We start from the raw sequence: 72089 nt of genomic DNA, 5'->3' as shown, positions 1-72089 counted from the left end.
TAATAATCATTGGACGTTTAATTTAAATAATGCCCTAGTACACTTTTTTCTTAAGTGCAACATTCAATGATAAATTTTTTTACTATGCACATTATACAATAATTTCGGCTAAAAAGTCATCAAATATTTTTTTTTTTTTAGCGATTTTAGATATTTTTTTACGATTTCTTATTGGCAGGAATTAATTTTCATTTATCTCGTTTTGACCCAAATGTATATTGCTATAAAACAGAATCTAAATTAGTGATTTACACATCTCAATTAGCTTCTTTTTTTTTACTTTTTTACTCATTTTTTAAATAATTTGCTAATTACCTCTGTTTGGCTTAGCAATATTTTTATAGGCTTTTCATCACCGCCCTATCTGTCTCTGGACCAGTGGAAGTTTGAACTTATAATATAAATTGCACCTTCGCCAAGATCCATATTTCACGTGCGTCGTCGCTGCTATTGAAAAAAAATGTCTACACTCTACAAATTTCATTTGGTATAACAGTATATTAAAATATTATAATAATAAGTAAAATGTTTAAACGTTTTTTTTACACACGATAATATGGTGCACACCGTTTTGAAGACCTACTAACTAAATTAATCGGTTTTTGTTTTAGGTAATTTTCTATACAAACAAAGTGTCTCACAAAGATTCGACAAACTTTTGTTCTAACCAGTGAATATATTTAAGATTTTTTTTTTAAATTTTATTTATACTCATTTGCGCTATAAATATCACGGTTTGTATTGCTCCAACTGTTTTTCTTATAAAATAATTTTCTTTTTAAGATTTTGCTGAAAATGTTGACCGGTCGACAACCAGTTTTGGATAGTTACTTTTAAAGTTATTCAAGTTTAAAGATTAGGATGGGAGGTGGAGTAATGCATGCAGATAAAAATAACTCTTTGACCTTTAAAACTTTAAAAGTGACTATTTAAAACTGGTTATTGACCAATACAAATGTTCAGCAAATTAGTCTTAATGAAATGGCTATCTTGAAGTTAAAAAAGTAACAGTTAAAAGGGATTGCGTGTGGCTGTTTTTTTTTTTACGTTTTAGACCAAAAAGCCAGACAAAATTTCGACTACTTAGGATGGACAGATTTCAATACTGTAAAGATATATCATGAGTTCTTACTTCTTTGGCAACGTTTACTAAATTGTGTAGGAAACAGATTTTTGAATTTTTACTTTTTTATGTAAAAAAAAAATGGGTTTTAATATTGAAACAATTTTAATTTAATGTATATTTTAATTACAAGGAACTGATTTTTTTTAATGAAAATTAGCTTTCTATACATAACATAGCAGAGTAAAGTAGCCAAAGAACTGTACAAATCTCTTTGCAAAATATTGATCTTGGACCATCCTATGTAGTCGAAATTTTGTATGGCTTTTTAATTTATTAAAAATAATACCGTGAAGCTTATAAAAAAAATTAACCGGTAAATTAATTTACATGGTAGAAATATATTAAAACCACATTTTTTCTTAAATATTGTCTTTACAAAAATCCTTAAAAATATACCGCGTGCAATCCCACCCTTAAACCGCGGTGTTTATAGCGCAAATGAGTATAAATTAAATTTAAAAAAAAAATCTTAAAAACATTCACTAGAACAAAAGTTATTTAATTTGTCAAATCTTTGTGGGACACCCTGTACAAAGGTTTTAGGGCATTTTTTGCAAAAAGTTGTCCAATCTTAAAGTTGTCTAAATTTATCATTTTATAAGTGTTTTTTGTAGTGCAGTTTAATCCGTGCTCTACTCTATTGTAATACCTAATTTGTCTATATTTTAAATAATTAATAATTATTATGAATAACAGCGCTGCGTCAACAACGTTTGCATTGACAACTGTTGTTGGTGTCGTTTGGCGGCAAAATTCGTTTTTTGATCCCATCGTTGACGGTGACTTTGCTGCTGGACGGGTACTTGATCACTACGTCCAAAGTGCCTTCTTCGATCTCAATGTAGTTCACATAGTTGTCGGTTTCCACGGTTAAGTTGTTTTTAACATAATTGATTCGCCTGTCCTGTTGTAGCTTTGTGTCGACCGCACGCTTCGTTTTCGGTTTTGGCAAATCCGACAAAACGTTTTGCTTGTTTGCGGTCTACAAATCGAAATAGGGTTTTTGTTTTGTATACTACTATGCCTATATTTTATGTTATAAAAAGGAAGTACGCATTGGGTTAGGTCCCGGGTGAAAAACATCAAGTAAACAAAAAAAAAAACTCATTTTCCCAACAATTTGGTTTTTGGGCAGTGTTGTACTGGACAAACGACTCACCGCAGGTTCGTTTTGAATGGAAAGGCTTTGGAGTTTTTTCGATAATTTCTTTTTGGCCGGTTCCCACGGGATCCGCTCTTCTGGCACTTCGGTCTACACGGACAGATAGTTATAATAATAATATAAGTTAACACGTTTAGTTATTTACCCATACGGATAGTGATCATTTTATCGCGAACCACTCAATATATCTCATTTGGGTTTAATTAATAATTGAATTTATTTTTCCATAGTGTTTCTATAATGCGATCTCGATTAACCACAGGTGTTGATGTACCTATCCTCCTCATTAACTAATAATTTTGATATCAACTTTTGAATTATAAATATTAACGCATACACTTCACTAACTTTTCAAATTGAGAGAATAATGTACTAAAAATTAGTTTCATTGTTCGATAACCAGTTTTGGATAAGTATTTTTGAAGTTATTCAAGTATCAAGTCTAAGGCAGAAGGAAAGGTGCAGTGGAGTAGGTATTATTTTTATTAGCGCTCACTTCCCCTCCCGTCCTAACTTTTGAACTCTTATAACTTTAAGAATAGTTGTTCAAAACTGGTTATCAACCAATCAAACGTTTTAGTAAAAAATTCTTAATTCAAAAAGTTAATAAAATATAACATTATAGTTTTAAAAGTTGATATTAAAATAATTTGTTTGAGAGGCTGTAAAAACAAAAAAGTTTCTGAAAAATTGAGATCACATTATGCAAAAACACTATGGAAATAAAAATTAAATATCTTATTAAGGGGAACGGAAAGCGCTATTTATTAAGTGGCAAAGGATAGGCAATATTTGACAAATATTGATCTAGTAGCCATTTTTAATATGCTGACTAATTTTAAGGTGAAAAAATATTGAGTTTTTCTAGTTATAAAACTTTTAAAGGTTTTTTTCTCTGAGTTCTGACCAAAGTTTAATAAAAAATTCCACTTTCGTGGAAGTAATTTTTTTGCGTATCTATTGGACGGATTTCAATTTTTCTTTTTATTATGTGAAACTTGCTATTTTTTCTATGGGGGCTAAAATGCCAATTTTTGATTTAGCGAATAACAATTAAAAGATTAGTAAAATTATTAGAAAAAATTATAAAAAAAGTAAAAATCTAAGTGCTTATAACATGGTTTGGTAAAAAAAATAAAAATTCTTTCTTTTAGACCCTATAGAAAAAATGTTAAGCTATATAACAAAAAAACACTTTTTTTTATCTGTCCGGCAGACACTTTAGAAAATGAATTGGCGTTTTGATCTTAATTTGTAAAAAAATTTAAACTTTCCGTCCCCTTAAACCCTATGAGATATTGTGTGGTGCACGATAAAATTTTCACCCTGTATATACCTAATATATTTATATATCTAATAGTTTTTAAATTACCTTGCACGGAAGGAAATAAGGATTGCAAGCACTACATTTCTTTTTCTTTCCTTCTAAAGGAAATGCGTCGGCGGATGTCTGGTCTTCGACGCGTACCGTCAATTTGTCGCTGCGGTTTATAAACAATTTGACTCGATGACAATATCTAAAATAATATATTTTTAAAAGAATTTGAATTTGTCGAGATTCGTATTTGAATTTTTTTGTCTCCCCTTTGGGCAACAAGCGTGCCATAAGTGCTAATTACAAAAACCCAAACGATTTTTCCAATTTTGGTTTCACCATAAATTAACTGTTTTCATAGTAAAGACGACGATGAAGTCAGATTTAGTCAGTCAAGCTTACATTTGAAATTATTTTCCAAAAGCGCGTACCTATACTGAATGTAAAAAATCAACTTCTTTCATTTTACAAAATTATAACAAATAATGTGCATGATAAAAGTTCATAATTGATGATAATATTGTACTCAAAAATATGTTTATTAATTTAATTAAAATTTTTTTTTTTAAATCCAATAACTTTGTTAAATATTCTAACTTTCAATTTATTAATTATATTTATAAAAAGATTAATATAAGATCTTAACAAAAAAAAAAACATTTTATGGCGTTTAATTAGTTAATAAATCGAATTAATTTAATATTTTATATAAGATGGAAATACGTTGTTTTGAAATAAATGTAATTTCAAAGTTAATTTTGAATAATGAAACTAAAAATCGACGCTAGGTCACTTGCTGGGATAATGCCTAACGTTTTTGGATTATATAATGTTGGTACTTTTAATATTGACAAATTAACTATACAGAACCGTAGCTAGAAATTGATATTGAAGGAATAGGCTAGTACAATCTACCTCTGGCTGAGATATATGAAGTACATTATTTTTTAGCAAATCAAATAATTAATTATCCACTACTCAATAACTCATAAATTAAATAATATATATTACTTGAATATATTTGTATTCTACTGTTTTAAATAAATATAAATTTGATTTCATTATTGGAATATTTATTTAAATACATTTAATCAAACATAGAAAGTGCGTTATATTTTTTAGAAATATTTAAATGATTTTTTTAACTTGATCGGTTCGAATAAAAATAAAATTGTTTATTTATTATTTAAGTGTTAATTTAAATAATGCCCCGGTTTAGGAGTAATCCAGTCAGACGAGCGACCACTATTTGTCTTGTAATAAACCGGATTATTATTTGTTTATTGTGCATTAATGCAGAGAAAAACTTTTGGCATTTTCAGACAGCTTTTTTTCTATTATTATTTTTATTAGTCGGTCAACAAATATTGGTATTGTTAAGTAAAGCGTCTCTTGAGGGTCTTGATTCGATACCACACCCTACCGATTTGACCTGGAACCACGCCTAAATGTATTATTAATTTTGGATGCAGGTTTATTATTGACACTACACCGGCCGACTACTTCCTCTTATTTGTCATGTCATTTGGAATATTATCCTTTAAATTCGATTTTGCCCACTGCCGGATCTGTATGATTATTATGTGGAAAATGTAAAACTAAACCGACATATCTAACTTACTTGGGCTGTTCGCCATCCCAGCGGTTGTCCACTCTGCTAGTGCTCATTATGTTGTTCAAGTGCTGCCACAGTATACTGTTGTTAATCAATATCTGAGTGCATCTCTCTTTTTCCTTTTGAAATTTTTTCTTTTTCCTCACAATGTGACTCCATTCTTGGGGCGGAGTGTTGTCCACTCGAGCCGTGGCCGACTTGAGCTGTAAATTATAAGTAAAATCCATTGTACACATATTGTGTAGGTACCACATTATTATTCATGTAACTATTGTATTCTTAGTTGAACCCAAATATCCCGAACAAAAAATTATTTTACCAGATTTCATAGACAAAGACCACTAAATTTTAATTGTCTCCATAATATGTTGGAAAAAATTCACTACTTTATTATGAAGTCTTACAACACATTTTTTTACTACACAGGAATCAAGATTGACCGATTTCAATTTTGTAAATGTTAATAATGTCTTATATTATTATATTGACATTATCAAAGTGATGTCACCAAACGTTACAGTTAATATCAATATTTTTCAACTTTATATGCTTACATCCAAAATTTACGCAGTGACCTAGATTATTCTATATTTTTATACCGAAATAAACGCCAATCTGTTAGTAAAATAAATTTGCTGTTTTCATCAAGAAATATAAAAAAAAATGTAATTAAATAGCTAACAAATAGTTATTTATAATATAAAAATTGCTTTTTCTACAGAGCTTTAAAAAAATACCTACAAATATGATTCTCTAGTGTCTATTTTTGTAGGCTACAATAATATTAATCACTCACAATCAGTGATATGTTATATTATTTTGCACTTCTACCACTGTTTCGCTTAAGTATAGTAGGCAACACACTCACTTTGGATTTATGCTGATGGTACAATCTCTGTTGGAAAGGCTTCACAAACAGTTCTTCTTTTCGAGACAGCATTTTACCAAGACTGATACAAACACGATGTGATTAATAGACACCAAACAGAATGAAAAATCATACTAAGTCCGCGGTTGACTTTGGAATGTGTCCGTTAAGTCGATGTTCCCGTGACAACAGGCAAGCATAATATTATATTTTGGAGACTTTCACCGTATCACACTGACTTAAACGCATTATGTTAACTATTGCGTTTCTACATAATGTTACAAAGTCTTACCTTATTTAAATTGTTATTCTAAAAATATTTTCTATAATGTAGTATAGGCTTCAAAAGCCATCATAGTGGGATCAGAGCTTAGTAGTGGCAGAGGAGTCGCAGGGCTTTAGTTGAAAGTGATGAAAATATGAGATCACCTTCAAATAGTCGATTTGATGCAAAAGTGGTTAACAATAAAATGGTAATGAATATATGTATTTTAGTTGAGAATAACCTACAGAAAACAATGACCGTTCGACCGGAAAATGTGTTATATTGTAAAAAAAGAACATAATAGTTTTAAATTAAAGTACAATTATAAATAATGCCTTGCCATAGTTTTTAGCTAAATCCCAGATTAGATGTGATCTCTGAGAATGGGCATTTTCTTCATCTACCTACTCGAGTTATTTTGCACAATATTAAACGTACAATGTCAGAGAACTCCTTGGACATAGTTTTAGACCATACCTGTGTAGGCATTGATAAGACCCAAGACCAAACGCATCCCAATAATTGGAAATAAGGATATCGATTGTAATAATAAGGAAGACTAGGTATGTGACTACTATGGTGACCATCGCATCTCGTTTGTCTTGTTCGCGACGGTTATACAGTGTTAGGTAGGTATACAAATAAAAACCAGACGCTGAAATTCAAGTAAATAACACTAGGTAAAATACCATACAAGGTCAATAATATAACACCATGTTATACGCAATGAAAATGTTCACCCAACGAAGGTAGTCGCCATTGACGTAATAATAAGTGGGTATTATTCGACAATTTGATATTTTTAAGTTTTGGATTTCAGTTTGTGCGCATTATATTTGTGTGAAATCATTATATGTTTATCTATGATACACGCCATGATGTTTCAATATTGTGTCGCATTTCTGTGAAAACATAATTAGTCATTCAAGTATAAGATTTCACGTATAATCGGGCACACAACACATAAACACATTACACATATATATATGTGTAATAATATATATACCGAGAAAATATTATAAAAAAACATAAATATTTAATTCGCTGGGATAGGTTATGTTAGGCTTAACGCGTTTACACATCAGTGCACACGAAAAAAATCTCTACGAACCCAACACCTTTAATACCAATAATTACATATATCTACACCGCAGTGATCTCATGTGTGTCTAATAATTACTGACTGTATAATAATATCTATTAGGATTTTTTTTTTTTTAATACCTATTCGGTGTGATTAATTGTAATAGTAATTTTTATCAACAGTTCGTTAACATATATGTGCGTGTGTAATCATTGGTTAATCGAAATTCGAAAAATATAATATAATATATTCGGCGTTTATTTGTAATTTGTATGGTCACACTCAAAAAGCCTCACAAAAAATCATTATAGATTAATCCGCAGGAACTCAACAGCATCGAGTTGTCTGTGTGTTGTAAAAGCAGAGCAGTGTCTTAATTAGTATTTTTAATTTACAAAACTCAGCATTTTCGAAACTAACCTTTTGCTGTGTGACAGATGGGTGTCATTTAGAGAAACATTAAAAAAAAAATTATAACTGTATCCCAAACTTGGGTAATTATTATTCAAATAACAAATACTAATTTCCTAAAATTTAATTATTTTAAGTACATTTTTATATTTTACAGTAACAAATAATTTTGTAATTACTGTTTCAAATATTATTTAGAATTTCATATCATATTTTATTATATTTTCATTTGTTTATTTTGATTCGTTCAAAATTTGAAACTTTTATTCAAAATAATGTACAAGTCTAAGGTAGGCAAGAAATAATATATAGAAGTGAGACAGCTGGAATTGTCATTACTGTAATAATATGTATACCTTAGACTATGGGTTTGGCTTTTAGTTGAGATTTTTCGAAAATCGCTTAAACTTTAGTCCTTAAGTGGAATTCAAGTTTACATACCAGCTCCACACGTGCCACCTAATATATTATTATACAATATTATTTAGACTATATTTCAGGACCTGATAAAATATGCACATGTTGCTTAGTAGACTTTTGGAATTATTACAACATGTTTTACACTTACTCAAGTATAAACGCATGCTTCAAAAATAAGAGGACCGAAAAATTTGAAAACATTTACAGAGAACAAAAAAGTCTATAATAAATATTATAGTCTCCAACGTATAGGTTATTGTTGGAATATTTGTTTTTTTTTTTTGTTGTTATGAATAACATAGCGGTTGACCACAGTGAATAATATAAATCCGTCGTTCGATATTGTATATTATTTAGATGTATCAGATATTATATGTATATGTGTTTGTTCAAGTACGTCGCGCTTAATCGGCGAATTCGTGTTTTGTCTTGAGGTCGAACTGTCATCGTTAAACATATTATGCACATTTTTTTTTTCCTTCTTTGATATTTTTTTTATAATTTTATTATTATCTAATCGAAGACGTGCACTGATTTCTTCTAACGGTTCGTCGTTGTCCACGTTTGGTTGATATTATTATAGAAATAATTGATAACAATACCTAATAAAAAGGCCAACATTTTTTCACCAAACATAAGTCTATTCGATTTTTTACCTGAATTCCTACCGTTTTGGCCAATTCAGTTTCTCCTGTTTGCAATATTCCGTATGAGTGTCGATAGCGTTCAGGTAGATGGACACTATATGGATTAATATGTTGTGCGGGTATAGCTCCACTACCAGCATGAAAGCAAAAAGTAACCCGAACCCTTACATACACTTATCTCTCTTATAGATCACAGACAATTGGCTATTGTATAAGCGAGCAATTCTACGACATCAGTCCTTAAATCTATACAACAGTAAAACTATTATAAAATCTAAACCTTCCTATATGTACATATCCCATATCCTGCTGTGCATAAATATATATATTTTTAAATGTAGTTTTCATACTATGTTTACCACAGTGCAAAACAAATACCTACTAAAAAAAAGGTACAAAATATGTAATTTTATCAAAACAAAAAAATGCGTATTGCGTAAAAATCAGATATTTTATTAGCTCTAGTTAAAAACTGTTTTTATTATTGAACAGTTATCTTAGTTTATTTTATGTGAAGTCTGTAGGAGGTATATTAATTCTATATTTTTTTTATTTTAAAAGTAGGAAAAAAATTGTGCACAGTAATTATTCCTACACTTTACAACATAATAAACTTGTATGTTCCATGCGATAGAAATGCTTAAACGTTTTTTTTAAAAATGCACAGTGCTTGAGTAACATTGATTGGTGAATTACTAAGAACTTAAAATGTTTAATTAGAAAAATATATTAGGTTTAATGATCCACGCGTCGATTAAGACTTTATTTTTTATACAATATACGTTATAAATATTATTATATTCAGACTCTTACTCCAACTTTCAATACTCCATCTTGGCCTTTTATCTAACTTTTTTTAAACAGGACCTTTTGTCCTTTGACTTTTTGTCAGGAATCGGAAGTTTTATGTAAGAAATGTATAGAAAAAAACTGTATACAGTATGACTTACTTATATATTTATAACAAAAAAAAACTTCTTATACTTCCACATCAGAACTAAAAAGAATTAGCTGAGTTTCGAAACTGAATTAAAATAATATAAAACAAGTTATATGTTATGAGCTAAACGCTTCTATTTGAACAGGCCTTGTATGTAAAAAGTTTACAAATCTCTTTACAAAAACACATGTTTTTTTAAATAATAATTGGAAACGTTATTACTGAAGTTGTGCATCGGAAAACCTCAGCATTAAATTGTGCCAATAAACCTAAATAGAGTGTCTTATGTCAAAGGTTAATATCCAATCAAGAACAAGTGTATTTGTAGTGTTATGTTGGTCATCGAAGAAAAGTGATCGTTTAATCCAAATTACTCTTTTAGAGTTTCTGATATATTCAACATTTTTTCCTAGCAATTATTTAATACTTTGGTAGACTTTTTTTTTAAAACTATTTTGTATGGTTGTCATAATTTTTATGTATATATTAGGTTCTTTGTGCTTCGATGCAATGCAATTTAACTATAAATGTATTTTAGGCGAGGTTAATGAAACATAAGAGTCATTGACGGCCTCTAGTTGCAATTGTAGCCAATTTATATTAAAAGTTAACTTATGGACATTAAATCTTATAATTGTTATAATTTAGCCTACTCAGCCTGACCCGTAGCACTGCTTATGTAAACACACATTTTGATACCGTCATAAACAAATTATAAACCATTGATCCAATGACAGTTCATATATTATTGTCTTCGTGCAATATACTTATTTGTGTCCTATATTGGTCGTGTCGATGAGCCTATTATGCAACCGCTTATACTTGAGTAGAGGCCTTTGTCTCAACAATTTCCACTTTTTGTCAAATATTATCACACTATAATATAAGTGACGTCAAAGAATGTTTCAAACTTTACGGTTTTCGCCGATGATAAGCATCGAAGCTAAAAACTGTAGTCGCCATTTACTTGGTGGCTGTTTCGTTTGAAAAATAGGACTCTTTCCATTTGGGTCTTTTATTTTGGCTCATGGGTCGTTTGTTAAAACTATGCGGTTAGTAATGATTTATAGTGCTTATCCGACAAATTTTCTGAGAAACATACCGTGTCTATGACAATATGTAAGTAGGTACTAGATAAGTGTTCGTCAAAGATGTTGGCCGTATCTACGGTTGTTTGACGACCAAGGTCAATATTGTGCGAATCCAAAGTACTCCAAATAGAGCGTTTTCAACACGGTTGTGTTTAGTGTAGACTGTAGTCTCGTTCGATTTGATTTTGTTGGTTAACAGCACTCTGTTATATGGTGTCGTACCGAGTTGATCGAGTATACGTTTATTATATTCTATGTCGGCCAAGGCTGCCGACGGAGAGCGCGTCCGACCGTCTTTTGTTTGTAAGATTGCCGATTGTCCGTTGCCCTATGCCTGTTGCTGTTGACCAAGGTTTCGGGTTGATACCTCTGATATCCTACTTACTTGTATGTAGAAAATATAATATTTTCCAAACGATAAAAAAACGTGCCTCGACGCGGGCTGTGCTATAATTATTAAACAACGGTCGAATTCAACCGGTACCGAATTTTCGATATACCTACACGACAGCAGCCAGTGGCCGCGAGGTATTCTGATGGTCGAAGGGGCTTGGAGTCGTGACGATGGAAGCATGTGTGTATGCGTGTGGGCAGAAATGCTGTTGCCGTATCTATATTGATGCATTTTGTGTTCCTTAGTAACTAGTCATGTACGCTCTGTTTTAATAAACACCGTGTCAAGCCACGACGACGCCCGCGGTACCCCGACGACTAGAACCGCCTGCTGAAATGCACACAAGGTCCCGTCTATGGACAAAACGTATGAGAGACTCTTTCGTGATGTCGAAAATAATTATAGAGGCGTTCGGATATGATAGAAAACACATGAAATTATAATATCCAATCGCTACCTATCAATAATATAATAATAAGCGGTATTTGCGTGGAAACTTTTGGGCCTCACATCTTTGCGCCCCACAGACGTTTGAAATCAAAAAACCTGGCTAAAATCGTAGTGGTATTCCTATAGTATTGTTTTAGGTTATTGACAAAGGGCAGATATTCTTACATTCTGGTTCAATACCATAATTTTGGACTTCAGACCTCTTACCCGAGTACCATAGAAATATAAATTAACGGACTTTGTTTTTTGGATTTCTGGACCATTGTGTGTCCCCTCGGCCCTCCCCAATCTATCGCTTTATTGCGATGAACATGACGTGACAACATCACAAAATAGTCATAACTCCAAACCTAGCTGTACCTGAACCCGATAGTTGATACACTATTACAACATTGAGAACTGCAATTTTCGATTGCGAATTAAATATGTTTCTTAACAAATTATAGATGTCTAGATTAGGCAATTATGTAATGTGCACCAATTATACTCTTTACATTATATTACTTAGCACTCATTACAGTAAGAACCTACCTATTTTTAAATTGAGCGTTCTTTGAAAGTGGCTTTAAGGTGCGGCAAAAGAACAGTTTTTTTATTATTTTATTAATATAATAAAAATATAATATATTATTTATATTGCTGTTTGTAGTATTTATTGTATTTGTCTAATACCTGTTGCGGTAATTCAAATTATGGGTTGTTTTTTTCTCTATCTGCGTTGTTTCATTAAAATTCGTTTACCGAATGGAAAAACTCTGAACGCGTTTACCCAATCTATCTGCTTTGGAAAAAAATAACGTGAATGCGTTCAGAATATATTATAATAATATATTATAATGAATTATAATTTATAATGGAACGTTTAAACTACCATGGTTTTGCCCCAGGCTAGATTTATCTCATATCAATACACACATCAACAGCTATTCTAAATATAAAAATATGCTTAATGCAAACAAAGCCATCGTCGAGGCAACGCAATATTTTTCACTCGACTTGGTATCTATAAGTATGCAATGGCGCCTAAGCTAAACAACACTTTTATGTCTTGTCGCCAAGGGAAAAAATGAAACGAAAACATACAAAATCCAACAGTTGGAAATTTCATCACGATTATAAACAATCAATTTTTCTCGTATGCCTACTTACTTATCATATGTATGGGATACCTACCCTCAGAAATTTAAAACGAACACAAAAAACTTAATAAATAATAAATTGGTCTGGCATAGGTGCCAAACCTATGATATGGTTTGAATGTGTTGAAGCTTTCGCGGATTGAAATATCACATGAATAATTTTCGGATATATCCGCGTCAATGGTTGTTAACCTATGATATGTTTTTTTTGTTAAACATTATTAAAGGCTAGGCCACGCAAAACCGCGTTAATAAGGTTAACCTACACTCAACGTCCAACGAAAAACAACAATATATTTATAAAAAATCGCATTTGGTTTAATAGAGTCCTCAGGCCATATTGATCATTTGACATAAATTATTATATCATAATATTGACATTAACCGTGTACAAATTGATCAAATAAGTAACGCATTAACTTTATTTATAAGTTTATAGTTACTTATTACTTGTTATTAACACAATGTAAAGTAGTAGTTTAACACATGGTGATTATAAAGAAATAAAGCTATCGTTCAAAAACGAGCTTAGAAAAATCTCTAAATAGTGTCGTGCAATGAAACATAATTTTATAATTTATACTATTCCTTTTGCCTATTGAGATATATGGAAGGATGTATGCAATGACATTCAACCTGTAACTGTTTTGTAAGCATATATCAATATAATATTTTCTAAACCATTGTGGTTTAAGTTTAACATAAAAATAGACTGACCTCGCTGCATTCGCCAGCAGGCGCCAGGCTCATTGACACAAGTTCATTGAATTAATTATTGTTTATTATTAAAATCGTACTGGAGTTTAAGTGAAAACACTTTTTGTTGTGTAACGTGCAGCGCAAAAATATAACGTGGGTAAGATATTTTCACACAAAAGTGTTTATACTTGTTTATTCCAAAACGCAGCAGTAATTCATAAAACAAAATAATAATAATAATAAATCAGAACAAAAAATTACAATTAACAAAAGGAAAGCGTGGATTAGAACAAAGCCCATTATTTAATAGAAAATATAATACAAACAAAATAAAAACTTGTGTGCACAATTCATACATATTATATTTTGTTGTCAACAAATCATAACATTTATTTGAAAGGCTACATAACTCATTTTATCCGCAGTGCGATTGATGTTTGTTTTTTGTTTTACATTTTAAGTTCCATTTAAGCACCCAACACTATCTGTTACTAGTAGAAAATACATAGGCGAATGAATACCTACTTGTTTTTTTGGTAGAATATAATATGTGAGAAGCCCGTTAATACCTCACCTAGCAGTAATTAAATAATAATGAGCTAGTTCACCTGCTTATTCGGTTATGTAACTTTTTTCGACACCTTTAACACAATGAATAATATTATACTGTTATTAATTAATATACATTGTAAGACTTTACCATGCGATTTAATCTACCTGCAGCAACGGTTGGTTTACTCCAAATACACTTAAAATTTAAGGATAGTTCAACAACACTGTGACTATATTCAAATTTTAAATATAAATTGAATTATATATATATATATGTACACATATATGACGTATTATGTATATTATTCTTGTCTTTGTTAAAATGTGATTTGCATTGGGCGTAAAAGGATATTAAAAAGAGTTTAGATTAATTTAATTTCGAGGTTAAATATAAATGGCCGTTGACACTAGAATAACGGTCGTTGTTTGATAATAATAAATTATGTAGGCAAACACGACGAATTCCAATTTAGTCGACGATGTGTAAACGGTTTGCTAAAAATATAATTATATATATTTTTAAGATGAAAAAATATATAATATTACATTTCCGGCCGGCGCGGCTTTCTATTTCTAATATGTCAAACGAGGTGACTATACAATTTTACGTATTATACTCAGTACGGTGTAATATATATATATATATATACTTATATTAAAATGAAAATATTAATATACAAGTAATAAGTATATGGCACGATTTGTGTCAGCCAAGACGGGCGATAGCTGTTACAAATTATAAATAATTAGGTGTAAACGTCTTATTTTTAATTTGCACGAACATTTTTAATCTCATTGGCCAGTCGTGTGCTCTGATCACAGCATTCAATTTTCCCTTACTTTTATAAATAAACGTTTCATAGGTATGATAATAATAAATCCATTCGGCAATTGGAAAATTGTAACATTTCCTCAGAACTTTCAACATGTTCTGAACGTCAGTTTTCCATTAAAATAATAATTATATTTCTATACAACTCATATAAAATGTTATTAAAATATCATCGTATAGTTTGGAAAACATGATTGTTTAAATCACAAAAAATAATGATGTATTGAGTCTCTGATTTAAAATTATTTTTTAAATGTTTTGATTTTGACTAAATGTTTTAGTAACCATAAAACTTTGTGGATGAACGTCCTTGACAATTCACAGTTTGCATTATCAATATCAAGAATGTTAACACCGGATAGTTAAATACTTAAATAAAAGAATAACCGGAAGAATATAATGCAGCGAAATTCAGCAAGACTGCGAGACCCCAACGAGGGAAAGCGCCTATGAGAAAACAATTAAGTATGCTCGGAAATTGACAATAGCTTGCTGCTAGGGAACAATAAATAATTAACAAAACAAAATATATCATAATAATTAGTTACTATACGAATACAACAATTAAAATAAAGTAAATAACACAATAAAATTGATTGTACTTGTCTTACCACCACAGCAATGCTATTATATAAACGTATTGAAAATAAAACAATTATTATAATAGTTTATAGACAATTTTGATTGTGCAGTAATAAAATAATGTTGCAATATAATTGGACGTAACATTATTTTTTCTATTTTAATTTGACTATTATCATAATGGAATAACGCATAGTAATATTTGTGCCAGTTACGTCTGGTTCGTTGGTATAGTACGCGAAAGATACCTATTAATTTTTTTAAACGGTTTCACTTATTAACAATTTGATTTAGATAGAGGCCAAATAGTTAAATTATACTTATAAACGTTTTGAGTTTTGGTATAGTGTTATCTGAGTTTCACTAATAATAATAATAATAACCGTTAATAGGTACGATAAACTTCAAACTACCTATCTTTAGTCTTTACTATTATATTATTATACAATATATTTGATTTAACCATAATATACCTTTGGTCTTTGCACACTCAAAATATCGGTTAACTGTTAATGTAATGTTAAAAAATTACCCAAAATCAAATTTATGTTTAGTGATTCTATTTACAAGCTACAGCTGAGTTTGTCGAGTATCAGTGCCGTACATTAATAGGGGGGGGGGGTAAATTCTGTGATAACCTTCTCCCCCCTAGAACCGGTAAAACATTAATTTTGCCTATGCTAAGAATGCTTTAAATAATGTTTTTTTTTTTTTTTAATTACCGTTTTTAGTTAGAATTTTAATAATAGTATACATTGTTTATTAACTTCAAAAACCCTCATTTTTATAGGTTTTAATAAATGTCCAAATTTCAGATTTTTATAACTCTATAAATAGGTAAAAAACCAATTTCGGATAATATTTTTATACGCGAGTCAGTGTGTAAAATTGCAGTTGTAGAGTTAGGTTTTTTTTTTTTAACTTTTAGATATTAATAATTGTACGGCTTAATTTGTTGCTGCACTAACCCCATGATAAATGATCACTTAGATCCTGCCGTTATTTAGGGTACGCTGAACATTTTTGAAAAGATCATAAACGAGATATACGAGCTGGGTGGTCCGGTGGTGTCCGTTTTTTAAATCGTTTCGAATACTGTGGGTTACCTAGGCCCAGAAGTATAATTATTAGTAGTAGATATGTTTTATATGGTTTGTACTGTGGTAACAAGCAAGACAATCATGAAAGACCCCCGAGCTATTTTTACCAAACTGTTCTCTAGGCGTACTCTACACCGTGGATGTGTCTTAAATGTATTTAAATGCTAATCACGCTGTATTTATCGAATATTAGAGAAACGTATGCATATTCACAAACACCTTATTTAACTTAACCTAACCCGCCATTAACCGGGAACGAGTTTGAATGCTTCGGGTTGTCTCTATATATTATAATATCATAATACGATATAAATAATCACGTTTTTTTTTTTTTTAATAAATAAATTATTATATCCGTTATTAATTTAAATAATTTGCCACGTTATGCTAATCGAAAGTCTACGATAGAGATTTTGTTTCCCTACCATTAAAGGTAGGTATAAAACGCTTTGCAATGATTTTTTTTTCTGCATAGAGAAATTCGACGGCAGCAACAGATTGAAAGATCAATTAATATTGTAATGTGCAGTGTGTAAGGAAGGTATACCTACTGTATTATTGCGAGTATAATAACATTATATTATTATGTTTAACGGTCAACTTAACCGTTTACAACTGATTATTGTAGTGTCACTTTCACTGCCAGTATAATTCCAATGAAAATAAAAATATTATCCTGAGATAAATGTGTTTCATCACAATATTAAATATAGCAAACTAAAAGAAATCACTAAAAGCAACGACCTCGCAAATATACTCATTAATGTTTACACTACAAATTGAGAAAGACAACAACATTTTTATTGATCTATTCTCCTTTACTTCACACACCAGCATGTCTTTATTTATACCAGCCACCCACTTTTTCATTTTTCTAACTATTTACCCCTAAGTCACTCTACCTAATCTATCTAATCTCTCTTAACCGTTTTACCAATGGCCATTCTTTCAACATGTCAAAGACCATCGTCTATCATTTTCTAATTCTTTAATAATATATATTTGAATAGTTTAGATCCTACTACAAATCAATACAGAAAGCTGTTCATTTGCCAAGAATTATTTACATAATGGATGAGTCTTTTGTTTTTTTTTATCAAAGTAGGAAGTATATGGACTTTATCAATGTTATAAATAAGAAATAAGTATTGTTTGCTAGTAAAAATTATATTTTAATGTTTTTTTTTTATGAAAGTTTTAATTATGTAGTAGATTTTGGCTAATAAATTATTAGATACAAAATTTAATTAAATCATCCATAATGTTACTTAGATATTAATAATATACACACAAATGGATCTAGAAAGTCTAGAAAGGGAATTTAGATTTGGCGATCGAACTATAAATAGGGTTATGCAAATTATGTATTAAATAAATTCTCAATTTTTACAAGAAACGTATGTGGCTGGATGAATTGGAACTGAAAGTGGCAAATTTCATGATAAAAATATGCTATTTCGAGTAAAACTGCAGCGAAAATGGCGCAAGCGTTAGGTATATCGAATAAGAGAAATGTGAAGTATTGTAAATAGCCAAAACAATAAAGTTAAAACGCAAGTGCGTGGGGTTGCCAAAACAATATAGTACACAAGTAGATTTTGAGAGGGAGGATTCACGGTGGAGAGAAAAATATGAGAGGGTTGTAAGGTTCAGAGTGTTGAAGAAGGGATCAATGAGAGATCCCAGAAGTGGAATGCAGAGGGTGAAGTAGACCAAAGAGAAAATGGGGGAAAAAGTTAAAAGGGAAAGAATAGGTAGTAGTGACTCTTAAACGTATGCATTATATTGTTCATAAGCTTGTGTTTGTGATAAGAGTTACTAAACAAATTTGAGTACCTAGGTTGTAAGTATGTATTGAATAGTCTTTTGGGATACAGCGTACGCGGAATTTGATAGTGGATAGTTTATGGCTAAAAAAATGTAAACTTAAATTTATTAATCTTACCTACTTGCAACGAATACGACTATTTTAGTTTATAATAAATAAAATTTATTTTGTTGTACTTACAGGAAAAATGGTAAAAAATAAAATCCATCTATGTCCCCTTGTTGATGACTTCACACACCACTCTTTCCTTTGAAACTATTGGACTATTTCTAATTCATTGGCCTAGTTGTTGGTTTTGCTGTTGTTAAACTGTACTAGATTGTTCTTTTCAGTACTTGTACGTTGTATATAACTTGTTATTACCTACTTTAAAATGTATTTAATATGATGTTAAACAAAAAATGACTATTGCCTGTTGACTGACTATATCGGTTTGACAGACTGCCATGTTTCGGGGTTACCTATAACAAAAGTAAGGTATTTTTCAATTGATTCACACACAGTAATTATGTACATCTGAAAGATGAGCAATATCAATTGTCGCTTTGATGTTTTGCAATTATAAGCTGTTATCGTTTACGTTTTCAAATGTGCCTCGTTAAGTAGGTATATGATTTTTGCTATTAAAAACATGCGGTATGTACCATTCGGATTTCGGCAGACAGATATAATATGCATATTATATAAGTATTTAGGTCTGTGTTAGGTTGATGTGCTGTAATGTACACAATGTGCTAAGTGCTAGTGTTGAACGCGGGTCGTGACGTCTAGTTATTAAACCAACGTCGTCGGTTTTTTTTTTTTGTATGTTTCTTCACAAACCAAACACAATTTTTAATGTAATATTTATGATTGTCCGACTTAAAAACCGATTTCTTCTAAGTCGTGAATTTAGCTGGCCTACGTAACCGCGCTAAGCGAAAATAATAATTATATGCTTTCATTCGTGCACGTGCCACGGTTATAATGTAGATAATAACATAAATGTAAGCTTTGCGGTTTTAAGCGTTTTCGAAAAATACGTAGAATATATAATATAAACATTAGAATAATTATTATATTACATGGGCATACTTTTAGCGGGTAAACAAAGCAAGGGAGGAACAATTCCCCTTTTGATTATTTTGAAATTATTTATGATAAATAAAATTAATCTTATAATATCAAGTCCTATAACCTAATCAGCCTTATGTCAAACAAAAATGTATAAACTATTATCATACTGTAATCATTTCTGTTGATAGGTTTCTTATATTAGGTATGTATTTGTATGGCCTTTGAGGTATAAAAAAATTAAGGTCATTCGCCCTTTGGAATTTTACAAATCAGCGCCTGCGTATAAGTTCAAGCGTTGACATTAAAATATACTTTATAACATAGTTATCAATAGTTAAATAGGCCAAGCAACTCCAAATAAACTCAAAAACGCATTATACATTTTGTGTCTATGGACAAATTTAGCTATAAGGTGTTTTTTTTATTTTGATATGTAGTATCGAACAAAACAATAGTATATTATTACCGCACTGTGTTGCCTTCTAAAAAGTAGATATACCTAACAGCTGTTGAGTTTCTCCGTCGCTGCTAGGTACCTACTTATGCAGTTTCTTTATGTCTGCTGAGTATAATAGGCTATGTAAAAATGTGTAAACCTAGCAGGAAACAGTGAATCGAAATTATAATTGAGTTTAGCGGTCACGCGCGGGTTGATAGCGAAAATCTAAAGACTAATCAGAAATCGCTTAACAGATATGGTTTTGGATTCAAACGAATATTATGGCGAATGATGATACATTTTCATAAACTCAAAATTGCTGTCCGGTTGGATTATTGTTTTGGTAAATTCAATTGAGTTAGGAACAAAATTAGCCGTGCATAATTAAATAGTCATTAAGGAAAAGATACCTACAAGGTAATTTAGATATCTAATTAAAATATTCGACTTAGACGAGATATAAGCTAATAAGAAATCATAATAAGAATAATTTTAAGATAACTTTTACTATAAAATAAATCCAGTCAAGTTTTTACATTCATTAAAACAGCATGGTCTCTATATTATGGACTATGCCTACTAATTATTTATAAACTAGTTTATAAATAACAGATTAGGAAGTGCGGTTATTTATATCTAAAATCAGTCAGACAAAACTATATTTTTTATTTTTTTTTAGATGTGTTTTTGGGTTAAAAACTGATTGGATTTAAGGTTTCAACATGTTTTGGGATTATTTTAATATAATTTTATACCGATGTAATTTTATTCGATTTTATGGTTTCAAAGTTTAAACTTCAAACATTTAAAATTTGTCGGGGTCCTTTTATAATTTATACGCAAGTATTTATTATTAATATTTAAATTTCAATTTTAAGCTAAGTAATGATAGATCATAATTTGCCCTTGAGTTAAAATACTATGTAGGTACAACAATTCGATTTTGACTCCTAACACGTTCCATGACGTATTTCAAAATTAGAGAAATATTTATATTAAAAAACACATATCTAATATTCAATATATTTTGTTATAATTAAAATTTTGAAGTTATTTTGGATAAAATAAAATAATAAGCGATTGCAATTTTTGTATACAATTTTGTTTTGTTCTCTCTACATTCAAAAACGTCCTTTACGCGTTTTCATCACTAATATGATAATATATAAAATAGATAATAAAACATGACAATGGCGATTGTGTTGAAATGTAAGAAGTTCATAAAACTCTTGCAAAAACTTTAATGTATTTGTTTTGGATTATAAAAAAAAAACCTACACACTAAAATCGACCAGCAAAATTTTAATATTTTGGCTAATGTTTGACTATTTAGTCGGTAAAATAATACTTTTAGTAAAGAAAATAAAATATTATAAAAACCAAACTACAAGCAAGTGCCTATTCTCCTACTTATCATAATTACACAAGTATAAATAAGTATACTTGTAAGGTATAAATACAAAATACAATTGTATAAATATATAGGAATATTATAATTCTATTTATTAAATCCCATTTTAGATATTGTGTTATACCTAGGTGTTATGGCTAAATTCGAAGGTTCTCTATTAATTCTGCCGTTATTATAGTAAAAGCGCGTTTAAAATGTCGGAGAGAAAAACAGGAAACGATATGATTTCAAATAATACCTACCATAATTTAATTTGTCAATAGCGAAGAAGCCAACTTATTAGTATAAAATTATAATAAAATAACGTACATAAGATGGAAACAATTTCCGATAGGGGAAAAAGGCGGCGAAGAAAATCAACCACGACGATAACATAGTGTTTGAATAATATAATAATAATAATAATATATAACCAGTTTAAATAGGTACATTACCTTTTCATTTCCGGAATGAATCATAAAATATATATTGTCAGGCTACAATTTATACAAACGATTGGAAAATTAAATGACTAGTTATTTGAAACTAAAAAGAAAATTAGAATCGTTGTTCGTTTTCACTTTTTAACAAAATTATGGTAACTACGGTTATAAATTCGCGGTTATAAAAACGCCTTGGCATTTACCTAACAGTGTTCAATTTTCAATTCAATTTTTTATAAAATTTTTGTTTATTAAAAATGTTTACCTAATCAATTTATTTTATATTTTCTTCGCCTTGGTTCGTGATTAGAAAGATGTTTTATTAATAAGTATGGTAATTAAAATTAATTGTTAGAATTTAGGAGATGCAGGCAATTATTAAATATTGGAGGCAAAACGAGTTGATTACACCCTGTTATAAATTACAATATTCATTATATAGTTTATACTTTATAATATATTAACTTAAGAAATATAATGTTAAAAATTATCGGAAAAATGTCCAACTCATCATTCCTCGGTTTTGGAATTTTTAGGGCGTGTATTTCTCTATTTTAAACCTATCACCTATGGACCTATCACTTGCAGCTCCATCGGTTTAGTTTTTTCTTGGTTTATTTTTAGGCCAACTGATTTTGTCTTCTCTGTGGGTGTGCTTGTATTATGCACTACAATTTAGATACTGTTACCAACCAGATTTAGATTATTTTAATCTTTCTTTTTGATTTAGACTTTAGAATTTGCATTCTCACATGTGATGTTTTGTCTGGTTTTTAAATTTTCCTAGTATTTTTCATTAAAACCTCTTAAGTAAAAACAGATTATTTCCATATTTTGTTATTGGATTTCCTCAATAAATAAAACTATTTATAAAAAATACCTGCATAATAATTATAAATTATTATACATTAAAAATGTATATATTTCGTATTCATTAAAGGCTAATAAAGCATAAAACAAATGTACCTATATAAATATATTTATACTTATATTATCAAAATAATAATACAAAAACCAAGCACACTCCGAACCAGCCCAGACTAAATCAGCACCTATAGACGAAGTTAGCAAAGTAGCTTCATAGAAATTCTGAGTTGAGATAATATCTACTGAACATTTTAAGCTGAATGATTGGTCAGTTGAAAACTAAAAGTGCATTAAAATTAGTATTTTTTTTATTTATGAAAGGCTTCAATAACAATGATTATTAGCCAAGTTTACTTAGGTTAGCAAAATTACTATTATTCAAACGAGAAACGTAAAAGAAACGTTAAATTGACTACTATTGGTCCTTGTATATATGAAAAAAAAATTGAAATTACCAACAAACATCTTTATAAAACAACAGGTAACAATATTAAATTCTATAAAAACTTGTTATCAATTGAGATTTTAGTTTTTCCCAAACAAAACAAAAACGTAGGACTACAGATTTTCGAAAAAATTGTACCCAAGCAGACTGTATTGGGACTTTTTTTTAGTCTTATCGTTTCCAAACCAATCTTAAAACTACAAAAGCGAAATAGGAAAAAAGTAGCGCTTTTCTCCATTTTTATGGCGGGCAGGAGGGGGGTGCACATTTTTTCAATTTTTCGCTTTATAAAGAAGTACTTTTGGGGTAGGCACTGATCTGAATTGACTTGTTACACGAAGAAATCGGTTTAAGAGATATCGTGGGAATAAAAAAACACTTAAATCGAAGTTTAAAAAAACGTTTTTTTTTTTCCAGCACATATTACCCCCAAACGGCATTTAACGTGTCAATCGATTGCCCGTTAATGAATTATTATAACACATGGTAATTACCGATTAGCAAATTACGGGACGTCGCGATCACGTCACTTTGTGATGATAACGAGCCGTGGCGTCGCGCCCCGCGGCTGACGCGGTACGGCGGCCGGCCGTCGGATGGCGGCACTGTCGCGAGTGACACACACGGTGAGGACGCGAGAGAGGGAGACAGCCGCGGCAAGCGAGACGTTGGCAAGAGTGAGACGCGACGAGAAAGCGAGAAAGCGGCCGCCGTACCTATAATCGACAATCGACATTGCACGGACATTGCCGCCGCCGTTTCGCCAGACGCTTCTCCGCTAGGCTGGGCGTGTTTTGGCCACTGACTCCGCCGATTGTTGTTCGGTGGTCCGCACATACACAATAATAATATTATGCGTTGATTACTCATAACTCGATTCGATTTGCGCGTACACACATAAACACACACACACACTGTCGGGTTAGTTCGGTGCGAACGCTCGCGAGTTTTGTTTTGTTTTGCTTGTCCATATAACGATATTGTTTTGCGACGTGTAATCGCATTTTTGTGGTTTTTCACGGCCGTCGCGTGTTCCGATAGTAATAACTAATATGCGTTAGACCAAACGCGTCGACGAGGTGTTTGGCGATACCACTTGAGGTCAACAATAATTGGAAACGAGAAACTTCACAGTGAAAAAGTTCACAAAAAAAAAATAAAAAACATCCCGCAGGACTCCGACCATGAAGTCCAAGTGCTAACGTACATCAGCCGGTAAGAGAAACGACAACATTACATTACCGCCGCTCGATCGATCGTGCCCGTCGTAGCTTTTGCGGTCCTTCCGGAAAGGTACGACGACGTCGCAAGACCTACCCTGTTTAGATTACGACCGTAGCGTGTAGGGCTGCGACGACGTCAAAGACATCGTAAGGTCTGTGTTAGGCTGTCAAACACAAGCCTTGGCTTTATATGACAATTTTTTTATTTAATATGCATTGCAAGAGTTGTCGTCATTGCCGTCACGCTACGTTGTTCACTAAGTAAACAAATCAATGTGGGTATACTTGCTCTTAGCCTTAACGATATTATTTTTCCGGGTTTAACGTTAGCTTACTGTAAAAACATTACATAATAAAATATGTTTTGGCTTCTATTTTTTATTAACCAAAACTGAATGATTTCACTGTTGAATTTTATCTGCAACTTTTGAGAAAGAAAGTAAAAATAGGAGAAAATAATTATTTTATATTTAAACAAGTTTATATTTTCTATTACATCTCTATTCTCTTCATAGTTCATATTATCATTATTATTCAAACAAAATATTTGTTAAATAATTGCATACTTTTCAGTATATTATTATCTTGATCATAATTAATAGTAATAAAACACTTCTAGTCTTAATAAGTTGATACTTATTTATTTTTTAATTTTAATACCTTGTTGATGGCACTTTATTCTTAAAAAAAGTCTTAAACAAGTCACGTAAATGGTTTTTGATTACTTGAGTGTATTTTATTTATCGTAATAATAATTCTTTGATGTTGTCTACAATATTGTTGTGAATGGGTAATCTGTTTTATGTAAAGACTTCATGTGTTTTATAATATTATTATTAAATTATTATCAATGATATGCGTGATTAAAAAAAAAAACAATACTGTGATAATAGTATTATGTGTATATATATGAACCGTTATGACGATGAATTGACTAGTATTAAAATCAAACAAGACTTATAAAAAGAATGATTACAAACTGATAATCCGTATAGTTATCTAACTTAACCTACCTGATCTAGATAGAAAATATTATGTTTTTCCATTACCTTGATATGCTATTATTAAAATGTTTAAATCGATTTATAAAAATTATTTTTAAAAAAATACATATTATGTACAATACATTTTTTTTAGGCAACACTACACTGTTGAATGTAACTTCGGTAAGATAATACTGTTTTTTTCTGCTTATTTCATAAAATTGTTTGACCTTGATATAGAGATAGCGATCTGTATGGTGTCGAAAACAAATAATTATAAAAGAAATCTTATTCAACAACATTCGAAACGATCTTGAACAAATATCTAAAAATATAACACACTTAATTTGGTCTCTGTCGTATTTCTAACATATCGCTGTATTAATATTTCTTATAAAAACAACCAACAAGGAAAACAAAATTTCAGTATCAACGATTAAAAAAGATCTATAATTTCTGTTGGTTAATAATAAGTTATATATTATTATTACTACCATCATTTGTAAACAGTAAAAATAAACTAGTATAATATTGTTAAAAAAAAAAAAAACTTCAATTTCAACTATTTAACAATCTGAAAAAATGAGCTAAAACAAACACATAAACTATTTATTAATATTAAATAAATATATAAATAATAATGTTGTAAAAATGGTATAAAACATTTATTTGGATGTTGATTTGATTGTATATTAAATTTTCATTCTTCAATGTAATTTTCATTGACTGAAAATTTATTTAAATTTGCGTTAAGTATGTTAAGGTGAAACCATTTAACGTCGTTAAATGATAAGTCTGGTTTGTGTTCTAAAAATGGTTGATTGATTAAAATATTGGCGGATGTTAATTTGGAACGGTCGTGGAATGTAGCATAATTACGTCACGCCACAATTGTGCAGTTGATTGGAACAAATAACTAAGCACGGTCAATGGATCGTAATATATTTTTGTCATTGTTAAAAAAGGATTAAAAAATGTCATCACAAACTGTAGCTTATATTTAATTTAACTTTGTTATTAATGAAATATTAATTATTCAAAATAGACGACTACGTTTAATAAAAAATTTCCCCTTCATTTTATTTGTATAAATTAAAATAAACCATTGATTTTACAATTTGATTTTTCCCTAGATTATGATTATGAAATTTTGAAGAACGGCGACAAAAAAAAAATTGCTTCAAAAGTAAAAACGTTTTGAGTTTGAATATTTCACTTCAGCCATGTTGGAAGCCAGATCAATAGCCGCTGATCGAGAGTCGGCCACGTGGCAGGGAAAACCCGCAAACGGCATACGTCCTCCTCCTCACACACCTCATCATCATCATATGTCAGCCATGAGACCAGGTAACTACAATTAAGAAGCGTGTTGATTATTACTCAAATCGTATTGAAATTTGGTTTTAAAAACGAAAAGACAAGCGATTAATGACTAGAATATATTTTCAAATCGAGCCTAGTCATTAATTTTTAGTCATTTTCAGTAAATTGTCACTATTTGCTGCTAGATGGAAAAAAATATATAATTTGTCAATTATATTCCTTTGATTTATAATAATATGTGTACGTAACATAATATTATAGTTATTACATTTTAAGTGTTTCTTTCTACTTAACGTTGATTTGTAGGTAACAAGTCGAATCAAGAAGATAACTGTTATGTAGTAGCCAAGTATGATTATGTTGCTCAAAGCGCTCAAGAACTAGAATTGAGGAAGAATGAGCGCTACTTACTTTTGGACGATTCAAAACATTGGTGGAGAGTGCAGAACGCTCGTGGGTTTTCTGGATATGTGCCGAGTAACTACGTAAAAAAAGAAAAACCTTCATTGTTCGACAGGTAAAGTCTATGTGACAGTTTTTTAGTCAAACAGTCAATTTTTTTTTGAAAAATTAATACTAAAAATAAATTTTAGCAATCTCAACTGTGATTTTTCATATGTTTTTGTGCCTAATTAATTATACTTATCATCTTCGATGAAATACCTACAATAAAAGTGTCATCGTAGTAATAGAATATTTTTTTTTTTTTAAACAACGAAACAAAAAAAATGGCTTTAAATTAATCTCCTCAGGTACGATCAAATGTAAGTTGGTATTAATGTATACTGAAATATGCAATACATATTATTGACTGCATATATATGCAGTCAAAAACCTCTCAATATGCTATACAATTGCTAAAAATGCAAAAAAAAAAAAGTATTTATAAAAAATGTAAAAATATAAACATTATTGATTTTTAAAAACAAATGACCAGTTTCGTATGTAAAAAAATATCACATTCTAAGTATTAATTTACTTGTTAGCGGATTGGTTATTTTATAAGAAAAAAAAAGTCAATTGAAAAATTAAATTTAACTTAAAAAATTAAGTCATTTAACTAATTTTTTTAAAAACCATATTATGGCAAAAAAAAATGTAAGTGTTTTCATTACTTCCCCCTGAAATTCAATGTCTTTAAACATATTGATGTTTACAAAATGGTACTTAAATATTCGATTATTATGTAGTAAATATTTTCAATATTATCATGCAATCAAAAATCACATTTATTTACAATTTACAATTTATAATTTTCAGTATAAAAAAGAAAGTAAAAAAGAGCGGTAGCAATTCGAGCAACGGTAGCAAAACGTTACCGCCCAATTCCTACCACAACAACGGGCGTACCATTAGCGAATCTCCAACGATGGCGAGACGTCTTCCAGCTGATCCTTCCGAAGCTATCGGCACCGCTTTGGTCAAGTACAATTACCAAGCTCAGCAACCTGACGAATTGTCTCTAATCAAAGGAACGCGAATATTGATACTCGAAAAGAGCAACGACGGGTAAGCGTTTAATTTTTTTTTTTTAATTTGTATTATTATTATTATATAAATATGCCTTATGTTATTTAGCTGGTGGAGAGGTCAAAGCGGATGTATGGCGGGATGGTTTCCGAGCAATTACACCACCCAAGAGGAAGACAACAATGCCGACGATCAGGGACTTCATACGTACGCCATGGCCGAGAACGTGTTAGACATTGTGGTCGCATTGTACCCATTCACCGGCACGACCGATCAAGAACTGAGTTTTGAAAAAGGCGACCGTCTGGAAATACTCGAGAGACCCGCTGCTGATCCCGAATGGTACCGAGCCAGAAACGGACAAGGCCAAGTCGGTTTAGTACCAAAAAACTATTTGCAAGTAATGACTTTTAGCTTTTGACAATTGTCGTTTGATCGACATATCGACATCACTAAAAAAAATGTTTCACACTTAGGAACTCAGCGAGTACCTAGCTCAGCCGTTGAGTCAAGTAGCCGCTGTTCCTGCCTGTGGTGCCAAAGCCATGGACAAACCTCACTTGGTCGGAAAACCGTGGTATTACGGCACGATAACGCGGTCCCAGTGCGATACGATAATGAACAACGGCGGCCAGGATGGAGATTTCTTGGTCCGAGACAGCGAAACTAACGTAATGTTTTTCGGGCAGCTTGTTTCCATTATGTTTTTTATTGTAATATATTTTTTTATTAATTTTTACTATCGATTAACAATAGGTCGGAGACTATTCCGTGTCGTTGAAAGCGCCCGGCCGAAACAAGCATTTCAGAGTTCACGTCGAAGGCGCACTGTACTGTATCGGCCAACGTAAATTCCATACCTTAGATCAACTCGTCGACCACTATCAGAGGGCTCCGATTTATACCAACAAGCAAGGAGAAAAATTGTTTTTGGTGAGGCCGCTTCCTCGAGCGGCAACTTCGTCTTAAAATGTAATATGATATTTCGTTTTATTATTGTTTTCATTTATTTCGATAGCTTACACGCGTCAGAGAACGTTAAATTTCTGATATTGTCAGGAAGAAACGATCTACGTAAGAAGCTGAATTGCTCGCTTAAAATATAAATAGACATTTTCCTTTACACTTGTTCAGTTAATCCGTTAAGGTGGTAAATGTACTTGCAACCTTTTTTTTAAATTAAGCCGGCTTCATAACATTGGACTGTTAGAAATCAACGATCGAATAAACAATTTAAAAAATGTTTTACTTAAAGAATTTGCTTAGAACTAAATAAACTTGCACTTGCTTTTGATATTTTGATCTCCTCGAGTTCTGTTAACGATCAAGCCATGTTATTGTGTTTAACAAAATAACCAAAATAACTAAAATTTTATTTTAATTGTCGTTTTTGTCTTTTTTGATTTGTTTTTGAACGTCAGAAGAACTAACGACTGATATAATATTGTGGTGATGCGGAGCAATATTTGGAAAACAATCAATTTTCAATCGAGCAACGCTTATTATTAAGATAAAAAAAAACAAAAAAATCCAGGTATTAATATGAATATTGTCATGTTAAGATGTATTAATTATCCAGTTTTTTTTTTCCTTAGTATCATTTAATAGACTAGTCATGTAGGTAAATGTTATAGTCGAGAATAAAAGGCCTTTCTTTTCTTTCGTCTTTATCGATTATATATTTTGTAATTATTAACTTCTTTGCGACGTAGCGTGTCGTTGTCGACAATATATCATTTGTGTTTTCTTTCATTGGTCGTGTCGTGTACAATTTATTCTTATTGGTCCTGTCATTAACTATAACTCTCTAAGTATTTCTTTTAGTCATCTTACGACGTTTGTACGTGTGTCGATGAGCAAACTAAACACATCCGATAGAAAAACCCGTATTTTAATTTATTACAATCATTTTTTTTTTTTTTCTAAATAAATTATCCTCAAACAACTTGTTGCCTTGCTCTTATTTCTATTCATAATCTGCTGTGAAAATGTGATAAAACGGATTTGTATTGATATATATATATTTATATATTTTTTTTTTTTTTTTACTTTGACTTTTGTAAAATTAAATACTTTTGTAAGGATCAAAATACGAATATTATTATCTCACGGTTATATCGTGGTGTACTGTGTATTATATATATATATTTTTTTTTTGTAAATAATTTTGTGTTAAATAATTGACAGCTACATCAGGTGTCGTCGCGTTCTACTCGAGTTTAAATATTATATCATAATATGTTTCGTTCATTAGCTTTGTAAAAAAATAATAGTAATATAATATTTATCAAAATATTAAAACGGGTTTTGAGGTTTTTTTTTTTCTACGATAACATATTTCTAATTATATTATTCTCATTTGATTTTTAAACTAATGTAAACCTAAAGTAATAATCTTTGTAGCAGTTGTTCGGCTATTATTATTATTATTATTATCACTATTATTCTATAATATTATTAAACGTAACTTTATAACGAAAAAAAAAATAAACTATTAATTACTAGTCATAATTTTTAAAACACACTCGTGTTGTATGTAAATGGCTTTAAATAATATAATTTAATAACCACATTTTGTTATAATTTATAATATACGCAAACCAATGTACATCACCTCTGTTAGTAGTAACGTCGTCTAAGGTATAATTTTACGCAATACAATAGCTATACTTACTCTGTACAAACGTAGTCCAGTATATTAGTTGCTACGTCGCAGATCTCATAATAATTGTACGAATGCTGTCAAAAGTAGTGTTTTCTTGACGATCCGACACTGACTCGCTGTAAAAAACGATTGCGTCAATTTCTGACGTCTTGTAGGAGAATTAAAGAACCGTCTTACCGCGTTGAAGAAACGTCGGAGTTATTTTTTTCCACCTTGGTTAACGTCAACATTTTTAATATTATTATGTTACCCCACCCTCTCCGACAACGTAACATTATCATTTGTAGGTTTCATTATTATCATAACATTTTTTTTTTGTTATTTTTCATCGTCTTTCCATATATTATGTGCGTATACACATTTGTCGAGAACGAAAAACGCCCAAGTATCGTTCTCGTTCGTCCTATGTTTATAATATAATTATTTAATAAAAAAAAAGTGTACAGTTTGTGTATTCGAATATCGACCCGACGTATTCTTGACCCGTACAGATGTTGTTTTTTTTTTGTAAAAGGATCGATAAAATTAACTTTAGGATTAACATTTTTTTGTACGCGTTTAATTCGTTAGCTGTAAGTAAACAATTGTATAACGTTTTCTTTATAATTTTTATATAAGTATTTGTTTAATGAACAAATTTTTTTTTTTTGTGAACTAAATTATAAAAAAAAATTGTACTTCTCTTTATATGTGTATATATATTTATAGAGTATATACATATATGTATATTTATAGAATTACACACCATGACCTAATATCAGAATATTTTAAGAATTTTTTTGTATACTTACGACAACCTATTGTGCAAAGTAAAACCCAGCAAGTAACGGATAAGTATTGTTTTCTGTCAAAGTATATTCTGACCGATATGTATAAGATAATAATACATAATATAATATTAGTACAATAATTAATTATTTTAACTGCGTTTACTAAACCATTTCCTTTGTCTTGCATACCTAATCCTTTTTTTTATATATATATTGAAAAAATAATTTGGAAAGATTACTCGACCACAACATTTGTTTTTAAAAAATAAAGAGTGTTTTGAGTTGTTGTTACGAATAGTCGTAAATACGTTATAAATGGTACGGCTACACAACAATATTACATTCTTTTGTTTTTGTATTGAATTTGAAATTTTATTACAATACTTTTTACACACTTCATATAAAACATTTGAAAAAAATCTGTGTTTGAAAATTATAATTTAAAACAGAAATACAGATAGCTTTTTTTTTAATACTTAAACACCCCTAAAAAGTATTTCAAAGAGAACTAATTAAATAACTATTAGATATAATGCCGTTTGTGTCTGTTTTTAAAGGAGGCATTTATTATGTACAAAATATACAAACCACGTTCAAATGAAATAATGTTCAGTTTGTAAACGGTTAAAAAATGTAGCTGGTTAATTATTTTCTGCAATTTTATTAGAATTGCACTGTTTTTTTATTACTTCTGTCTGTATTATAATAGTAATTCTTTTTTTATTTCATAATTAATTATCTTTTTAAAAATATGTATGATATCTAAATTTTGTGTAGACCAAATTTTAGTACACAACAAGTACATGACCCTTGTGTACTTGACTATTCTATATTTAAATATAAATTTTCTTATGGAACGTTTACCAGTTGAACAATATCTCCTTTAGAATGTAATTTGATTATTTGTACATTTTCGTGTTTGACTTTTGTAAACTAGAAATCATAAAGCCGACATTTATGCTAACCTGAAACAGCTATATTTTGCTATTTTTTTTTTTAATTTATTAAACGGAATTCTATTTAATGCAAATATTTTCTGTGAGTTGGGTATAAAATACTAAAATATTTTAGAAAATCTTAACCGATAAAAATTGTGTATTATTTTTTGTGGTTAAGATTTTTGAAAAATACTTTAGCACTATTCTTAACTGTTGATAATATTATATATATATTATAACCACCAAGTGTTTTACTCAAGTTTTTCTAAATTGCCTGTGAAGTTTCAACCTTTCCTTTTTTTTTTTTTATTTATTGACAATTTATCATTTAACTTTGTAGATAAATTGAGATCTTATGAGTTTACTGTTTAGCATTTGATTTACACATATTTTTGGTGCTTATCTAACTTTAAAAGTTACAAAAGTATTATTAGGTAAATATATATAAATAATTTAAGAATGAACATTTGAAATTAAATGGTTAATCATCAAATCTATACAAAATATGTTTATTTTTCGAATATCCGGTTCGGGTAAAATATTTATTTGACCGTTGGAATTTATAAATGCCTTCACACTTGAATTAATAATAATCGAACGGTGTACAGTGCACAAAAAGACAATGGCGTTAGTATTAAATTCTATTGTTGTAATTTGACCTTTGTGCATATTGGACCTGTGTAAAATCTGTTCGGCCAAATGTGTATAAAGATTACAGCTACGGTTGTTAATAATATATTTGTGTTGAGTAATATTTGTATACTTACATTTTTTTAGTATTTTTTGTTTTAGAAGACTTATATTTGATAGGTACTATATTCCAGAAAGTTGTCTACTTTATTAAATCTCAAAACCAAAGTACAAAGAAAAATATATTTTGGGAATTTTTTGGGACTAGTGTTTTTTTAAAAATTGTTTTAAGGTAATCTAAGCCGATAAAATGTTAAGCTTACACAAATAATTATTACTACATCTATGTACGTCTAAATCTATAATTATTACAGATAGGACGAGAATTCGAGGTAAGTATAAATTGATTTTGATTAAAATTGTTTTTTTAATTCTTATTGTTGAATTTCCCTTGTAAAATTTCATCATACCTATAAAAAAATTAGCTTTTGTGGGATACTACCGTGACTATATTTATCCATCAAGTCAAAAATGGTAAGTGAATTTGCACTGATAACAGTTACACGTTTTTTTGATTATCAGTAATTAGTTGATATTTTATCTCCCCTCCCAGGCCTTTCCCAGTTAAGAAGGGGGGAGGGGGCTCTTACAATACTACTGTTGAAGAAATTATAAGATATTGTGACATATTATTCGCCTTGACTCTCCTCCTTCATAATATATAGAGACATATTATTATGATTTTTTTAACAAGACCTTTGAAATCGACCAAGCAATATATTTCATAATTATCAACATATTGGTTACACAGCTTACTTTGCTGTTATACACCTCTATAAAATATCAGTTATTTTAGTTACCCTAAAATAAGTATAAAACACGTGTACACTAATTTACTGATGTATGAATTTTTTTTTAATACAATAATTAATCAAACATAGTAGGCGAATGGCGATAAATTATTAGAATATATTGCAATAGTTTTTTTTTTATGTTAAGTGTTAACTTCAGTGCAAAAGCAAAAACCTAGGTTAATATGGTAACCCATCTCATGGTTAATGGTTACGACCACAATCGCCGAAAACTGTTCCAGCGCATTGTAACTGCAAACCTGTTATTATAGGCGCATGCGCGTTCAGAATATGTTGGTATCAATTAAACTTGTTTACAACACTAATGCTGGAACCACGGTTAAAAAAATTTCTTTATAATCGTGACTGGAACAAAGCTATTGTCAATGTTGCGAATCCACGTTAGACGTCTTAAGTCGTACTTATATCATCGTTTGATCCAACTACATACAAGTACCTAAAAGCAAATACGTTGCTACGCGGCATGCCGAAGTCTGGAAGATGATGGAAAACGCCGAAACCAAGTAATTCAGCGTTATGAAAATATTTTACAAAACATTGTGGGCCGATTTCACCAACATGTGTCAAGGACTTAACTTATAGTTAATTATACTTAACAATTAGTGAACATTTGGGTTTTGTCGAGATTTGTTAGCCTTAACACGTTGTTATAACGGTTGTTAAGTTAATCAGCCGAAATCGGCTTGTTAAAAAGTTAATTGTGATGCCATTGTAAGTGCCAGTATAGATCAAATTATACATTACTAATTGAGATTTGATTATAAAATTATAACATTATCACTTATCAGTTACCACATTTCTTGATAGCCAATGAGAACGTTGGAATCGAGGTTACCGTGTTTATTAATATCTAACCGCTTTGGTAACCCAACTAACATTTCGTTAACTCAACTAATAGAATTTAATAATAATATTATTGTTATGATGAAACTTAACTTAACCGGATGTTAAATTTAAATACATATGGGCATTTTATTACTATATGGTTAAAAAACTGATTGAACTAAGTTGGTTAATGCGATTGAATGGTTTAATATAATATTATGTTATATTGTGTTTTTAGATAAATAAATAATGATAATAATTAGAAAAATAAATTAATTCAACTTTTTAATATATTTATCTTGAACTTGGCAATATATCTTACAAAACTTTTTTATCTAATTTTTTATAACCAACCAACCATCAATAAGTGTGATTCTTTTAAAAATTGTTCTTGCCAAGTCAATAATTTTGGTAAAACGTTTGTATTTGTTTCGATTGGAAATATTTGGTAATTTTTAGTTATAATTTACAAAGTTCCAATTTGTCAACAAGTTTTTAAATTTGTGTTGTGCAAACAAAATAAAATATACTAACTCTTGAGAATTTTTGAAATTTATTTTTTTACTTGATAAATACATTGATTAAATGTAGATAGATTTTTTTATTATATTTTACCAAATTATTCAACAACTTAGCAAGTAAGTTCAAAGCAAATAAGGAAAAAAAGGCTGCGTCATACAAAAAATATGAAGAAAAAAAACACACTAAATAAATTTGTCTAAAATAAGTGGCTAATTGGCTGGATTTCTTACACAAATGCATCAGGTTTGTTTGGTAATTTTCTTAATTTTTTTTTTTTTACCTTATGTCTGATATACCGTGTAGCCTTACAGACTTGTACCCACTTTCATAGAGTTAATCATAAAGAAAGGATTGTAACAGATACAATGAAACGGTGTGCAGTCGCTAAATCTTAGTTACCGATACATAACTTGTATGAAAGAACTTGTTCAGTCGTCCCATTTTACAATTTATTAAATTTAACTATTTAAGATTTTTATGATAGCTAAAAATTGAGACTGACTAGCCAATAGGATCTGTCTTTCTTTAATAAAAACCAAGATAATTTTAACTAGTACTCAATACTGTGAAATTCTTTCAATAATATCTGAAACGATACCTAACCAACTGTCTACACTGATCAAACATTAAAGATTCTAATCACACTTTCTCGATTGTACTAGGCACTCAAATGTGTATGTGTCAATCCTTTTTTATTTTGAAAATACACGTTCAAAATTTACTTAAGTGCAGGAGAGAGATTTATATGATACATGTAAATTAAATAATGCTTATATTATGTGTAGATTATATTTATTAAATAAAAATAAATTTGATGAACAGCCGCATCATTCTTTGTCAATCTGACCAAAATTTACTTTTAAATTTTCACTTGATTCTGTGCAGAACGTCACATAAACTCGCTGTGTATGAACAAAAGAATATTTTCTTTATTTAATGTGTTATCGTCTGATCTGTGCTATTAGGATGATGCTCGATTTTTTAGTACAAAAAACTTGTTGTCAATCATCGTCTACAGATGGCGTGACTCGTTTGGTTTTCTGTGTTTACAGCCGTGTGTTAATATAAGATTTTTCTCTTAAAATCAAAAGAGCACCTTTACTAGACCGTGTGTGATGTGTTTCCTTGTTGTTTCCCGACAGTGTTGTTCAGACAATATATTTATTATAGACTTTTGTGAATAGCGCACAAGTCAATTTAATAGGTTTATAAAAAAAAGCCATGCAAGGTCGCCAATCGAAAATTGGTAACGATTCACAGTACATTTTTTATAGCGAAAAAAAGTTATTATTATTAGCTGATAATAAAACTGGGTGTAAAAAACGACAAATTATGAAATTGCATAACATAAAAAGTATATCTGTTGCTAAGACATATTATTGTTTATTATTTTTACCTAAAAATTTATTCAGATTATTTGTATTTAATTTTCTATCATTGTGTGTTTTGTCTTTTCAAATATATTATTTATTGTTGCATAACTATTAAATTATTAAAACCTTGTAACTTTATAAGCCTTTAATAAAACTGTGTACCCTATTTACAAAATATCTTTTGTTTAATAATGTTTCCCCCAAGCTCTGGGGAGGAAGACCCATGCAACAGAAACGGACATTGGACAATTGCGAATTTGGATTTTTTTAAAAACGCTTATGACAACAATACCACAAAATCCGACCCCGTTACACCCTTCAGCAGACAAGTAATGTCCAGAATGCTCAACTATTTTGACTAGTTTTTTAATTTAAATTAATTGTATCTTGTATTTTTTTTAGATAGCTTTTTTGTGTAAGAACCATAGTGTGATATTCGTTAGTCATCGGTGCTAGTTGATTTAATGTCTTCCCCACGAGTCTTTGATATAATAATGTCATGTATATATTTTTTAATATTTTGAAAATAAAAAAAATTATTGCCTACAGTTTTTGGACAAAGCATACAATGTAAGACCCGAGTAGATTAAAAAACCAAAACCAGGCAAGTCGAGCAACAGATAACACGGTAGGTATATGTTTTTGCCATCAACAACAATGTATTAATATTTATTAATAGGTATACATTGTTAATAAACATAGTAAAACGCAACGATACAAATTAGAATAATATTATTTATCACTATTGTCCATATGTGAGTATATAAATAACGACCGTTATATCTACTACTCAATCGTTGTCTATGCAGTAGGTGTATAAGGTAAGTAGTAATTATCATGTCGTGTCGGATTGTCGAGTGAGAAGATTTTCATTTCCACTGGCAAATGGTTAGTCTTTCTTTGGCTAAAACAAAAAAGTGCATTATTGATAACCGGTTAAAAAGGAAAAAATTAAGTTTGGGTAAACATTCTTACACTCTACCGGCGAATCTCTTAGACAATTCCTACGGTATGCAAATAAAAATCTATATTTTTCCTTGAACGAAAGACATTAGACTATCAACTTTTCTTATGGTCAGACGATTGTCTGTCTCTTATCAATCATCCTTATCAGTTGATTATTTTATCATTCATCTCTTATCAGCAACTAGGGGGGTGCTAAGCAGCCTAAGCACCCCAGACACAAAATAGCACTCCCAAAATTCAAGCCCCAATATTTGATTTGTACGCAAAAATGTTTAATAATGCTTATACTCTGTTGAAATTTGTTATTTAAAAATGTTTTTGTTTTCTAATGTTTTGTATTATATCTAATGAAAATTGAAAATTGGAGATAAGAATTATGATTAATACATAGTTTTAGCACCCCCTAAAATGTAGTTCTAGTTGCGCGTATGTATCAGCTGATACTCTTATCTCTTATGCAGGAATTATTTATTTCTCGTTATCACCATACCATCCCAATTTTATCCACACTTATGTCTTAAGGGGTGAGTGGATAAAGGTGTTAACTGATAATTTCAAAACTGGTTACGAGCGCGGCAACATTTTAGCCAAAATAATCAAACATATAATAGTGTCATATATTGTTGAAACGCTTGGAACTTTTTTAAGCTCGACGCACATTCAACTGTTATAATTTTTCGGTAAATTGTGTAATATATCCTAACACTTTCGTTCATTCAAACTATTTTTATTACTATTCAAACTAGAAACTATTTCACAAAAAGTGTCAGTCAACGCCTTTACCCACTCACCCGTTTAACTACCCGATCCTCTTCTTTTCCCCTCCCCTGCATATTACTCCTCCATCAGCTTGCATTCCTCTTCCCCCTCTTCGTGTCAAGAAATCAAAAGATTGCACATTTTTGACAGACTAATAAGTCACTTACCTTGGAATGCATGATCAAGAACGGTAGTTCAGCCGTTAGATCTCCTCCCAGAGCGCCCAAATACAACTTAACTTTGACCGTGTACGACACGATGATTCCGAACACGTCTTTGATATCCGGGCTCGGTATCCTGAACAACAGAACGGGTTAAGAGCTAAGACTTTTGGCACGAATAAGAAAAATACAGTACCCAAACTGTTATTGAACACATTATTTATAATTTTAGACTTCTTATATAATATGGGGTCGTTTTATGGTCATTAACTTGATCAAAATCCGTCTTTGGAAAGACAAGGCCTTTGGCGAACAATAAGATATGAAAAAACAGGAATATCGGTTTAGATTGAGCAGAAACGTTTTATCCGTTAATCGTCGAAACTAAAAATTGAATTACAAAAACGCCAATAATATGTTGTCGAGTAGTTCTGCCATTGGCAATCATTGGGAAACACCGGTGCAGGCAATGGCGGTTGGCTTGAAGCCAGCCGAAAGTCAACGATGGAACTTTTCACGGCTCGCAGAAGAAACTTGGCAACGGCATGATTGGAAAACTATATCAGTCCAAAGAGAAGTATGGCGAACGATTTCTGAAGTGTAAAGGATGCCAAGTGCGCGCACAATGCTATATAAAAGGACCCAGTGGGAGTGTTGCTCAACAAGCGTAGACCCTTTGCAATAATTGTGGTGTATATTATTATCTATTGGAAACGAGCATGAAAAAAATTATATGAAACACTTATGCTGGGTTGCACAGACCCTCATTGGACCACTGTTATTGGTTATTGTTGTACTCACAACACCGACGAGGCCAACGATGGTTCTTCTTTGTCCTTGAGTGAATCCTCCAGAGCGACGCCATATTTGCCCCTTACGTTGTCTATGGTGGGCAGCATGGCTAATGTTTTTTGTATAGACGAACCCGGCAAAATTGGACAGCCCTCTCTGGAATCGTTTTACAATAAAGTAGCAGTTTTATAATATTATGTCATAATAAACGTCTGGTAATTCAAATACAATGAGCCACTATGTTCATTTGAATCCCTTTGTCTATCCCTGTTCATGTATATTTAACAAAGTATCAATTGCACTGGGAGATTACTCATAACCGTGATTATATTTATTTATTATGATTTTACAGCATTTGAAAACATGTCGAATGAGCCTTTCCCATTGTATACTAAGTATAAAAACTATTAAGTTTATACTCAAATATATTATGAGCTTAATTCTGGGAAAACATGAACGTTTCTCGGCAGATTAATAACTTGAAAAGAAAAAAATATTAGGTAACTTTTCCTCCATTAAAAACTTTCAAGTGATTAATGAATCCGGATAAAATGAAATTATAGTAGCTGCGAACAAAGTAATTTCATTAAAAAAATAAAAAATACGATAATTAAGTTTTTGCTCGTCGCTTTAAAATGAAAAGTATGATAAAAGCACTTTCCATTATAAAAATTCTTTTGAACACCAAAAAAAGTCAATTTTACAGATTTTCAATTACTATTCAAACTTTTAATAATTATATACGTTACAGTAGTGTGATTTCTTTAATTTAAAAACGTCCATATTTTACTCTTTCGGTTTTCACAACTTGTAAGTTACAAGTTATGAACTTGTAAAGTTTCCATTAAGAATTTCATTATCATTTATTTAGTTGTGCTATATATATATATATAAGAAAAATAGCAACATTTTCAATTTAGACACTCATTTCTACATTTCTAAAAAAATGATTTTGGGAAAATCAAACAAACACAAATTTGTTTTAGTTGGACATAAATACTATTAAAATGCGTCTCTACGAAGATGTTTTATCAAATTAATATGACCTAAATATGTCACGTAGAGCTGTATTTTTTGATCAAACAATTTTTCTCATCTTACCTCTAGCAATCATTTTATGAGGCATTATTTGAGACAAACTTACTCATCATTAAGTCTGCGCATAATATTGTAACAGTAAATATAGAAATAACGTGTGAGATACGCGAAATCGGATCCGGATTGCACGTCTGGGAATTTATCATTTTATTATGTGCTTTGAAAGATAGAAGTCCCGAAGGAAGTCAAAAGGAAAAGTTTTCATCACGCTATCTCTGTAGGAGTTCACAGAATCTCTGTTAATCAATTCCATTAGTCCTTCGGTCAAAGTTTTAATAATATTTACTATATATATATAATATAATTTTCTTCCCGAATCGAAAAATAATAATCATATTTCGACCGTGTATATTATCTTTTAAGCCGGCAGTGAGATCATGACACACAAGACACGGATAAAGTTCTAGTAAACTTAACTAATAGTAGGTGTTCTAGTTTTATCGACTGTTTCTTTTTCACTCTCTCTCTCTCTTTCAGTCTCTTCCATTCACACACATATAAACTATTCTCTTACAATATCGCCTGTAGACAAATATTTACTTGTATATTACTTATCTTATGTTCACAAAGTACAACAAAGTTATTATTGTCTACAACAATTTCTACACCTCAGAACAAACGACAGCTGTACAGTGACTTCACTACAATATAAACCAGGTCGATTAATGCTGAATATATTCATAAGAGTGAGCAGCTAAAGCCATTGAAATAACTCGAATGCCGGCTGAATTTCAATTAAAATTGAATATTAACGTATCGATTTTAATGAGCAAAGTCGACGACGAGAAAAGGTCAGGAAAAAGTAAGAAAAAATTGTTAAGAAGGGTATTTCTAGAGTGAGATGAGGGTAGCGTGTGTACACTAACGGCGACTGAATAAATTTACATGGAAATAACCATTTTGAAAAGGAACCTTATTTAACTTTTCACCGCACTAGTTGAGAATCCAAATTTACTTTTTAAACTGGAGTAATAAATCTGTAAAACCAAGCTATAGCCGGTGATCGCCATGCACGGGTAATTTAAAAAATGGACATACTGTTGTATGGCGTGACATCCAGTATTATAACTATTCAAAATAATATAAAAGATCTAACTTAATTTAATCTTCTTATTCGTGTTCCTCTTCTATCGAATGTTGGAAATCATCATGGTCTTTGTCCTTGGCCGTGCTGAATAGCTCCTTAGTGTTGTATTGGAACCACCTTGTTAGATTTTGCAGCCAGCTCGTTCTAGGTCTTCCCTGCTCCTCTTATGAGACGTAAGAGCTGATATGTTTCACCTCTCAGCATAATATGTCCAAAATATTGCAGCTTCCCAGATTCTATACTATTCATCACCTCTGGTTCTTTGCCTATTCTTCTTAAAACGTCTACGCTTGTATCTTTGTCAACCAAAGATATGTTGCAGATTCTACAGAAACAGCCTATTCTAATAAAAGTATTCAAAACCAACCTCGGTTGGTTTATGCGCCGCACGTGAAATCGAGCACTCGAGCCTTAATGGATTATTTATAAGCATTTTGCACTTTGAGGATTATCATTATTGTAACGTACTTAACAGCATAATTATTCATCATTAACGGGATCGCGTATCGTTGAAGTAATATACACAGCAACCATACCGTTGGCCCTGGCAATTGCAATTTACCTACAAATTGACACACCATCACACCTGTCGTGGCACTTGTGATGAGCACAGTGTTGTCTTCTCATTGCGACCAAGGTTAGTAGATAATTCGAACGAGTTCTTAGGAATTTCCAATCGCTACAGACATCAATAGGTCGCACTGGAGGTTTCGGTGGATAGCTCGAAGGGAATGAAAGTAATCAGAGTCGGGCAAATGGTACTTAAAAACAAATCAAACTTAGTGTCAAAATGTTCTTCTATGGCAAACTAACCACAATAACGATATTGTTCGAATAGTGTTTTTAGATTAGGATCTTTTTTTTACACGAGGGGATTGAAAGCTGTCTGCTTTTTGGACGTTTTAAACCGTTTTAAAGCCTGACAACATTTTAACTATTCATTTAAATTCTGTAAAGACTTACACAGAGCTGTTCTTTGGATACTACGTTAGGTTGTGCTGGAAACGAATTTTTCACTGCTTGTGATTTATATTGTCTACCCTTCTACGTGGGCCGGACCCACCTTAATTGGATTAAGTTATTGGCAATTCAATTTTAACACGGCATACTGATTTAAAACCGCATCCCCTCGCCTCTATCGGTTAAAGCCGGACGTTTAAAACTATTTAAATGCCATTAAAGCAGTTATTAAAATTAATGCATTACATACTTTGGGTTCGGTCAAAATCGAATAGGCCGCCAAAAAGTTAACAGCACCGTCGCGACCGCTATAGATTTATTTGGCCATTGTGTCGGACGTTTAATACTGAAGGGATGAGATTGACTTGTGCTCGACCCTCTTTTGTGGTCTTCGGTCAACCCCAAGATAAAGGCCGGATTACGTGGCCGTGCAATTCGATTTTCTATTTATTTTTAATCCTATCAAACAGCATACCCGAACGAAATGGACTGCACGAGAAACGATTTCCACCCCCCGTTTGCTGTACAGAGTGATCGAATTAACGCAAGACACTAATTGTCTCTAAAAAAAATTGCAATTTAGTAGTTTTTATTTTTGGAGCCACATTGGATTTAGTCAATGACAATCACAGCATACGTGTTGCCATTTTATTAAACCAGACAAACGGGTGATTACAATATATTTATGTTGTGTAATATATTAAGTAGTACTATTTAGATATATATATATATATATATTAGGGTGTACCAAAAAAAAATTGTTTTTTTTTTTTTGTTCTTCTATGTTCCTTGAGGTAAAATAATATTTTCCTATTTTTTCAGATTTTTAAAATTAATTTTAGAGGTTGCGAGCATCAATTTTTCAAAAAAAAATTTTTTTTTTAGTTTTTAATTTTTTTAAGGTGTAAATATCAATTTTAAACAAAATGTTGCTTTTATACAAAATCATCATTAGAAACAGAGGAATAAACCAGTATTTTTTTTTTTTACAAAAAAAAACTACTATCTAACTAATTTAGGCCCTGGAATGTAAAATTTGCGAAAACATTGAAAAATATTATAATATATACCCTTAATAGTACCCTAAAATATTTTAAATTTATTCCTCATTTAGTTGCGAAGAATTCCGATATACATACTTACATAACACATTATTCTAACAATAGATCAGAAAAAAAATTAATTAAAAAACAACCAAAAAACAAGTTTTGAATACTATTACTTAACAAATATATATTTTTTTTTAGTTCATAGTTTTTACAAGTAATTATATATATTATATTATTTGAATTTTGTTAAAAATAATTTTTCAACTTTAATTGTTATTTCAATTTGTATTTTAATAAAACCATTATTCAGTTATAAATTGAAAAATGTATGTATTTCAATAATTTGTTTATAATAATAATGTGCATATTTTAAAATATTATTTGGATAGTAAAAATGTATTTATGTTTTGATTTTTTTTTTTAAATACAATTTTGGTTTTATTAATAATTTTAGTTTATACATTTTAAATGAAAGCTCAGGTTAGATCCAAATACGGTTTATGAAACCAACACATTTTTATGCTACCCAATATAATGCTATTAGAACATAATATAATTTGGACATTTTATGAACTGGTCACTTCTCTTCTCGGTAAAAAATGACTAATCTAAATAAAATTAATAGTGTCCATACTAGTATATCGACGGTATTGACTGCGCGTTTGTAATAATTACAATAATATCCATTAATATCAGGTGAGTGGTAAAAATGAGAAACCTAAAATGGGTGTCCTGTAAAATCTAGTTGGGGTTCTTTGAAGTATTTTAGATTAATTTAGGCGTGTCTCTAAGATTCACATAACACATATGTGCTGATAGTGATAATGTTCAATATTAATGTCCATAAACAATTTATGTGATCCCAGTGGACACTTTATATGTAACTCCCAGTTACGCCCAGTTGGATAATAAACTTTTAGCCTGTAATTATATAATGTTGATTGCGGTGGCAAGCAAGTCAAAGGTTAAGCCGACAAACTATATGCACACTGATTGGCTCCCAAATTCAAGTAGTTGACATAATATTCTCTATATAAGTAAAGCACTGGTTACTAAAACGTCCTACAAAAATTATTCCAAGTTCATATCCGTATATGTTCAAACGGGTAACGTTCCAAAACTCGTTGAACGGCTAATTGTATGTTTAGAAGTAGTTCCGGATGGTAAACGTTGGGATTTAATTAAAACAGTAATCTACATATTTTAATAATATTATCCTAAACGTTCAGTAAAAAGGTAGGTATTAAAATAACACCACACCCACTAGTTTTTAAAAGCATGTATAAATTATAATTTTACAACAAAAAAAATAGTTGGTTACTTAAAATGATAATGTTGGCATCGAAACACATACGAATGAGGATTTTTTTATGTATAAATGTATTAAACAATCTTAATTTGTTAATGTATTTGTCAAACTACCGCGGCGACCATTTGTAATGTTTTTTTTTTAAATTAAGATTTGGACAAAAAATGACCTACACCAAACTCCTCGATAAGTATAATAGGTATGTAAACCTGTAGACAATTGTATGATATTTTGAACGTTTTTGCAGCATTTAAGGGGTAATCAATTTCGATTAAAACAGAATATGCTTAAGTTGAACATAATTTATATTAATGTGCAGTTATACTCACTGGGTTTCCGCCGCGGCTATGGTGGTCCTGCATTGTCCGTTTTGGAAAATCACAATATCCACTATCTGTTGCATCATCACTTTGATTTTTTTCACCATCTTGTTGCTGCTGTTGTTTATGCACACGGTGACCATTACGGTTTCGCCTGGCATGTACACCTGTACGTAGGTTATATGCATTACACTGTGTTCTACTTGGACTTATAACATTTATCATGGCCTATCAGACTATTTAGAATTTAAGGATTTGGCTTAGACTATAGCGGTGCAGACGTTTTTTGTATGACCAACAGATTCGACACACTTGAGACCGATATCCTACTTGAGTGTTATGATGCTATACATGTTTGAGTATTAAGTACTTGTTTGTCGAGAGCTGCTTCCAGTTCCAGTTGTCCGGGGCTGAACATGAAGTCTTTCCGGACGATCGTACAGGGATGTTTGGTCGGCGACCGCATGATAGGGGCAAATTGGATTTTCCGGATTCGCATGGCCACAGATTGTCTAAAAAAAAATGTAAGACAATTTACTAATAATGACTTATGAGTGGTTTGCGCAATAAACCGAAGCGCACAGTTTAGAGCATAGTAATAGTTTGTTATATTTGTTTGGGGTTAATTGATGACAGATTAGTAGGTCTACTTTATTTTTTTTTTTTTAGTTTAAGTGTACAAGTCAATGTGACAATATCGCGTATGCCAAGTGTTTAATGAGCTTCTTTTTTACAATAGCCTTTATGGACCTATGGTATTATTATTTGGGAATCAGCAAAAACTTTGAACACCAAAACAATTCAAACATTTCCAGTCTATATGCCTCAGAATAATTACAAAAGCCCCTTGGTATGTTTAAAATGTTTCACTTCACTCCGACCTCAAGATTGCCACAATCGCTGTAACTGCAGAAATCTTCTACCAACGATTCTACTCCAGACTAGAGTCACACGAAAATATAATTGGTCTCCCAGCTCGCATCAAAAACTCTCCCTGAGAATCCCGTAAGGCGACTTAAAAGAAACTGGCCACGAGATTTTCTTAAGAACAACTAAAATGAATGTTCTTTTATCTTATTAGATGTCTCAACTGTGAAATTCCCTACTGTCTGATTTTCTTTCTTTGTAGCTAACCAATTTGCTTATTGTGCAAATTATTGTATAGATTGTAAATATTTTGTCAAATAACAAACATGATTAATAAAAAATAAAAGGTTAGACCAAAATATGGACTATCAAAATTTGGAATTGTTTTTTGACCATTGAAACGGTTTGTGCTCTTTTATCCGAAAACCGTCCGAGCAAAATACAATCGCACCTGTGTTATTAAGACCTACTCGGAACTCGCGTTTAGTTGCGAAACTTTAATAATTAAATTCGTCAAAAGTTTTACAAGTTCCACTATATGGACCGACGTGCGGAGATGTTTTATTAGGCACCTCCTATCCGTAGTCGGTAGTCGTCGCTTTCTCGGCGATACTCTGCGAGTTTGTGCAAAAACAAGCCTTGTAGGTAGGTATTTGTTGCTATATTAAAATTGTATGCTCATAAAATATGTATTTACCTGGCTCGGCTGTGATCGGTTTCCGACTGCCCCGAGAACACCTTCACGTAGTACTGAACTCCACAAGCGTCGGCCTTGTCCGTGGTTGTCAAGTCTTGGAGTATAACCGAAGCCGGGGCGTTGTCGGGGATTTGAAAGCTGAACGGCACCGCGTTATTGCCCATCTTCGACAACAAACATTCCTGCGACATGTACAGAGTAATAACCACACAGTGGGTGGTATTTGCCACCCGGGATACTTGCCCCCTCACCCCTATGCAAATGCGGTCCAGAGAATAACGACCAAATTGCATCATCACAACTAAAACAGCTACTACTTTGGAACCTAGCGGAGATGAGAATGCCAAGACGGATGAGTGGAGTGACTAGATAGGATAGAATAAGAATTTAATACATAAGAGGGAGTAGTCTAGGGGTTGCATCGATTGTGAGGAAAATGAGAGAGAATGGGCTGAAATGGTTCGGTCATGTGATACCTGGATTTTAGAGAGTTTAACTGAATTGTTTCCTTCGAGTGGAGGGTAAATTTGAGCCGAGGCCAAGTACATGTCTTTTTGGAAACACAAGCCCATCATCTCGTCATCTTTGCGGCCGTACCGGAAGCTGCACACGATTTGTCCGAAAACCTTGCCTTGTTTCAACAGAGAGTTGTCCAACACCACTATGCCATCTGCAACGGAAATAAATCTTTCTGGAATAATGTAGGTATATTTTAGTTAGCAAAATATAGTGCATCAATGCATCTTGTAAGAGTTGATAAATGTGTTATAAACTATTACAACGATATGTAACCAAGTTCAGGGTCGGGCGTTAGCAAAATAATAAACATTATTATCCGGTTTCACCAACTATTATTAAATACACACAATGTTAGTTAACAATTCATTTAAATTTAACATCTGGTTATATTAGGTAAGTTTCACCGTAACATTATTACCATGGAATTCTATTTGTTAAGTTAACAAAATGTTAGTTGGGTTACCAAAGCGGTTACCTTGATTCCGACGTTCTCATTGGTTATCACGAAATGTGATAACTGATAAGTGATAATATTATTTATTTTGTTGTTATTTGAAATTTTATTTTACTCTCTTTTAACGTTTCGATTGTTAAAAATCTTTCAAAATGAACATATCGCCGATAAAGAGAAAAAATGAGTTCGTTATTATTATTATTAATATCTGTCGTTTATTAACAAAATGTATTTCCTGTTATTTATGCCTATAAATAATAGAATAGACTGGTATTGGAACCGTTGATATAATATTATGCTCATTGACTGTAAGTAACGGGGAAAGTATGTATTTTATGGATAAATGATAGTTAATTATCTTTTAAAACTATAAATATTGTTATAGTCAGAATTTTACAATTTTTTTTAGTAATGTTCAAAAATTAAAGCATTTGGTATTCAATATCTACTCTCATCTAATATTACCACTATGCATTTTTGGTCACTGGGCAAAAACTCATAAAATCGAGTGACATTTATGCAAAATTATAAGTTGTACTGTCTGGATACGAATAAGCGCATAAACGTATGTGTTAATATTTGTATTTTAATCGACGGTGCCATACTTTGGTGAAAATAACTACAGGTCGGGAAGTTAACAAAGTTTTGCTGAAAAGCATACAAGCGGCGAAAGTTTGATTTTGATTTCCAACTGTTCTTATTTCGTACGTTAGTTTCGACTTATGATAAGTGAAAAAACTACATTCATCATCCAAAAACTAAACAAAGAAAGAACAACTTAACTTACCAGGCAACAAACTTTACCGGGAAACTTATAAAAGCCCAGCAAGTTTTCATCCAACCAGAGATTCAGAAAACAAGAGGATAAATATATAAAAAAAAAAGGGGAAGAAGTCTTCCTAATGGTAAAGACATTGGGATCATTAACATGTCTTTTGGAAAGTCGTTGCACAAATCTGACACAAGTTTTTGATAAACCAAAGTAAATAAAAGGTAAAACTAAAATTCTAGTCTTTGGCCACAATGAAGTCATACACTTTCAAATAGATTATGACAATCAAGTGCAAGTCGTCGAATTTTTTGGAAGTAAGTTAAAACAAGCAAAGTGGGCAGTAGAGTGAGAATTTATACAATATTCTATTGACTATGTCTAATATATTATATAATATTTGAACAGGTCATTTCAAAAGCAACATAAGTCATTTGTTCTTAAAAAAAAATGACTTTGTCAAAGTTAATACCAATGTAGATATAAAATGTTTTATGCGAAAACTACATTCTACGACAAATCATTCAGATAAACCATTGGTTGTCTGTTTAGTAGCATTATTAATAACTAAATTTTTTAACTAATTTTTGTATAATATATAAATTATTCTTTGCAAAAACAACACAACTCAAATATGTTTTACATTAACTTAATGAAAATAATGTCAAAGGTGTAGTACTAATATTATTGTAACTATGAATTATCACGAGTATCGCAGATCCTACAAATAAATACTTAAACAAGTGACAATGTAAATTAAGTTAAATCTGAGACACATTGCATCCCTGAGAAGGTTAAGTTACAATAGTACACTAGGATATCTACATGTGAAGGAGCTGGATTTCTAAAAGTCAAGCTAATCACGGTCACGGTCTTGGCCACTTAGTAAGGAGGTAATGGATGTGGAAAAACACATAGTGTGGAATTGTTGTGTTGGTCATCTTTTGCCTTTTGGGCTGTGCCAGTGGGTGTAAGAAGATAACAATACACAGGGTGATCATATTTTTATCGTGAACCGCTCAACGTCTCATCGGGTTTAATAATAATAATTACAATGTTTTTTTTTTTTCAATGTGCGCCCAAGTACGTACCGACCGGATCGATGAACGATATGTGATCGATGATGTCGCGTTGGCAGAGGTACAAGATCAATTTGCCGTCGGGAGAGGATTTTTTGAAAACGCTAAAATTGACGACCATTTTTTCCCGGTTTGACGACCCGACGATTGGACTGTGGCAATGACAATACTCTTACAACAGAAGCAGGTATAGTATTATGGTTTCCGCGTTTTAAGCCGGTTAATTTATACCACGCACAGACACACGCCCTCCTCGCAGGGTTCGAATAATATATTTTATTAAATTAAACTTAAAAAAAAAAAATCCCACCCCAATGCCATCGGGGAAACCCTTCCGGGACGGGTCGGGTTTGCCCCTGGTTAGTATATCACAACTATTAGGATATAGTTTCTGTTGCCCGGCGGATGTATTACATAACTCTGACGGTTATTCCTTAAGCCGTATTAACGCTGACCGTGTGTTTGCAATATTCTAAATTTACACATCCGCCCCCACGAAAAGGCAAAAAGTTTTTGCCCGGTCCTGGCAAAGGTCGGACGAGAAGCTCCAGAAATGAAATCCTATCGATCGGCAGATGCCTTTTGACGTGTCTAATTTGCACGGCTTGTTTTACACACCGTTTTAAGGAGTTTCATTTAGGCAATATTTGAGCAAAAAGCAGTTTTAATACATTTCGACCGTGCCGATTTAGTTACATAAGCTTCAAGGTATTATTTTTAACTTAAAATTATTTTTTTTAATGAGGAAACACCACATTAGATGTATTTTAGACATAAAAGCGCCTAATATGAAATAGAACTCGTTTTTGAAAAATCGGTACCGATTGATTCTTAACACTTTATTTGTAGATCAGTAGATGATTTTTGAAAAATATATATAACAAAGTCCCTCCTCCCCAAAGCAGTTAGGTATTTTTAGAAATATAGTCCATACAATATAGTTTGTTTTATGTTCATAATGACATGTTCAAATCTAACTTCACCGTCTCTACTTAGAATATTTACACTTTTGCAAAAAAAAAGGATTATCAGAAATAAATCAACATGGAAACGGATGTAAATGTGTTGAATGACAATTTTTGTTTTTTAAACGAGGTTAAATTTAAATTCTCTAAAACGGAGACGGTAAATCAATTATGCTAGTTTAATGCAAGTATAAGCCACTTAGTATCTCGATAGGCTGTCTAAAGCTTCTTAACTGAATTAATTTACACGTTCCTAATTGTATTACAATCATTATATTTGTAATACTCATCACCACCTTCAATGCATAATATACTATAAACCGCATGCTTTTAACAAAAGTAAGTATTTCAATCACACTGTATAGAGTGTATTAAATACAGAGAGTGGCGCTGTCATGATTTAGAAACGAATTCAACTGGATTGTTATGCTAATGGATCATGTTATATTATATTATAATAATAATGTTGCCCAGATTTGTGTAGAGATGTGTGCACACAAGCCAGTGTCGATAACCCTCATAATCTTTGGTGCTACGGTCCATCGTGGGCCAAGAGTTATCAGAATATTATTGTACATAATATTGTACACACTTACATGATGTATGAGTATAGTATATATAATTACTAATACCCGACGATGTGTTTCTGTTCTACACATAATTATTACCATTATAGTAACATATTATAACACATAATAATACACTCAACGCTGACCATCACGTGGAACTTGGTATTCACATTACTGGGGAATATATTGTTCAAAAAATTTTAACATGAATAATATAATAGACACACAAAAAAATTTTATATAAAACGAGAACAACGGCTACCAATCTATTCCATACAATCATCATCAGTGAATAATATTTAATGTAATATTTCCCACGTTTAACCATTGAATAGAGGTCAATCAATGATTTTTACTCAATTTCGGTGGTTGGCAGTTATAATAAGTACCTAATCAACGGTTTTCTCAAGACAAAGCAACGTGTAAACTTGTCAGGAACATGTATAAACTTACTCATTTCTGACTCTTTTTAGTGATCCATACAATCTAGAACAGAACAATCTTTCTAAAATGCCCTTTGGGCTGCTGCTGCTGCTGCAAAACGATCATTGATCCCACACGAAGCCACACAACACACGGACCCGCTTACCGTTGCCGAAACCTTATGAAAACGCCTTTATTGTAAGTACATATTATTATTACATATAGAGAACCTCCAAGGGAAACTCAAAGAATACCATACTATCATTATTATTGTTATTTTTATTGTACACAAGAGTCACGTTTTATGTACAATATATTATCAGAATAGCGCTGTGTGCCCTTGTGTAAATGGCTGTTGTTGGTTGAGCATAATATTTCATATCATTTCACAAAGGGAAGGGATGAACTTTTCCAAGTTTTTAGTCTAACAAAGTAACCCTTACAGATTGGATTTCTGATCTTAAGAGCCGCTTAGCGACGACGAAGGAATCGGTTCAGTGGCTTAGAAGATATCGTGTGGGTACAGACACAAAAATAAAAACACATCATTGTAAATACAACGCCTTCTCGGCTACAGAAATTACACAAAGGGGATGGACCGATAGGGTTTTGTTTTTTTTGTGTGTGCTTGGCCACTGAAAAGAAACTTGGGTTTTTTCCGCCAAAAACAGTTTACAAACGTTTCGTGCCATTTGCTTCAAACCGCGTTTGGCCGTTCTTAATAACGACATCACAACCGAACCGAACAGAAAATTCAATTCCAGCAATGTATTGCACAAGTGAAAAGACACAGCTGTGTATAGTGAGTTTCCTTTTGGGTTTTTCCAAGTAAATTGTTTTGGCCACGGTACGGTTCTGAAAAGGTATTTTGTTAGGGTTGGTAGCACTGGTTTTTACGTTTATGTTATATCTGTTTACTATGTATCTTATTGCTTTTGGATCTCTCGGATTTCAACAAATCCAAAAGCAATTTATCTTTTTGGCGTTGTGTTTTATTTTTACATTTTCATCAAAAATATTTTACTCGGGTAAAGTCAGACACTTAGAATTAACAGTATTAAGAGACGTACCAGCCGTAATAATATACCACAGGCCACAGCTTGTATGCGACGGTGAAGTAAACAAAAGGACTAAAACCAGTGTGACCACACAAAAGAAAACCGAAGTCTTCATTGTTGAGCAGTTGGTACTGGCTATATGATAAAATAGGCCAATTATCTTAAAATATTATTGTTTTCTTTTCAAGATCTGTTATCATTCATATCTTATCACCGCGGTGTGTTGAACGGTATTTTTTTTTATTCTAATCGGTCACACTGAATTCAGTCCTTCTGTTTGCGTCACATTAAAACTATTATAATTACTAGGTTTCAAACCATCTTGAGATTTGTTTTGTTTGAAGTGGCCCAAACTGCGCTAATGTAGTCTAATTAATGTTTAATTCTATGCTTTACAAAAATAAGCTAGTATATTATTAAAAAAAAAACTACATGTTCGACAAAAAAAAAATATAATAAAAATCCATTACATTTGTAAACAGGTTTAAAAACAGTTGTACAGGTAAAGTAATGACTTGACATGTCGCATAATATATCTTGTTAGCGACAATATGTCTCCTCTTTCCCTTACTTTTATTACATCCGTTTATTTATGCGGAATTTTCTTTCGAATTAAATCTTAAACATACCAGTGTCAATTTTTAAAACGAAAAAATTGAATAACGTTCAATCAGTCCACTTTTACAAAAAATGTATATATTATTATTAGACGTTGCTGTTAGTAAAAAAATACCCAGATAAGTCCTCTATTCTATTACACTCTCTCTCTTCTGCTGTGAAATGCCAAGTAAGTATAATTGTATATTGTATGAATGTTATTCACTTGTTAATAACATTCACGTATTCCCTGTAATTATTTTTAAAAACTTATAAACCTAATTAAAAAACTTTGTTAACACACATTATAAATGGTTTATAGTTCACTGTACTAATATCTTATAATTAATTAAAAATAGTCCACCTAGTTCTGGATTGACAACTTGTGACGAGGAATTGGTTCTCAAAAATATGTTGTAGGTATGTTTTAATACTCATTCTTGTACCTATATTTAAAAATGTTTTTCGGATGTTGCTTAAGTTGAGTTTATGGAGGTGAATTAATAGAGATAATAGATCAGAGATACTAGATTGCAGGACATATTCATGTATTGATGTATCTGTATGAAGTGTGGATTCTCTCTTAACTTACAATATGTCTTCAGATATATATAAAATGATATGAAAATCAATTTGTCATTTGTCTTTTTTCTTTCTCATTCTTAGAAATATTTTATTTTAGAAATATTCTATTTCTTAGAAATATTTTAGCAATCAAATTTTCATAAAGAATTACATCATTTGGATCCATTTTTAAGAATGTACTGAAATAATAATGTACAGTTTTGTAATATTATTATCAATTACTATTCATTTGTACATATACACACCGAACAATCTTCAACTTGGAAACTTGCGAAAACGCTTTTACTTAGGACAAGGCGTTATATTATGCTGGTTTTATTTTTTTTTATCATGAACCTTTATTTTTTATTATAAACGATCCCAACTTCCCCGGGGATGCCGTTATATGGACAATGTGAATGGCAAATTTGTCGACGTTGGGCGTTCCTTGTGCGCATCCCTTTTTCGGGCCTTAATTGGACTATATAATAAAACACAATCCGCACAGAACCGATAATGAAGGTCTTTCCGGCCACAAAACCATTATCTCTTCTTCCATATGTATTTTTTCCCCCGGACTCGGTTTACAGTAGCCGGGTGCCGTTTAGACAACGACATCTAAATCATTATAATCGTCCGCCCGGCACGATAATGACCTTTTTTTAATTATTTTTATTTTTAAACTGTTATCTCATCCGTTTAACTATTAAATGAAGAAGTAACTAGCATTTTCCGGCTCCACCAGTGGCTTTGTAGGCTTTCGGGTGAAATCTCATCGAGGGTAGGATTTAGTGGGAGATGGCAAAATTCGGTAGCAACCAACCTCTAGAAGTCATAGGCTCTCGGTCACGATTTTCCGATAGTGACAATGTGACAGCTGATAATGGCTGTCGATAAGATACAATTGATAAGAGATCAGTAATAAGAGAATAGTCAAAATAAATATCTGATAACAGCTACTGATGAGAGAACGGTGATACACGGACAGTTTATAACGGAGATCAATTGGGTTTGGGCACAGATATATGTATAATAAACTAGATTGCTTAGCGTGTAGAGATAATTGAAGTTGACATTTTCCGCTCGTATTTGTAGGAATTAGAACCTTATCACAAAATTGTTTTAAAACAATAATTATAAGTCAAGTTGATAACACAGAATCATATATATATATAACATAAATCCCACAAAAATGGCGGAAGTCGACTTGCATTGTTATCACTAGTCAGCAATCTTGTTTATCTGTGGCTGTGATAATGGCTCCCAATAAGATACAGGTGATAAGAGATCAGCGATAAGAGAATATAGTAAAAATATCTGATGAGAGATCAGTTGGGTTTGGGTTAGAATGAAGGCGAAGACTATTGGATAGGTCAGTGAGAGGAGGTGAAATGTGGTGTATTCTTGATTCTGTGTGTTGGATAAATCATAATGTATTTTGTTTTCTGGTCGAATAAATTCTGCTTGCCCAAAAGCTCCGACGGTCTCCGGACTACGGGCAGAGCGCACCGAGGCAGGGCACCACAATGACATTTGTGGGTTTTAACGTGACACGATCCTACCTACCTACGGGTAGGCTTAAGGTGGTCGTAATGTACAGGGCATTATATACCTTGCCAGCCAGCCAGCCAGATGTGAAACGGCATACAGGCACGTGCTCCGTCATCTGCAGGGGCCGCCATGCCGTGAAGGTGGCGGCAGAGAAAATCAATATAACGGTCGGCGGCGAGGGCAAGTATACATACACCTACATAATATCATACCCTGTACCCTGTACTGGCAAGACTTGACAACCCCCGGGGGTGGTGGTCATGACCAAAACGGCCAAACGACCCTCGCACACATACTGCTACCGTAGTACACCTGAGGCCTGAGGCATTGATCGATTTCGGTTAGGCCGCCGGGCGCGGATCTAGGATTCTTTTACGGTGGGTGCTCATAAAACACCATTGGGAGAACTACCTCTGACACCAAGTTCTGACGAGAAAAATCCAATATTATATAGGTTTAGCAATTTGTACATCATTAAGGAATTACGCAGGTGAATTAATAGACACTGTGGATTAGAGATTAGAGATACTAGATTGCAGGGCATATCCATGTCCATTGATGTATCTGCAGGAACTCTTAATTTTATAAAAATACTTTCTCTATTATTTTCCCCTAGAAAATTCCATTGTTCCGCACGATACAAAGTGTGTCATTAGCCCTTTTGAACCAGCCACGGAATGCTATCATCAATTGCGTGCAACCCTACAACGGTTTCGCCCTTTATTACTTTTTTTTAAACCCCCCCCCCTCTCACCCTCCTGTCTACGCCTAGGAATTAGCTGCTGGGCCAAATAAAGTTTCCTCCACGTGCAGCTGGTTCGCCCATCTTGATTAGGAAACCATTGCCATTGCATTGTTGCGAATGACGTCTGGACGTTGGCCAAGTCGGATAAATAATGAAAACGCAGCTTCGGGCCAATTTGCTACGTGCAAGCATTTTTGTTTATTTTTACAACCCATTACAACTTACAGGCAAAAGTCGCAATTATTATTCCGTTAAAAGTAAATAGTTAATCGTTTTTGATAAAAAGAAAATTAATAAAAGTTTCAATTCAAATTTTGAATTTACTTGTTGGTTAAATACCAGTGTTTTTAATAGTTGTTTTTTTTTTTGGCTATTAATATGGATTTGATCGTTAATAGCTGTAAATTAATAAATAACGACTAAAACCTATCTAAAAAACACTAACTGTTCTTACATGTTTCTGCGATGTTATGAAAATATTAGTTGATTAAAGTCACTCATCTAATCATTTTCATTGCAGACATATAATTTTATTTTTTTATTTTGTTAGTGTTTTAAACTCATAGTTCATACTTGTCACATAAAGCACCTAAATTAAATAATTCACAAATCTATTTTTTGAATTTAGTTATCTATTTATATAAATAGTAAAGTAATATGTAAAAAAGTAAACTGTTAAATAAATAACTATAATGTATATAGTATTAACTTTTTTTATAAAAAAAAAATGTTGTCAATCAGGGTTGGAACGTGTTTTATTTAATTTTATAATTAACGTATTACACAGTATAATACTATTTATACTTAATTTATTAATATATATTAACATGGTAAGTAATGACTAATTATTGTACATTAATACAGAATGAAAAAGATCAAAAACGTTTTTAAATACTATGCACACAAAAGTCGGTGTTTGACTTTGAACTAAGCCTTCTACTTCAGTATAAAAGTCATTCCAAATGGAATTGTCACTTGTTGATGGTAATGGTAGGGAATCCAAAACACACTGTCCTTGTATAATAATATTACTAGCTATTATTACCAAGGTGAAGGACCTCTTTCCTCAACAAACGAATTTTGGTTTAAGAAGTCATGTACTTTAAAAAGTGGGTCCAAAATCTTGGCTTCAGCATATAACGAATTGTTTTCAAGACCACCAAATCTCGTTTCTATTTGTTTTGATAAATGATCAACAAAGTTAACCGATGTAGGGGAATCAGTGTACTTGGCTTACTATAAAACAACGCTTTTTGATATCTTAACAGACTTTTCGCTGCTGATCTCCACAGTTATCTCTTTAAGTCGTTTTAGAATACCACACAGCAACTTTGTTTTCTAAGCTCCATTCGGATAAAACACAGATCAGTTCATTTTTTAAGTTTTCACTGGCGTGAAACTCAGAATTTTTAAAGCAAAATAATAAATATGACTTAAGTGAACAGTTCTTATCGATAAAATGAGTTGTCACAGTCGTTACGCTTACATGGTGTGCGTTGGCTTTCATATCGTCGTCAATCTTATTGGGAATTGCGTTGTACTTAATAGGTAAAAGCGAATTTGTCAAAGTTTTTCTAGATGGCGAAGTATAGCCCGGATTTAACATAGTCTCTCTATCTTCTACTATGCTAAAACGGTAACTGTCGGTCTAAGATGTTTCATTCAGTAGATCCGATTGGCTTAGGCACATGAATTGTTATTAAATTTGTCGGAATCTGACGAATATGTCCAAGGAATGCGACTCTATTATATGGAATGAGAGTAAAATTTCCCAATTGTTAATTATGAATTGTGAACCGGTCATTATAGGCATTAATCCTAATAAAAATGTCTTCTGTTGTAGAAATTTATCAAATATTTAAGTCATAATGATAATTTGTAACGACCGTACTTGGTTAGTAAAGAGTGTCCCGCGATAAACGCAAATTTCATCACAAAATAGACTAAAATAATATTTAAATATAGATATTTAATCTATACTGTGGTTTTTTTATTTGTACAGTTTTTTTTCAAAAAAACTATTATGTTGGTAGCACTGGTTTCATCGTTTTTGTTATCTATTTACTATCTATCTAATTGGTTTTGGATTTTTGGAATTCGATAAATTAAAAAATCAAAAGCAATTTATCATTTTGGTGTTGTGTTTTATTTTTACATTTTAAAAATATTTTACTTATATAGTTACACAGCTTTATACTGTAACAATGTTTAATACTTATACGATTTAAGTGGCTTGAATAGCGTTGGTTAGTGAAAACCCGGATTTTCGGATTCCCATCACCAGTACGTGTAGTAAGCAAAAAGGTTGAGCAATTTTTGCAAGTCTAGCTTTCACTCATAAAATACATAGGTATATAGTTATAATAAAAAAGAAATATGTCTCGAAATGAAGCCCTTAAAACAAAGAGTATATTTTATTATACTTTTTCCTATAAAAACAAAATATTGTTTCGGAAAACGGTGAATATATTTTTGTTTACTACTTACCTAAATATATATTCATATTTTTCCACGTATAAATGTCTGCACATAATATTTCGTTGATGCTTATATAAAATAAGTTTGCCGATTCGGAATCTAGTCTTTGTCAATCGAATTTCCATCGTATTTGGTATAGTTTTGATTTCACTAAAATAGCAATGCAAAATCATAAACATCCGAGCTTGTTATGGATACTGTTATGACAAGTATTGGAGATGCAAAAATATATATTTTCTAAATTTAATTTGGAACCGAAAGGGTTAGAGAACCGTTTATGGGTGCCAAATTCGCAGTTTGCCAGTTGGAAAACGTTGAGACATATATTTATATATACATTAGATACCTATTACAGGCCTCGAGGCTAAAACTAATCGGTTTTCTTTTGGCAGTAAAACTTTATTTTCATCGCTCTCTCTCGCTCTCACACGGTCTTATGCGGCGTTACTGTTCACAGCAAGACAAATTTCCCAAGCCGTTGTGTCTGTGGTGGTTCCATTCTGAATTCGGATCCGGACCGTCTGTCTGGCTGTCTAATTTGGTATTCAAATGACGTCGGTGCCGGTCCGCGACATTCCCCTTGTGTCGTTTTTAGCATATTATATAATATATTACTGTACACAGTGTACCTTAGTACCAGCAGCAGCAGCAAAGGTCGGAGGTTTTGTCGTTTTACTCTTTCTGTGTTTGTTTTTTTTTTTTTAGGAACTGGCCTTTTTTTTGACATGGATACGTCTTACGGCCGGCTGCGGGTCGTTGTGAAAATTTGTCATTATTCTTAAGTCATTCAGTGTATATATAAAGTTAGACATTATAGATATGGATTATGGAGGACCATTATGAATATCAAGTTAAGAGTATCCCATTTCATGCAGATATATCAAGTTGTGGGATATAACAGGATGTGTAAGGATAGTCGAATGAATTTGTGACTTACTGTCGAACCGTAGAATCAGAATCGGTTACCAATAGATGATTTTTTTTACTATTAATCGGCCGACCTCTTTACCTAATCAGCCTCTGACGTATGCAAATTAGTAGTCGACGTGTACAAATTGTATTTTATACCAATTAAAAGTGTTATTGTGTCATATATATATATAATTATATTTTTTTATATTACCACAACATCAAGTAAAATCTGTGTACAACCGAGGACGACGACTACCCGGCCATCTTACCGGTTGTGGGTGTTCAGCACGTGCGCAACATCATCTGTACATGAATAATAACATTATCATAATTATTGATTTATTTTTCAAATATTTTGCCATAATATTTTCTTTTAATAATCTCTGTAAAAATTATTAAAACCGTCGCAATTTCAGTGGGTGCTACACTCAAAAAACTCTGCAAGTTTGAATTAGTGACTATTAAATAAGTAAAAATCGATAAATTCCCAACTAAAAAAATTTAATCTAAAATTTTAGGCTTTTTCGATTGTACCTTATTGTATAACGTAGGTAAAATTAGCCAGTGACGATAAAAAAGAACTCATAAAATAAGAAGAATGAAAAAAAAAAGTTATAATAAAGTAACAGTTAAACAGAGTCGTTAATTTCATTTGAACATTAAAAGTACTAATTAAGTAATTAATTAAGAATAATTACTTAGTTCAGGTTGAATTTGCAATATAATTATTTAGAAGATTTATGGGTAAGATTTAATGGACTTGTTTCACTCAATTTGCCAATGTTTCTCTGACATGTAGCTGCTTGGTTGTCATTATAACATCACAGTTAAGTTGTACAAATTTAATATTTTATACTAACATGTTTTAATTAACATACAAATAAAAGGTCGAGATCACTTTATGAAACGTTAGTTTTTCCAATAGTATTTCTTATGTTTAACGTGAGCTGGTGATTAACCAACTACTTTGCTTGTTTCAAGTGTAATTATTTGTATAATAAGATAGGCGCAAAACCAAAATCCTAAATTGTGTTTTTGAACAACTCAAAAGTTGAACTGGATGGGTTTTACGACAGCTGTGTAATTATGTTTTTAATTACTGAAGCTATCAAATATAAAAATGTTCAAAAATATAGATAAATCAACAATTTTTAAAATTCCCTGACAATTTCCCTAAACTTGGTTCGGGTCAAGCGCATTTTCCATTTTCCAAAAACACAATTATTTAAGTCTTCTGTACATATAATAGGCCACAGGGGAATTCATTGAGGATAACCCACACTGGTATTCTCTTAAAATAATTGCAATTTTATAGTTTTTCCTCACGAAAACATATTTTTTGTAATTTAACAATATAATACAATTAATAAATATTTACCCTTTCAGTATTTTCCAGATACTCTATGTTTATCTTAGGCGTTTTAAACTCCAAAGGAAACGTACATATTTAGTTAAGTTTTTAAATTGAGAATAATTTGCTTGATTTTTTGACTGGTCTACGACCGATTTCGGGTTAACTTTCAAAGTTATTCAAGTCGAAAACTTTGAGCTTTACAGAAAACTGGTTATGGACTTGGCAACATTTTTCAACAAATTATTTTTTATTTAATATGTTAATTTTTTGAAAAGTCTGAGTACCCCTTAAGAGGAAATTTGAGTCTAAATTGATCACACTGTTACAAAGCGTACACGCTTGAACGGTTGCCACGGCCTTCGGATAACACTGTTATCTTGTCTCCGGTCGGTTAATCGAGTCCTTGGACGAGTTAATAGTTGAATCTTCTTAGTAAAAATGGGTAATATCGATTAAAATAAAAAAATTAATACTAATAAGAACTGGTGGGCGTACCAAGAGTGGCACCAACGATGGCTTCGGTCGGGTTAAGAAATACAATTGCAACAAAGTACTCATAAATTATACGCCTAAATGTATATTTTTTATTTGCTCAAGTCATATGATGGCTATTAGAATAGATTGTAAAAATGAAGGCATTATTCATAAGGGTATTAAAATGTTGAATTTTGTCGGTTAAATTAAATAAAAAAATAACGAATAAACGGAATTCGCATTTTTATTTAAACAATTATGCTGTTCGAATAATAATATTGTTTTACTACTTCATAGGTTACAAATAATAACGTTATGAGTCTATTAGATAATAATTAATTAATAATAAAATATGTTTTTTTTTTTAATGATCACAATAGGTACTTATTTGATGCAATCAATCGTTGTTGAGTTATCTTATTTATAGTTTATTGAACCGAAATCAATTGATAAAAAATAAGTAGGTACCTACTATTCAAAAAATGCTGAATTTGTTACAAATAACTTACTTAAAAAACAAAAACAAATACAATCTTTTTAGAATGTTATTGAATGTGTCAGAAGAGTTTACCGACGTCACGGTTTCGTTTTAAATAAGAGTTTATGGTTTCCGGTTTCAATTGTTTTATTTTTTTTTTCCATTCAATTATTTAGAAAAAAAAACACTTAAATTTTTACCACCTTTATCGGAGTTGTTTTCGAATGGCTCTACCTAATTGCGCTTGCCAAGAAATGAGTACCGAGAAAATAATTACAAGATAACCTACTCGTTGAAAAACATACCTTTTGTGTATTGTGTTTAAAACAGCATTATGTAAAGTTAAAAAAATAATAAACTCAACGTTTTCAAGATATAAATGGTATAACACAGCGGTGCTCCAGAGTAACACCCACGCGATCAATATCGTTGTTGCCGGTAAGTACACCAGAACCAAGTCGGAAGCTCTGTCAGTGTTCATATTAACATAATAACAATGTCTATGCATAACTTTTGCACAATAATAATACCACCCACAAGTCGAATTGTAATGCCATCTCATTTTTTCCCTCTACATTCGTCATCTTCATAACAACCCTGACTGTCTTTTTACAATGAGAAAACGAACTTGTGGGGAAAACCTTTTGTCAAAAAATAACGTTAAAAAAACATAACAGTCAAAACTGTATAAGCAATAATAGTAGGTTTTTTTTTGTTTAGTGAAAAAACTCACCTCCTATCATAATCTCTTATCTCTTATCACTATCTATCTTATCACTTATCACTAATCTTATCAATAATCTATTTCTGGATTGATAAAGGATTAGTGATTAGGGAACGTGACGCGCAAAATGCCTATTGATGTCAAACGGAAAAGAAAAATGGCCAAATATTAAACTCAAATAACGGATGGTCAGCTAAGGAGAGATCGTGTGCGACAAAACAGACACACAGAGTGTCCAGGAAACTTTACCGTTTTGCTCAATACACGCATCATGATGGAAAATATATTAATAGTATCAATTCTATACACACTTATATCAATCGCAGGCGTCAAGTTAACAGCAACGGTGTATTTTATGTTCTGGATCCAGAAACCAAAAGTCAAATTGTCCTAACCCTTTTTCATTTGAATATATAATTGTCTAATCGTTGAGTACCTAATACCAAGAGTTTGCAAGCTTGGCAGAAATATAAATAAATAATTCAGATTGATGAATTTATAGCAAGCACTTGCAAGTGGCATTTATGTTATACATTTTAGTTTTTTAGCTATTTTAGCTATAATTTTTTTTACTAAAATGGATCAACATATAATACCGAGTAAGTGATTGAATTTGTATTAATATTACAGAAATTCTACTTTATTGACATATATAATGAAGTAAGTAAATTTCTGAAGGACTCTGGGGGTTACCATTATTATTTTTTGTTTTTTTTACATAATTGTGTGTACCTAATAGTGTTATATCCGAAAGTTATTATTATATTATCATATTATTGACCAGCTAAAAGTTTGATTCCTCCCACTGTGCGCCATGCGCATTTAATGGCGGCATTCGCTCAGGAGACATGATCGCAGGTACATGAACGAAACTACAATCGGATTCAACGAATCCAAACCGTTCAATACCGCCCCTAGTCTCGACGAATGCGTTTTAGGGGCTGTAGCTATGTCTGAAAATGATATTTGCTATGCATTAAGTACCTGAACATTTTTACCAAGTAAACCACAAAAAGACAAGTCATACCGAACGATTAAAAAAAAAAAAAAAAGGTTTGTTATACATTTTAACATGTCTGTTAGGCAAAAAAATTCTGTTTTGTTATTTTGTTTGAATTTTAAATTTATATTTTTACTCTTCTATAGCCGTTTTAGCAAATCTAAGCTATTTTCTAATAACTGAATAAAAAATGGTTTCAATGTGTATAAAAAAACCGTCCAATAGATATGCCAAAAGTAATTTGAAAATACTATAAATAACTTATACTAGATCTATGTCGAACATTTCCTATTTTTTGCTCCTTAAAAATATATATCCCATTCTGTTCCCCTAAATGTTAGATATATGTTTTTGTTCGAACGATCTATTATTATAATGAAGAGTTTAATTACTTTTACGCCCTTTGCGCTAAATATACTAAACACTTAGTGACAGTTTAACAATCGAGACGGTTATTGATCCTTTTTTAAAAATGTCACATTTAAAAACTATATAAATCTAATATTTATATAACCGATATTTTTAAAAAAAATTATAAAAGTTTTTGAAAAAAAAATGATAAAATGATAACATTTTTATACAAAAGAGTTATTAAAATAAAAGTTAGTTTTACAAGAAAATATTAAATGACAACTATTCTACAAACAAAGTTTTTCAGGTGGCGGTAGTGATACGAGAGGAGGAGAAGTTACTGATAAGGTGGAAATTCTGATACGGCGGAGGTTGTGTCTTATCGGTGTATATATCACGTTAACTTAGTGATAAGAAGTCGTTCTGATGAAAAGGAGTTTGATAACGAACGAACCTGTCTTATCGGTGATAAGAGGAGTAGGAATGATAACAGGAGTGATAATAGCAATGATAACAGGACATACGGCCAAAACGTACTACTAATAATATTAATAACTCCTCGAGAAAGCCGTAAAGCATCTCGGACGTTTTTTTTATCATATTTTTTTTAATAAACGGAATAGTACATAGTGCTATTTACTATGTGGCTTTCGAAAGTTAAACTGCAAACATAAAAATATTATTTCGAATGCCCGATGTTGTTTATTTTAGAACTTACCGAACGATGACATCCATAAATTCTTGCTGTATATTTATGAATTTAGCGTTGAAAAATAAATCCTTTGGAGTGGCGTTTAATCATACATAATCAGCTTTCGTTCATCGAAAAACAGTACAAACAATGATAATACGAACGCGAATAATTCAACCCCTGAAACAAAATATTTTTAAGCTTCGGTTGTAATACATTATAATATGGTATTGCTTTTTTATTCTGCTCTGTCATTTTTTTTTCCATCCAAGTCTAAACACAGCGGATGGGCTGCATCGTTATCGACGGCAAATCTTTATCATGAATAGACACTTTGAAAGAACTACATCTCTAAAAAAACCCCAAACAAACGTACATTTTTCACAGCGATATTTTGCAGGTTGTGAAAAAACTCAATTCAAAACAAAAAGAGATGGTTAGATGTAATATTAAGTGATATGAGGACGGCCAACAACGTGTATGAAAAAGGAGACTACCATTGTTTAAAAGTTTAAGTTATTCATAAAATTAAAAAGTGAATTAAACGTAATATATGTTATTATTTGAGTTTTGAAGGTTGATAGAGCACCGGAAAAAAATAAAGTGTGAATTTTGTCTAATATTATAAAAAAAAAATATTGTAACATTTTTGTAACGTAAAGCCAAGTGTCTCCAAAAAAAAAAACTACAAATTACAATAATTTTATTAAGAGAAAATTAGTGTCTTACGTTTAAAACAGATTTTCCAAATAAATTAGTATATTATATTTTGTAATTGATATATTATTTAATATTGAGTTCAAATTTTAAGTAGTTCCACCCATAAGAATACATAACATTACATTTTTCTTAAAACATTTTATAAAAATTACTAGCCTTTTACTCGTTTGATTGTTTTCCAAAATCATTTAATAATATACCTAATTTGAAACTATGTTTATGGGGATTGAAAGATGGTCGGTTTTTAAGGAATTTTATAAAGGCAACATTTAAGAAAAAAGTGGGTTTGCCCAATTTCGAACATGATAATTTATTTTCTATAAGCTTAAGGTATTATTTTTTAACAGTTTTTTTGTAATTATATAAAATGAGTTTGAACATTTTTCAATACCTACTAAAACGCATTTCTTTTCTTTTTAAAAAAAGCAAAAAATAAAAATCCGTTTCCTACATGACCTGGTAAAGCAGCCAGAGAACTCTTTGTATATCTTTACAGAATTTAAATAGGACAAAGTATAGTCAAATTTTTGTCAAGAATTTTATTAAAAAAAGAAAGCAGACCTGTTTCCATGTCCAAGACATATATCAGTGTAATTTTATATTAAACAATTTATCGAATACCTTAAGAATACCTTTCATAGATTCCTTTGTTATTGTCTTTTAAAACCAACGGTTTCCTTTTGTGGTAACGTTCAAACGAAGAAGAGTTGAGAGTTTGTAATTGGAAGAGTTTGATATTCTTATTATTTCTGTATCGCACTGTTGGATTGGTCGTTTTTATTTATTGCTTTCCTCTTTCATCCAACAGGCGATAAACCTCGGCAAAGCCGCCTTTGGTCGTAAAAAGCAGCGCTGCCCTTTGTTTAAGGCGAGGGTAAAAAGCTGGGTCGGTCGTGTGTTGCTCGCTTTTCCAAGTGTTCCATCATTTCCCAAACCGATCGTTACTCGCGACTGAGAGTGTATGTTATATAGCATACTAATAAAAAAATAACCTAATATCATTATTTATTGCAACACATAGGTACTGTATACATAGGTATTAAATTTATAATATTTCACAGTTAACGCCAGTTAGGGTAGTAAGTCCGGTAGGGTTGTGCACATGCAGGGGTGGGAAGTATTTGAATTGCCATAATAAATTTGAAAAAAAATTTTAAGTAAATTAAAATTTGCAAATGGTAGTATTATGATTTGAAAAATATGTAAAATGTAATATTCGAATATAAACTATCTACTCAAATATTAGGTTTCTGGCCCAAGCGACCTCCCCCAGGTACATTAAATATATTTTCATCTGAAAACGTACCCAAAAAACAGCTATTTTTTGTTAAATTTTCATTTTCTGGTAGCAATTTTGACAGGTATGAACTTTTGGATATGTTGTATGTGTTCAACAGACTACAAGCAATAAAACCATCAAAACTTCAGCTCAAACTAAGAAGTAGAACAAAAGTTATGCAATGATTTGTGCACAAGTGTTAAAATTAATATTTTTCAAATTTTTTTTTTGATCTTAGTTTTATTGTATTTAGAAACTTTTTAGGGGACGTCGAGGTTAAAACTCGAAAATCTACTATTTAAGGACCACCATAATATATATACATATATAGTCTGTAAAACTAAAGATGGTTTTATATTAATTTATTAATTTTCGTATGGCTGAATTGTAGAACTGAAAACTAGACTAAGAACCATGTAGAATTTTTTGTTTTTTTATTTATATGCAAGCAAAAGGTAATTGTAATTTTTGATTTGTACTTATTTTTTTATATTCAATTTTGGAGACGGTTTTTAAAATAACTAAAAACGCTAGGAAAACTTCTAGTTTATAGAGAAAAAAAACGCAAAATGGTGTAAATGTATTATTTAATAACTTTTTGTACAAGTTACAAGTTTATACATGCAATATTTAACATGGTGACATACGCAATATTGTATATACTTTTATTTGGCTTAATTAGAATTCGGTCTAAGACTTTTTACAACCATTTGTGCTTTTGAAATCGCTTAAAAAGTTTTAAAAAATCTTTCTTTTTTTTCTTAATTTTTTAACTTATTTATAGATTCTAGAATAATAAATAGTGTACATAGTAAATCTGTCTCTGTGTAAAACTATAGCGATTAACTTGAAACCACTTGTACTTATAGTTGATTGTCTGTGACGCTTACTCGAATGCTCTCCTCATTCAACACTTTGTGTACTGTACATATTAATAATATTTTTATTATGCCATGCGTTTCGTTAGTATTTTTTTCTACACGGACCGATTTGTCCGTAATATAATATATTATAACAAGTTAGGTGCAACAGTCTACTAAGTAAAAGTATAATATATACCTACCTACCATTCATCCGAAGACACCATTTATAGTCATACACACTCGTCTGCGGACACATTTTGAACCGAATATAAACATCATGTAATATACAAGAAAAAAACTTAAGCAACACTTGTGTGGTTATTGTAGCAAAGAAATAAAACGGTTAAATAAAACCTTAACAGAATAAAAAAAAAAAAAACCTTTTTTGTGGCTAAGGGTTTTTGGCAACCGGCAAATAATCGATTGGCACTTTCACCGACCCTTTGTACTTGTGTGTATATATATATATATATATATATTGTGTACAAACATCCTCGACGGAATTCTGTTTACCGCAAGTACAGAACATATAAGTATACAAAACAAACGGCGTAGAAAAGTTTCATGGCGGAAACGCCAATTTGAAATGTTCAATCGCGCTTTCCACTAGACCACACATAGTAGTTCCCAGTTCGAAGGCACAGCCTTAAGGGTTTTTTTGGGGGGGGGGGTGCAGAGAGAGATAAAAGAAGCGTCTATTCGAAGAAATGACACCCCCCCCCCCCCGAAAGCGTTTTACACTTGGGTTGATATTAAAAAACGTAGTCTTTCTCGTACGAGTGATATAGTAACGCTTGAAAAACGGCGTAACTTAGTTTAAAGGAAAAACGAGTCGGGTCGCTGTTCCGGGAAGTGTTCCGCTCGAGAAGAAACTTACCGGCAAAATGTGCAAACACAAGACTTGGATAACTTAATGAAATACCCGCAAAAGAAATGCGACCACTGTTGCGGCATACCTCTAATATGTCCATCTCCGTGGAAGTCATTGGAAGCATTAAGGAGGTCACACCCTCTGGCATTCAAATTGTACAAAGAATTTTGTATGTTGTCGAGTTTTTCGAATATTCCCGAAATCCCATTATTGTTGTGGTAACCGTTCTGAATGGGAAAACCCGTGTTTGCTCTTCCACTCCTTCGGACCAGACAAATCAATCGCTACTGCCGAGTCGACCACCGACATAGTTGGGAAATAGTTAGCAAGCAATGTGCGATCGAGCAAAAGTATTGCAGACAAAACAGATCCGACATCTTCACTTATATATATATATATATTGTACCCGTTCGTTCGAATCTTAAATTAAAGACACCGTGTCTCCCCTTATTATAGTCAAGAGTTTCCGGAACTACCAGCCTGCACTATCTGCCAGCAGCATCTTACCACAACCCCGTGGATCGACCACAGCTGATGAACACTTTAGGTTGATAAGTGTGCACAAGGAGAAACAGCTTTACAATATATATATATATATACATTTAAGAGACGACCCGAACAAAAGAAACCGTTCGTTCTCCTGGCGCTACTTGAAGGGGTCCTTTTTTCTTTTTTTTTTTTTTTTTGCTACTTCTTTCTTACAGTAACGATTTTCCACCTCTGGCCACGTTCGCCAAAACTACTACTAGGGCAATGTATATGTATATATGTGTGTCTTATATGAACGCATGGGCGAGTACCGTAAGTCGTAACCCACCCAACCGAAAATTAATCTGACCAAAAACCATCCAACCCTCTCTCTCCCCCCCCCCCACATATTCGGATATAGTATCAGCTGCGGAAATACCTTAATGCTGTGTTTACACGCTCAGACACATAAGCTTCATAAACGTTTGCATTATACCGTTTGTAACCCGTTTGCAGACCCTTTTGTAATTATACACAAACCTATAGAACAAAGAAAAAAAAAACACCAACAAAAATGTACACAAAGGGTGATTTAGTCGTGAACCACTCAATATCTAATAGGGTTAAATAAGAAATTCAATTATTGTACTGGGAATGTGTTTGCGCATTTATTCATTTAGATTCCATTAAGGCAAACGGTTGTGTGTGTGTGTGTTACACTAATGCGTTTCCGGCTACGTTGTCTACCCTTTTACAATAATTTTCACACTGCAGGCAAGTGGCGCCAACGAGTGTGCCCACAGACCGTCTCTGCGATAACCCATCTGGTTTTATACCTCTAAAATAATTATGTTGGCAGCACCTTTTCACTATAATACCTACTACTTTGCTGACCTCTACAACAAACAGTCTCCAGGTGTCAAGATAAACTGCATTTTTTTTTTAATACACAAAATCGCTTCAAGTGATGTTATTATTGAAACCAATTATGGCTGGCTATGCTGGTCGGGACATCTTGTGCAGAAAGGCTGCCAAAGTAGTACAACGCAGCATTAGCCCGAAGAGGCCATAATATAATAAATCATTATAACGTTGTAATATTGTCCAGAACAAAAGGCAAAAGAAAATAATGCAAAATTTCCAAGTACATCACTCTGTACTAGTACTTTATATTCTACTATTGTAAACGGTCATTATCGTCAAGTAATTATATTTCATATAATAGTTAAAATTGAACAAAAAAAAAAATAACTTAAAGACAATCAACTTTTTTAACGCATACTTCTCAAGTTAGTCATTCGACAAAGAGTGTGTTAGAGGTGCAGTGTAATGTTATCGGTTCTGTTTGAACGTACCTAGGTACTTAATATTTTGCTGCCTTGAACTTATGTCGAGTGTCGTCAACTCACAAGAAATAGATAATATAACGAATCTTCGAATAATAATAATAATAATCGTTTCGAAACTCATCGAAACGCGGTTGTGTTTCCAATTTATTCGATTTGGATATTTTCTAATTTATTAATACCTACACAAATGAGTGTAAAAAATACATAGTTCTTTTGATAGTTTTTTTTTTTACTTATTCGATTCTGGTCGCCCGACCGGAAGGTCATGTTGCGGCCAAACAGATAATAACCACTATCCAAGCCTTTGGGTGTGTTCATCCGGTGTGTCGTTGAGCCGGAACAGGACGGTGGGGCCCGCCACCGCCTTAGTAATATAAGTATTATAATATGTATACTCTATTAGGTATAACAACAATAACAAAAGCTCCATTGGCGGCTCCGGTGAAAAAAGCGCCGTTAAAACAGCCAAAAATTGACATTTGCCATCCCCTTTCCCCTCCCTTCCCTAATTTGGGAATTTTTAAACATCCCTGGACATTCAACCCAAGCACAGTAAGAAAATATTATTCTTTAGTGATTAGTAGTAGTGAGTAGTAGTAGTAGTTTTAGTTATAGTTGGAGTAAGTACAGTATTATAATACTTCTCAATATAAAGTATTTGTTTCTAACAAAACAATTCTACATGATATCTTAATCTAAATGATTATTGTAATAAAGTGCTACAGGCAGAGTTGTTCTATTGTGTATTTTTCTTATTCCAAATCTATTGTCAAAAAAAATTACATTGAATGATTGTATCGTTATAATACAAATGTATAATATCTAAACAAACAGTTAAAGATAATTAAATTTATATTATAGTGTACAAATCAAATAAGATAAGAAAACTAGTAAGATAATGTGAAATTAATTAATTAATTTAAATTATGGTAATATTTTCTTCTGATCTCACGTTTTGTTGGCCAATTAAATTTATTTAGACGAAAAATTACAATATGTAAGGGAAAACTAATTAATTGAGTACCATACATATAGTAGGTAATATTATACCTTCGTATAATAATTGAAAATAAGTATTATTAAATTTCACGAGAAATTATTTAAATTAAGCGGTATGAAATTTGTTTTTGTAACTATTTAAAATTCATAAACGTTCAATATTTCGGAAGTAGTACAAAATATTATAATCACACTACAAGAGCCACGTTGGACAAAAAAAGTTATCATAGCTTATGTACTTACCGCTAAATTAATATAATTTATTTCTATTTATTTTACACTATTAATCGAAACTTTTTTTTACTTAGGTTCAAATGAATTAATATCCAACAAAATTTGATTGAACAAAATCAGTAAACATCAGCTATAGTCATAAAATAAAGTAAGATAAAGCTTTAAACAATATTGGTTGAATATATTGTCTCAAACAGTTATAAATAATATCTTATCAGTTATCCAGGGATTATTTATTGCCTATTATCACTGCTTATCAGCTCTAAGTCTCTTATCAAAATCTCTTACCAGTTATCCAAGGATTATCGATTTACTCTTATCAGTACTTCATTGCCAAGATATTCGCGTTAAAAGTGAAATAAAGAAAAAGCTCGCATCCTTGCTGGGAGAAAGGGTTAACGATATTTTCTTATTTTTTTGCTGTGTAGGTACCTCAAACGTTCCATGCCAAGTTTCGTGTTCGAAAGTAATTCGACCGGATTTTCAAAAAAGTTATTGCGTGCCGTGGTTTCAAGTTTATGAAATGTGTAAGTTCCCAGGCTGTCAGGGTGTCAGTTGACAGTTCTCAGGGGTTGTTTCGATGGCGGGGTGGTAGAAGGGTGGTTTTCATTTTTTGACCTTATCACAGTGTGTAAACGTTCCAACGATTCGAAAATCTTCCACGTTAACACGCTCGCCAACTCGGCGGCGGCGGCGGCGTCCACTTCAACCTCAACTTTCTGGCGGCCGTCA

The 72089-nt window shown here is 31.6% G+C and overlaps 3 protein-coding genes across 5 annotated transcripts; 1 reads left to right on the top strand and 2 right to left on the bottom strand.

Moving 5' to 3' along the window:
- Nucleotides 1-1515: 1515 nt before the first annotated feature.
- LOC126837496 (uncharacterized) lies at nucleotides 1516-6206 on the bottom strand. Its single transcript, XM_050571416.1, has 5 exons — nucleotides 6087-6206; nucleotides 5225-5421; nucleotides 3661-3805; nucleotides 2286-2378; nucleotides 1516-2108 (listed from the first exon to the last, which is right to left on the bottom strand). Exons 1-5 carry the CDS (start codon nucleotides 6156-6158, stop codon nucleotides 1830-1832), a joined length of 786 nt encoding a protein of 261 aa, XP_050427373.1. The 5' UTR covers nucleotides 6159-6206; the 3' UTR covers nucleotides 1516-1829.
- A 17690-nt stretch (nucleotides 6207-23896) lies between these two features.
- On the top strand, nucleotides 23897-31722 carry LOC126837475 (cytoplasmic protein NCK2). 3 transcript variants are annotated; one of them, XM_050571406.1, is made up of 8 exons: nucleotides 23897-24375; nucleotides 26500-26713; nucleotides 26996-27206; nucleotides 27950-28198; nucleotides 28268-28559; nucleotides 28636-28830; nucleotides 28916-29131; nucleotides 29584-31722. In XM_050571406.1, the coding sequence occupies exons 2-7, from the start codon at nucleotides 26590-26592 to the stop codon at nucleotides 29126-29128; spliced, it is 1284 nt and encodes a 427-aa protein (XP_050427363.1). In that variant the 5' UTR covers nucleotides 23897-24375; nucleotides 26500-26589; the 3' UTR covers nucleotides 29129-29131; nucleotides 29584-31722. The 3 variants fall into 3 exon arrangements, with proteins under 3 accessions (XP_050427363.1, XP_050427351.1, XP_050427357.1); XM_050571394.1 differs by having other exon boundaries at nucleotides 29581-31721; XM_050571400.1 differs by lacking the exon at nucleotides 23897-24375 and adding an exon at nucleotides 25459-25549 and having other exon boundaries at nucleotides 29581-31721.
- Nucleotides 31723-37396: 5674 nt separating this feature from the next.
- LOC126837268 (arrestin homolog) lies at nucleotides 37397-49845 on the bottom strand. Its single transcript, XM_050571107.1, has 8 exons — nucleotides 49653-49845; nucleotides 47296-47489; nucleotides 46820-47001; nucleotides 45626-45767; nucleotides 45265-45422; nucleotides 39442-39588; nucleotides 38647-38776; nucleotides 37397-37658 (listed from the first exon to the last, which is right to left on the bottom strand). Exons 1-8 carry the CDS (start codon nucleotides 49759-49761, stop codon nucleotides 37644-37646), a joined length of 1077 nt encoding a protein of 358 aa, XP_050427064.1. The 5' UTR covers nucleotides 49762-49845; the 3' UTR covers nucleotides 37397-37643.
- Between the last annotated feature and the right edge of the window lie 22244 nt (nucleotides 49846-72089).

Source organism: Adelges cooleyi, unplaced genomic scaffold (genome assembly GCF_023614345.1).
Source record: "Adelges cooleyi isolate 19-005CV unplaced genomic scaffold, UGA_ACOO_1.1 ACOO_flye_CR_arks_rails_tigmint_CR_PRNA_106, whole genome shotgun sequence".
Taxonomy (NCBI): Eukaryota; Metazoa; Arthropoda; class Insecta; order Hemiptera; family Adelgidae; genus Adelges; species Adelges cooleyi.
The sequence above is the reverse complement of the archived record's forward strand: the minus strand, read 5'-3'. Positions and strand labels throughout refer to the sequence as shown.

Bases quoted from the DNA above. Each gene is read 5' to 3' on its own strand.
- LOC126837496 (XM_050571416.1), bottom strand. From the start codon at position 6,158: ATGCTGTCTCGAAAAGAAGAACTGTTTGTGAAGCCTTTCCAACAGAGA. The intron at 2,379-3,660 runs GTAATTTAAAAA...CTGTCCGTGTAG, and splicing joins CTTATTTCCTTCCGTGCAAG to ACCGAAGTGCCAGAAGAGCG. The intron at 2,109-2,285 runs GTGAGTCGTTTG...TTCGATTTGTAG, and splicing joins CCATTCAAAACGAACCTGCG to ACCGCAAACAAGCAAAACGT.
- LOC126837475 (XM_050571406.1), top strand. From the start codon at position 26,590: ATGTTGGAAGCCAGATCAATAGCCGCTGATCGAGAGTCGGCCACGTGG. The intron at 27,207-27,949 runs GTAAAGTCTATG...TATAATTTTCAG, and splicing joins AAACCTTCATTGTTCGACAG to TATAAAAAAGAAAGTAAAAA. The intron at 28,560-28,635 runs GTAATGACTTTT...TTTCACACTTAG, and splicing joins TACCAAAAAACTATTTGCAA to GAACTCAGCGAGTACCTAGC.
- LOC126837268 (XM_050571107.1), bottom strand. From the start codon at position 49,761: ATGGTCGTCAATTTTAGCGTTTTCAAAAAATCCTCTCCCGACGGCAAA. The intron at 45,768-46,819 runs GTAAATACATAT...ATTTTTTTTTAG, and splicing joins ACCGATCACAGCCGAGCCAG to ACAATCTGTGGCCATGCGAA. The intron at 39,589-45,264 runs GTGAGTATAACT...AAACGATTCCAG, and splicing joins ATAGCCGCGGCGGAAACCCA to AGAGGGCTGTCCAATTTTGC.